Here is a 72,089-nt window from a genome sequence, read left to right as displayed (position 1 = left end):
TTCTGAATTCCCAACTTCGTTGAACGGGATACTTGCCACTTGTAACACTGACTCTAGCCAAGAATCAGAAGTAGATCCCAAGTCTGCGAAGGTGACTGGTGTTGAACTTACAACCACGTGTTCATATGCAAAGCCAAAAATAATAAGCAATGATTCTGTTGAATTCGACATTCTAAGAATTCCATTCAATGCTGATAATACTTACCATGTAGATAGCTCATCGGTTCTTGATATGTATCGACGAGTGACGAGGTTTTTCGCCGCCCTTGTTCACCCGGAGAAGTTCCCAAGAGTTAACCTGGTGCACAATGATTCGGCAACCCGCGATGCACTCTGCAGCTTACCAAAGCTATCGCGAAATTTTGTTGGGCGCCTGGCGTGATAAACACGCCTCGAATCTTTACCTTCGCAATTCCTCGGCTATCCTTCTCTATGCCAGGTAGCTCAGTACCGCGGAGAGGGGGGTGGGTAGTTTTGCGGAGAGAAAGAACGGACACTCGACACGAGACAGAATTTAACAAAATAAAATAAAATAATATATTCAAAAAAAAAATTCGAAGCGATACAAAAACAAAAGAAAAAAAAGAAACAGATACTCAATTCGCCTCCTGCGATTCCACAAACAAAATAGAAAGAAAATCAAATCTTAACTAGACCTTAAATCTACGTGCGCTAGTCGCGTTCCTCGTCTCAACGAGATCAACAAAACCAGGAATCAAAATACAGAAAATCGACAACGATACGAACACGCTACTCGTGATCGTCCTTCCCTTAATTATAAATATCGGCGCTATTCGTCGAACCCTAACAGAATTATCGCGCTAATCGCAATACATACCCTACAAGTACTCGACAGTAATTCTTACTTAACAACTTAAATCGAAGCGATTAATCGCGACGCATCCGAAACTTTACTATCTTCTGAAACAAATCAAACAAGGAAACCAGAAATAATAACCCAGCCAAACAGAGCGCTCACACTTAGCGATACGCGACCTACACGAGAGGTGACACTTTCTGAACACGCGAACGCGACTTGACCCTGTGCAGCGGAATTTGGGCTGCTCGCAATTAACGAAACGACTGACTCTACTCAACATGTACTATAGCCAAAATTGACTCGATACGTTATCGCAAAACAAACAAAATAAAAATCAAGCTCCGGCCACCAAACAAGGAAGTCGGCAAACGAATTTCGAGTAATTTCGCAATTCAGTCTTACAATGGCCAACCGTTACTCGGTGCGCCGTTCTAACTCGTTCTCGAAATTAGTCCGCAGAAATTTATAAGCGCTTACCACTACGCAGCCACGCCAAAAATGCCCCGACGCGATAGTCTGACATTTCCCCGGGTTTCTCTTTTTTTTTCCTATTCACCAACTTCTTTTACTCGCTCAATTTTTCTCTTTTTCTCATGGACTTCGCGTTGCTTTCGCCACCAGGACTCAAGTGTCGAGCTTCCGCCACGCGGAGCCGGAATTCCAGCTTAGCCTCCTCGTTTTCGAAATTTCTCGCATTCCATTGGGTGGTCGGTTACGCAATTCTTAAATATAGCTTATCGCTAACGTAGGTTTCCGCTGTCGCGGGTCGCTGATTGGCCGTCCGTCTCCCAGGTTCTCCGCCGTCGCCAATGACGTGTGGATCGTGCGGTTGTCGACGGGATGGTGTGTCGCAAGGAAGGTAGGCTACGGTTCGCTGGCCAACAGCGGGAATCTCGTCCGCCTCGGTTTCCCTCGGGGCAGAGCTCTACGTTGGCGCTCCCTCCGTAGCCTCGTGTGAGACCCTCCGCTCGTGATGTACCCTCCGTCGAGGTCCTCCGTCGTGACGGTCTCGAGGTGGTCGGATTCGTCGTCCATTTCCCTGTTTGGTGTCGTATATGCTCGAAAAAAAAAATAAACGAAAGAACCTGTAATACTTAACTCGCTAGCCTGTAAAGTGTCCTCTCTCAGAGTTTCGGATGCGTGACCCTTGTCCTGGCGCTCTTTACGAATTAGATAATCATTCTTGTCGCGAAATCCCTTGTTAGAGTCCCGCCTAAGGTTCGGGGAGCTACTGGTAACGAGCATCACAGAAAAAATGCCACGTTACAGTATCAATTACTCAACTAATTTCAAAGTTAAGAAAAATAACGTGTTCAATTATGAACATTGTTAGACTTAAATACACTGCTGGAAAAGTTCATATGATGAATTTCGTAATCTTATGGAAGAACTCTGCATGTAATTTGTTATAACCTTTAGATTATGAATGTGGTATGGCATGAAAAATCACAGGATGAATTATAGCATGAATTATCAAGTATAATATAGATTATTGCGTTCAAAGAATAAAGAAAATGGTGTGTCGATTTGTATGACCTATATCTGATGATTCATATTATGATTTATCACGTGATTTGTTATATATGTTACATTTGATAGTTCGTATGCTTTGAATCATTATGAGATTTGTTATTAGTATTACCTCTATCAAATTCAAGAGATAAATTGCACGATAAATTACATGCAGTTGGGATTTCTCCATAACGTTATGTAACTTATAGCATTAACTTCTTTAGTGGGGTGGTAAAAAGTTTACCTACTTATATTTTCAGAGAAGAAGTAATTATTTTTAGCACAAAATAGCTAATTTATACACTGAGGTTTTTAGAACTTCAAATCTTTCAACTCTTTCTCTTTTCATTTTTAGGAGCTCAACTTGATCAAGATTCTTCGATGCTGCAGAATCTACATAGAGATATGTATGTTGAGAATTCATTGTTTGTGAACATTTTTCATTTATTTGCTATAAATTAATAACGTTTTTACCTTTCATGTCTTGAGGATAAATGGATTGCCAATGGATGATATGCCTAATCGTGTAATGCCTTCAGAAAATGTTATCAATGGTTTGAAATCTCGCAACTCATATGAAGATTATTCTCCTGCTATGAGCTCCACAATTACAGAATCAACGATAATGAATACCTTGAAGGATGGTCTCGAAGGTGAAGAGTATGAATCATATCCGGCAAATTTTTCTCTTTATGAGTATAAATGCACTGATTCTCAATGACACGTTATTGGATAATGTGAAATCAAATTCAGGAACTGTTGGTGGGTCCAGGATTAATGACTAGTTTATGCCTCTTCCTAACTTTGGAATACTGCCCAGAATTTTTTTACATTTTTATCTCAACCTGTTGCTAATTTATAAGTATTGGCAACGTAAAATTCACAGAAGTGTATCTCCTTGAAACGTCTTTCTGTCCAACAACGATATATGAATCAATATTTATTTCTAATCTTAATGGTATTGATGACGATAGAGATGAAGATTATGAACTATCAGAGGAGAGCGAGAAGAGTGATATTATTAGTGAAGTTGAATTGTCTAACGTTTCAACAAGCACTCAAACCGAAGCCAACAACACATCGATATCAAACATTTCTGTTAGGAAAAGATCAGCTCCAGATGATACGTACATGCGCGTAGCAACTTCTGCGACAGCATCGTATACGAAAGAACAGTTCTGTTTCTATTGCAAAACGATGCAGTCAAAGTTAGCTCGTCACTTAGAACAAAGGCACGCCAATGAAGAGAATGTAAAAAAATTTGTTGCTTTGCCGAAACGCAATAGTGCACGACAGTAAATTATAGCTGCTATCCGAAAAAATGGTAACCATCTTTTCAACATTGACGGAAGATTTAATGACAGAAGTTTATTAGTATGTCGTCGACCCAATGAAAAAATGAACAAGATTGCTCAAGATTTCATGGCATGCGCCAAGTGCAAAGGGCAGTATGCAAGGTCAGTCATCCGACATCACTGGCGCAAATGTACTAAGCGTGTCGGTAATGCTGACAGAGTCGTCATGGTGAAAGGTCGAGCTGTAATGGGACATTTTCACGTGAAAGCGAATGATCTTGTAAGCACATTCGTTTTCCCCTACTCGCGAGAAGATGAGGTAGTTCGCACCATTCGATACGACGAACTGTTGGTTTTATATGCTAATAAACAAGCCGATCAACATGGTACGCAGCACCATGCATATCAAATGGTTCGTGCACGTTTGCGGTTGTTAGGCCGATTACTAATAGCCATGAAAAACCTTGACAGTGAAATAACTGATTTTGCATCGATTTTTAACCCTAGATGCTATGATAAATGTATTATTGCGGCGAAGCATGTTGCACAGTTTGATAAACGTACTCGTACATTTAAACACCCGGCAGTAGCATCGCATATTGGTGCGTTGTTGATGCATGTAGGTGAAGTATTACGATCCGAGTGTATAAAATCAGAAAACGAAATGAAGCAGAAAAGATTTGAAGACTTCTTGAAATTAATGAGTGAGAATTATGGTACTGCCATAAATAGAGCAGTAGCCGACACTCAAATGCAAAACAATAGACGAAAAAAAGTTATACTCCCCACCATAGACGACATTAAAAGACTGCGTAGATACCTGAAAATTGAACGTGAGAATTATATGGAAACTCTGCTCAACAAGTTTTCAAGCGCAGCGTGGCTGAAACTCGCCGAAGTTACTCTTATCTCTCTACAAATATCTAATCGTCGACGAGCTGGCGAAATTGAAAGGATTTATATAGAGGACTTTGAATCTCATCAAAGTATAAATGCGTCTGCTGACAAAGAAGTATTCAATTCACTATTAAAAGACGCTCAAAATCTTGCTAAAAAATATGTAAGATTTATGATTCGTGGAAAATGTGGTCGGAAAGTGCCCGTTTTGGTTCCATGTGATCTTGAGAGTATGAACCTCATCCAAAAATTTCGTAGCCAAGCAAAGGTGACAGATCAAAATCCATATTTTTTTGGCTTACCATCTATTGACCCAAACAGATATAAATACCTACGCGCATGCGACCTATTGCGAAATTTTTCTGTAGCCTGTGGTGCGAAAGTCCCTAGCTCATTACGTGGAACAAAATTGCGTAAGCACATCGCAACCCATTGCATTAATTTAAATCTGTCTGAAACCCAAGTGAGTGATTTGGCAAATTTTATGGGTGACAATAAAAAAATACATAAAGAGATTTATCGCACAACCAATAGCTGAGAGAGATATTACTTAAATGTTCAAACTATTGGAAAGCGCTCTCGGAGCGGAAGATGACTGTCAAGAAGCAGATCTGAACCTATCTGACACTGATGACGAAGACACCGAGAATGATCAGAACTGTGTGAGTTTGCCTATTCTGTACCTACAATACATGTTGTCGCCTCGGCCATCGGACGGTCATCAGCTGTAGCCGATAGGTATTCTCGTCTTACCTTGGTATAAGCGTACAGAGCACTTCTTGCCCCACTCGTCCGGCAAGGCTTCACCGAGCTAGTCGCTTGAATTTGTGTTAAAGTACTTATATACATATATTGGGAATCTGTGTTCTTCGGGCTTCAAACACGAGAAGTCATTCCTACTTTTGAGTCCAGGCGAGTGGGCCATCATTGCGAGCCACCAGTCTGCCCGCCTACTGTCCGGTGAAGTTTACCAGATCATTAAAGCGAACCTATTCGATATTTCGAGTATGATTTAGTACACCAATTTCCTCTCCTGCCTCGTCCCGAAGTAGTAAAGATATGAGAGTTCTGGATTTGGTTCCAATTTCCTCCACCAGCCCCCCTATTCCTATAGGCCGGGGCGACTGCAGCGCCGTTAGGGAGGAGGAAGGGAGCGAGGGAAAAGCGTGGGTGGGGGTAGGGGGGGGGGAGAGGTTCCTGTCGGGTCTTGTTCGACGACGAGAGGCTCTAGGTTAGATAACGCTAGACCACTTAAAAATTCCTGGAAATGCTGCCTCTCAGCTCATGCCGATCATAAACGCAGTGGGATAGGGACACCAGGAGGAAATTAAAACGAGAGGGTATCGTTTCTACACGTTCGTTTCTACACGTGCCAATACCTAACAGTTCGTTTCTACAAGTGGCGATCCTACAAGTTCGTTTTTCCCGAAGAGTTCGTTTCTACACGTTGCGTTCCTACAACCGAGAGGTTCGTTTCTACAAGTGGCGCTCCTACAACCGAGCGGTTCGTTTCTACATGTGCCGTTTCTACACGCGACCGAGCGGTTCGTTTCTACAAGCGGCGCGACTACCGAGAGGTTCGTTTCTACACGTGCCGTTTCTACACGCGACCGAGCGGTTCGTTTCTACAAGTGACGATCCTGCAACCGAGCGGTTCGTTTCTACAAGTTTCCAACTAGTTTTTTGATATTTGAGTACGGTAGTATTCGATTCGGAACCGTGTCTAGAAAGTTTTTCAAAAAATTCAAGATTCGCAAAAAAATTATTACAAAAGTTGTAAATAATTTAGTAGAAGAAAAAGGCGTTTAGTTTTTTGCAAATATCTCAAAAACCGTTGCAGATATTGGAAATGTAAAAAAATATTCTGAAAGAGCAGGAAATTTCCTGCGAGAACGTCCTAACTCCCGGAGCTCCTCCACCAATATTTATAATTTCAATTCGGAGGTAAAAATAGGGCTGAAAACGGGCGATGGAGCGATGTGACGATCGTGCGCTCGGCAAGATTCGCTCATATTTGCAACAAAAACTTTTTTAACCCATTAAATATGGATATAAAAGGAAGAAAAAAATTCAGGTACCATTGAGACACATAAATGAACAATAATCCGTACAGAAAAAAAGTTGTTCCACAATTTTTCAATTAATCATGCTCTTGTTAATCAAGTTATTTTAACAATTTGTGAATCGATATTAAAACCCCTGTGACTTTCAAACTAAGAACCGGAAAATTGTTTCGACTTGTGTAATCCATTCTTCAAAGGGTTTGAAAGAGATCTCCGTTCGTAAACTTTTTCAATTTCGATTTTTCATGTTTTAATCAAGAATTTAAGGAATGAAAATGTTAAAAAATCAAATAGAGCTACCAAAAAAACTTATTTTCAAAATGTTTCAATTGTTTCGATTTCTAATCACTGAAAACTGTACGAGAATAATTTTTTGAAATTTTTCACTCCGACTTTGAAAAAAATTCTGATAAACAACTGCATTGTTTATGACATTGTCAAAATTTTGTTTCTGACAACTAGATCGTCGATAACAACAACGATTTTTGAGATAAAAATCGTTTCTTAAAACAAAGTCCCTATGATTCAACAACACATCCTTCAATTAACATTTCTTTTTCATGGTTAAAAATCATTATTGAGGAACCATTTTTTCTTGAAAAATCGTTATTCCCAGTGCTCTTTCATATTGTGACGAAAAAAATATTTTTTGTTCATTTCCTAATTATTTATGTAATAAACAATCTGTTATAAACAAATGTACATCCACACTATATTTTTTTTTTAAATACTGCCAACACAATGAAAACAACGAAGCAGGACTTTTCGATGAAAATATTTTTTTCCTATTTTTTTACATAATTTCAAACCTTCTCGTGTCTTCGAGCTTGCCATTTTTTTTTTTTTTCTTGTTATTTATCATTGCGATGCGAATAGCTTGTAAAATATTACCAATACGGCAGAGACAGTCGAGATCTTTTTTATACACTATTGAATAACACATAAATTGAGCTTTTATTCGAAGATCTAACTCGATTATTTATTGACTTATTTGCACTTATTTATAAAAAAAAAAAAACACGGAAACATTGTTTTCCACCTCTTGATCTAAATTAAAATTATGAATATTGTTGGTAGAGTTCCGGAGTTAGGACTTTCTCGGAGGGAATTCCCTGCTCTTTCAGAATATTTTTTTACATTTGCGATATCTGCGATAGTTTTCGAGATACTTGCGAAGAACGACCCCCCCCCCCCCCTTCTCCTTTTTTTTACTAAATTATTTATAACTCTTGCAATTCTTTGTTGCGAGTCTTGAATTTTCTCCAAAAGTTTCTAAACGCGATTCCGAATCGAATGACACCTCAACGATATTTTTAGGAGAACAGTAACTGAAAATCGTGAAAAAGGCGCTTGCTGACTAGTCTATTTAATGGGCATTGATGCTACTATCCGATGAAAAATTCTTATCATTTTGCCAGGCAGACTGGACAAATTTTACGTATAATATTCAAAACAATTTAATCATTTTCTGAACAAAAGTTAATGAATATATCATCGTTGCACGTCAATGAAAAAAGATTAAACAACAAGATTTCACCCGGATCTGTATCCGCTTGTTCTCGCATTCGACATTATTTTGAAAATGATCACCATGGCGACCCTAGCGAAAATAGTCAGGCTATTTACTAGTGAAAATTGCGGTAAGAATGTAAATTTTTCCCCAATGATAGATAGTCCGGCTTGGAACCACAGTGCGAATATGAAAGGTGAGAAGGTGAAAAGTGAAGTTTTGTATTTATTATTGACTAATCGTAAGTTTCCATCTCATGGTTGAACGTCACGTACGTGATCCGAACGCAAGGGTTCAAGAAACTATAAAAAAAAAAATTCAAACATAATTGCTCGCAGGGGATGTTATTTTTATATTAATTTATTTATTGTGCAGGTACACGAGGTATATATTTCGTACAATATACATATGTGATATCGTCGGACGAAAACGGCTAAGTAAAACGTTTGCAAAATAAAATACTTCTTGTACGATAAAACCGTAATCAGTCCCCTTGACTACAGGACTGAAAAGTATTCTCGTTGGTACTTATTCATTTACTTATTTATTTGGTCATTTATTTTTTTAAACAGAATACATATCTTCATATTTTACATTAAATTGTTGCAACCCAATTCTTCGATTCATTTTTTTGGTTGTTTTTATCACTTGAAATCTTAAATTCGCTAGACAGGCAATGGAAAAGACTCAAAAATTTTATACAGCTATTCTCACCACTTACAGTTTTACTTCTTTGTGGTACCTGGATAATCTTGTCTCTTGTTATACTGTCAGAGTTTGAAAACTAATTATTTCATATATTTGAAATTTACTCATACCAGATAATTCGCAAGTATAGAAGCTACGGCAAGTAAAATTCTATAGAGGTAACATTGTTACCTGTACATAGAGGCTGGTATAACATTATCCCACATTAAACTTAAGAACTAAATAACAAAAATACTTACTACTCAAGACTATTCGGTACTGCCTAGGTTCCATAAAATTTCACAAGTTCAACGTTTATTACATTTGTTGTTGGAGTGAATAAGAAAAAATTATAACTTTAGTTTATCTATAAAGCACTTAGGAATATTTCCGGTTCACTTCTGATGATGTCTTTACTAACAGTCAAGGTTTTAAGTTCGTTAGGCAGTTTATTGAATACTTTGATAGCTTCCGAATAATTTTTTTTTTTTTCATCACTTATAATTTTACTTCTTCTAGGTAATCGTGTACTTTTGGACCTAGTGTTTCGTTCATATTCTAAAAACATATTGTAGTTTGGACTATTAGCACGAGGCTCAGTAGAGTTTTATAGAAAATACTAGATATTCAGTGTTATTTACAAGGTGTTCAACGTGTTTGTCCAATTTCAAATTGAAATCAAATACGATGCATACCAAAATATTCACAACTTTCCCTCTCTTCAATATTATTGTTGAATAGGCTTCTTTGTTTCAAAGCCTTAGTGTCGATCAAACTGTTCCTGATAAATGTATTAGCAAAGCATTCGCTCTCGATACTATTGTTTCCGGAGCGTCTAGGTTTCTTCTATGCGCATAATTATAAAATTAATTAATTTTGATTTTGGTATTTCATGCGATCTGTACGTAGGTGAGATCTCCAGATTGCAGTTATTATCAATTTTGATACAAGAATCAAGTATTTCGAGCGTATCTATGTCAATAGCTTCAGTATCCTCAGCATATCATCTTTAATGTATACGACTATCCGATTTATTTATCTTTATTTCATTGTAGAACATTTAAAATCCAGTCAATAAAAAATATGTGTCGCAATTCAATGCCCATACGTTATATCACAGTATATATATATCACAGTGCATACTTCGTCCACGAGTAGTATTTTTTTCAGTCTTGTAAATTTGTATCTTATGAGTTAACGTTGCACGGAATGAAGACTAAATGAAATTGAGCATACAGTAACATATTGCACGTAATTTGGGAATCAGACTCTTGCAGAGACAGAGGGGAACTATAACCAACCAGAACTAACTGAGACTCCCCCCGTTTCAACTTCCTCTGCCACCGCCTTGTCGTCGAACATTTAGCCCAGTCGCAATGAACCAGGAGAAAAAAAACCCGAAATTGCACGATTTCAACACCACAATTTTATTTTTCTGATCCTCGGGGGAGTTGGGAGGGAAGGTGAGGCATCGATAGTCTAAGACAGGGTGACTAATATCAATCGTAGACAAAAAATTGTTACAAGCAAAGCTATAGAGAATCAGATTTCCTATAAGTCCAGTTCTTAGCACTTCAAAAAAAAGTAAAAAATAAACGAGTTATGTGACAAAAACAAATTCCGATGAACCCCTCGTCCCAGAAACAAACTCCCTCTCAACATTCGAAAGGGTGGCCAAACCTTCGGAAGACTGATAGCCAAGTCTGGATTTGAACTAGCAATTAGTCCCCCCCCCCCCTCCCCCCCCGCCACACCGCGCGACTGGGAATATAAAATTGTGGTGTTTTTGTGGTGCGAATTCCCAGTAGATTGGGCGAGTTTGAAATAATGAACACGCTCCCCTCAATGTTCGCCCTGCATATTGGGCAGCGCTCGCCGACTTGCCCGACGCAATCCGCGCAGCAACAATGATGCCCGCACGGCAAAAAGGCATGTGTTGCGGCATCCTGCAGGCAAACGCAGCACAAGCCTCGTTCCCGCACCCCGCCATTGACCCTTTCCACTTCCGGGATCGCGTTTACGGGGTGGAAAGGTACCGGCTCCGCTGGCACCGCAAACATTTCGAAATCGTCCTCCGGTACGTGGAAGACATCCTCATCTCCTAAAACAACATGTAAGTGTCGATAATTACGTAAAGATGTATAAGTGACCAGCATGTACATAATCGGTGTGTTGAATCGGTTGAATGTGAAATTAAATATTAAAGCCTGCGGTAGTGGCGGCAGTGAAGAAGAAGGGGACGGGGGGTCGCCGGAATTGTGAGTATAGGCATATGGAAATCGCAAGAGAATGAACCAAAACGCATCAACTCCCTTCTATTTGCAGGAAATTTGTTAAATGCCGCAGTCTCCTCATTCAGCCCGGCTAGATGAGCCCACGTCACGAAAAGTAGCGTGACGTAAAAATAAAAAAAAAAATCACCTTCTTCCAAATTTCTGACAGACAAGCCGTAATCGTTGATAGTGGGAGGGTCCTACCAGGCGTTAAAACTTTTCAAGGAGCAGATGAACCTCGCTTGTGGGCTTACCATCCTCCAACGCGACCAACTCAACGGGGGGTTGGTGCTGCTCCCGTTCCACAGCCGGCGCTACGGCGTCGTCTTCAGCCCTGGCAAGCGGGGCTCTGGGTCCGTCGCCACGACCACGCGGGTTCGGGGCCGCACGACCACGTCTGCCACCATGTCGAACTGTGAAAGAAAAACGAGGCGAATATGTTATGCGCATGGCAGCACGTGACAAACAGTTCGTACGGTGATCGCAACATCGATATCTGGGCAGTGGTCAGAAAATTTACCTGGCACCTCGAGTACAGTTTCGCCCGGATTCATAAGCCCGGGCTCGACCAACTCCACATCCGGCACTGCATCTGCAAATGACATGATCGGTAATGTTGTTATAGATACGGTTAAGCCAGCTAAACCTAATTTCCAATCAATCGGTTACCAACCTTCCCCTGCCACGTTCTGAGGTCCGACAAGAACACCCGTCGGTGCCCGGGTCGCACAACGCCTCAAAAATTCCAGCAACGTGAACCTTAAAAAAGAACATGAGGGTTAATCCAAATCGAGGTAAGGCCCAGCAGAATACTGGAATAACGGAGGTAATCCTAACTCGGATTCAATGTATGCTATTCGGCTATCAGCACCGTAGCTTGAGAATCTCGAGAGATTCTCTCGGTACATCGGGCTAAATCGTAAAAACCAGACACCAAACTGCGCATGCGTGAAATCGTTTGAACTTCATCAGCAGGCAAGAGCGCTTGATATCGCACATTTGCAGGTCGCTGTGTGGTTTTAATATGTAGCCTATCCACATGTCTCAATCTATAAAGAGAGTAAACTATTCTAAATCTGAAATGGCATTACCTCCCAACGCTGAGGTCCAGCTGAGCATCCCTGATTAGGGCATCCCGATTCATGTTTCGGATCGTGCGTGGTCGCCTGGCACGCTCCCCATTTCGCAGCCTGGTCAGGTCGATCGCCTGGTTGAGGATCAGATCCTTCAAGTGTTCTGTGCATTCAAATTCAAGGCAATTTGTAAGTGTTTCACCGACGCTGGATATGGAATTGGCGATCGTGGATTGAGATCATGGAAGAAAATCCATCAAAAAAATAGGACAAGACCCCGATTTTCTTTTGGATCTCCCTCTTTGGTATCTGCTTTTCGTTCCGAGGCAATTTCAATGAAATTGATGGAAAATGTGTTTCAGTGAATATTGCATGCGATTCAATTGTCGGAAAAAACCGAACATCTATTACTTTGAAATTAATTTCTGAAGCTGACGAAAAAAAAAAGAATTTGCAGTCCTAAATTCTTAAGCCTTAAGATCTACAGGAGATACTGAATTCCTGAGTCTCATTATCGATTTCATTATTCTGACTTTCCGCAAACCTCTCATAAGAAAGTCGGACCCACAACCAAAATTTTTATCAGATGAAAAAAACAACACTCGCAGATCTTGAGATTCGAGGCTGGCAATGTTTCAACAGTTTCAAGAACCTCTTTTGAAATAACAAGCGTTTGCTTGTTTTGACAATAATGTTTTCGCAGGAGTATACAATCCGTCCCTTACAGTTTTAGTGATACTTTCTTTTGTTACCAAACTGCGATATCAATTCGTGAAAAACCACGTGAAAAAACAACTCGCTAAAAAGTTGGCCAAGTCTTTTAAACATTTTCTTTCGGAATTCGGTATCTCCTGAAGCACAAATGCGCTCCCACATATAAACGAATTATAACATACCAATAAACCTCCAGACGTTGGGATGGAGACCCCCAAGCTTCCGTCTCGCTTCATTGTGGAACGATTCCACCAGGTTGTTCGTTCGAGACGGACAACCGTGGACGCTCACGATTCTCGCAAGGGGGCTCCATTGGGTCCTGAGGTACCGCATAAACTGGAGGACCGCCGGATGATTGGCCGCGATTTCATCGGCCGCATCTGTCAATAACGCGAGCCCCTCCTGAAATCGGTCAGCCGGAGCAAGCGGTAGTGACATGGCCATCGCCAACGCGGTTATGGGGGCGTCCGACAGGCCTAGGCGTTTCCACCTTCGCTCGAGAGCCTGACAGTGATGTGAATTTCCAAAGAATAAGCAATACAGTCACAACCAACGTCCAGAATGCGATACAAGCGTCACGACATGTTTTACCTGATTAAAATGAAACCAGCACCCATGAAGCGCAGCGTTGGGGAAAACATCCCGGACGGCAGACATCGCGGCACGTTCATAATCCCCCATCACAAACCTCAAGTTTGCAGCCAGCCCTGGTGCCAGTTCAGCGAGTCTCGCAAAAATAGCGCGATATAAGACCCTCGTGCGTGCGCCGCACAATACATAAACAGCGGCAACACCCTGTAAAATATTTTTCACAATAGCTCGTATTCGATTGTCAATCTAATATATCGTATAAGAAAGGTGGCAGAAAAATTTGGGACGTACAGCATCCATTACCCGCATGCGTACGATATAAAGCTGCGCGATGGCTGGAACATACGGTGCGACCTGCAATTATACATGCAATTATTTCTAACACCAAATCAAATTTTTTAAATAATTAATCAAACTAGTTATACCCCACTATGCCTTGCCCTTTGGCTACGATTAACAACTACAGAAGTTGAAGCGCTGCTATACCCGAGTAAGTTCCCACATCGCTGTAGGTTTCCAGATTGCTCTTTAGCAAAAAAATGAACATATAATTTTTTCTCCACCGATCAAGAATTTAGGCGTTATGGAACGGCTTCTGCTTAACGCGTATAAATTAATTTGAATCCGTAGAGGGTTGTCTCTCTTTACCATTTTACCGACAGGGCAAGCAAGTTGAAAAAAAATTTAAACCGATCTTTACAGATAGTGCCATTTCATCACTTGTAAATTGTCGTCCGACAGTAATATTACTTCGTTCAGGAGTGATACGAAAACTAGCATCAGAGCATTCAGCCCGTTAATTACGGATCTAACATGGATGAAAATGAATTTCGGGATGAATATACCACGACTGATCGGTCCATACGGAAAGACTTTTCTGCGACTCGATGAATTTCTTGCAAGGTAACTAATCGTTAGTCCTGGCTGCGGTATTATGCCTTATTACGAAATCAGCTGATTTTCTCAGCATTTTATATTGCATTTTACACCTTGGTGAACTTCTTAGCGCAGGTTACAAGTACATTTTGATCGTTTCAGCGCTGATAGGTATTCTTTCCGTTTTACCTTGAACGTCCCGTCGATGTAAATTTCGCCGCAAGTTTCTAGCGCCTCCAGCATTGGGATGCTGGCGAAAATCAGGGCGACCGAGCCATCATCCCCCTCTACCAGGCCACGGTACACCTCTGCTGTCGCCTCGTAGGTGGTGAGAGCAACCCCAAGGTCGCGCAAGCTCCCCGGTATCAGCGGCCTCACTTTTGCACGAGCTCGGTGCATAGCGCTCTTCATTGAATTGTAGAGCAGTCCCGGCGCAACTATCGGATTTCTGAATCCAATTCAAAACTCGGATGAGAAATAATCCCTGCCGGTTAATAATGCCCTGCCACACGTACGATATTTTTCGCAGGAACATTTTTCCGATAGCAATAATCACCGCATAATATCGACACTGAATTGAGCCCTTCAGTAATTGATGCAAATTGTACAATGAATTGGAAACAAACCTTCTACACACGGTGTCGAATATTTCTTTTAACGAAATATTCGTCTCGGCAGCCATCTCGAGCATCTCGCGACGCATTCGGGCCTCCTCTACGATCGTCAGGTTCGGTTGGTGACCGGCGTGGGCAGTGCGCACATGGACGCGACCATCCCCGTCGACTCGTACGGCTCCCTGACATCCCGTTCTCGAACGTGTCGAGCAGCGGAATTTTTCTGGGTATGTCGTATCGACATGGTACTCGTACCCGTCGTGAACCCACCGTGAGGTGTTAAAACGCTTCCCGGGGATTTCTTCCATCTATATACAAAATGCAAATAATTCTCGGGAATAGTTGAATAATCAGAGTGGCAGAACCCATTGTGAAACATGAAAAATTATATGTTCTTAATTTTGGTCCATACGTAACTTCAAATATTACAAAATCGAACTTATGGTCGTTCGATCGGAATTTTTACATGTTCGAAGAAAAAAAAAAATTGTTTTTTGTTCGCGCAGACAGGCTTAAAGGTTTAATTTAGGGATAAAAATAAGCCCCTTAAAATTTCAGCTCTTAACATTAATATTGAAATGCTCCGCATCGCACTTTTCTGTTTGCCATAAGAATAACACGGGAAAAATGTTTTTCGCTCCTTCAGATTTCCATAACTAGCTAACGACGCGTCGTATAGAAAATTCACGGACAAATTTTCGGAGGGAATTAAACGCTCTATAAAAAGTTCTCGTGTTATTTTTCGATAAATCTGCTCTTTCAAAAGTTATTTAGGGTCAAAAATTGACCCTTGTAACTCTTGAAAGAGTAGATTTATCAAAAAATGACTAAAGACTTCACGCGGATAATGTCACGAACACCAAACGAAAAAGACAAACAAATAGATCGATATACATGACTTGACGAAAGTTAATAGTTCAATCATTCATTTAATGACAAATTTTTTATTTCGCCTACATTTTCCTCAAATTGTATTACATTACGAGATGACCGATCACTTCAGAATCAATTAACGAGATACGTAACGCCTTACCGTGTTGAAAAAAATGGTCAGAATCCCGCGGATCGCGTTAATCGACGCACGACAATACGCCGCAACCCGTTACCCGATTCGGAAGAGGGGCGGCGATTGCCACCAAAGACCCCGCGCGCGGCCGATTTCTCTTGGCCGATTGGCAGACTCGGCAGATTTCTCCGTAGGAGATAAGCGCAGATACATTCTTCAGATTAATACACCACTTGCAGGGCGTTTCGAAGGATATCTCAGTTTTTTCCCAAAATTCATCAGCCGGTCTAGCATAGTTTTTAAAAAGCCTGTTTCAAGGTACTTACCGCAAAACAAAAATCTCCTCCGCACTCTCCCAGTTACACCGGTGAATGTGTTTAGCTCTGAAAAGGGCTGTTTTTTGCGTGTGTAAATAAATTTACAGAAACGCGTAAAAAATAACAAAAAAAGCACGAGAATTTAAATGAATTTACAGGAACGCGGAGAAAAAAGAAAACTGAATTGAAGTGAATTTACAGGCACGCGTAGAAAATGAAAACTAAAAAAAAAAACGAGATTGAAAAAGCGTTGAAACAATTAAAGTTATGAAGCTAACGAAAAAAAATGATTTTACTGCAAAACGTAATAAAGCAAAAAGAAACTACTGGAAGATCGTGAAGCGATGAAACAATGAAACTTATGAGGTTGAATGAATTACGAAAAATAGAAGGCAAATGCACAAAAAGAACTTATAGATCACACGCTGTTAGTCTTACGCTAGATAGGAGCTAACTGACGCCGCGGATCCGATCTCCCGCCACCGGTATTGCGGGTGCTCCATCCCTTGACGACCTAACGAATGTTACCTTAGTTACCAATGAGAGAGCTTTAATTTGCGTAAACATATTTTTTCTCTTATTCTTCATCCTGATCGACGGTTGGGATGTCTAGGGGGCTGCGGGGGGGGCGAACCGGCACCTGTGGCAGCGTCGCGAAAATACAGCCACGCAACTACAATGTATCTCGCTCGGCCGATCTCCGGGTATTTTAAATCGAAGTTATTTAAAATTTCGAAATGTCAAAAATAATGCCATCGTGTCATTTTAAATTTACGGTGAGTGAAATTGAAAAAAATGGTGTCTAAAAATCTTTTTTTCTCAAAGCCGTCTAAATTTCAGTTGTTAATCGATTTATTTTTCTTTCAGCTGATGATCATTTTCCAAGTGTGTGGATTCAAGTTCTTAATTATTCGCAGTATCTAGATGAGCCATTAACTTTTCAAACTTTTTTATTAAACTTCGAGATATCGATATTCCATTTGTTATAGCCCTGGAACGAATTTTTGGGAAACAAAAATTTTGGGACTTTTTTTTACAAACCGAACACCTTTCTGACCGACACATTTTCGATTTAGATGAATTTTTTTTCACGGGTTTTATTCTACATTTAAAAAAAAATAATATTATCTATTAGAAAGTGAGACTTTATGAAAAATTGAACGAAAAAATAAATAATAATAAATATTATGGTGGCAAATAAAAAATCTAATTTATTAGGATTTCAATACATTATTATTAGTTAATGAGTACCTTGTTCTGCATCCCAGCGTGCAATATTTACTTTTACTTTTAATATGTACGGGGTGTCTAAATTGCCTTCACGGACTAGCCAACGTGACACCTCCCTAAAATCCAACCAAGAATTTCTTTGCCAGACCTCGTACGACGCATGATTTTTAAATTTTAAGCGATTGCGCTAAGTTGATCCGAGTGCAGCATTTCATCTGGATTTTCCGTCACGGAAATTGCCGTTTTGTTCATCTGGGTGAATGATCATTATTCGTTCACGAATTGAATATCCGCACTTTCCCTTTCCCGCTGCTGACCCGTTCCCAGGCGCTAGCCGGTATTGTTGCCATACACGGGCGCATACTCTTGTGTGACAACAGAAATATATTATAATACTGCAAAACGCACATCTACGAATAAAAATAAAAATAAATCTCCAAATAAATCAGAAAATGTATTATTGTACTCTCGGTTTTACCGGGAAACCGATAATTTTAACCGGTTGAACCGAGAGTTAACTAACCAGGTTCGCTATTTTAATCCGTTGAACCGGCCAAATTGTACAGCGCTGATCTCAATACTTTCAACATCAGTAACCACTCTAGATCCGCATCACTCAAAAAACTGATGTTGATGATTACTTCAAACCTAGTGAAAAATTTCTGTTGTCAATATAATGAAAATGTACGGAAAGTGCGGATATTCAATTCGTGAACGAATAATGATCATTCACCCAGATGAACAAAACGGCAATTTCCGTGACGGAAAATCCAGATGAAATGCTGCACTCGGATCAACTTAGCGCAATCGCTTAAAATTTAAAAATCATGCGTCGTACGAGGTCTGGCAAAGAAATTCTTGGTTGGATTTTAGGGAGGTGTCACGTTGGCTAGTCCGTGAAGGCAATTTAGACACCCCGTACATATTAAAAGTAAAAGTAAATATTGCACGCTGGGATGCAGAACAAGGTACTCATTAACTAATAATAATGTATTGAAATCCTAATAAATCAGATTTTTTATTTGCCACCATAATATTTATTATTATTTATTTTTTCGTTCAATTTTTCATAAAGTCTCACTTTCTAATAGATAATATTATTTTTTTTTTAATGTAGAATAAAACCCGTGAAAAAAAATTCATCTAAATCGAAAATGTGTCGGTCAGAAAGGTGTTCGGTTTGTAAAAAAAAGTCCCAAAATTTTTGTTTCCCAAAAATTCGTTCCAGGGCTATAACAAATGGAATATCGATATCTCGAAGTTTAATAAAAAAGTTTGAAAAGTTAATGGCTCATCTAGATACTGCGAATAATTAAGAACTTGAATCCACACACTTGGAAAATGATCATCAGCTGAAAGAAAAATAAATCGATTAACAACTGAAATTTAGACGGCTTTGAGAAAAAAAGATTTTTAGACACCATTTTTTTCAATTTCACTCACCGTAAATTTAAAATGACACGATGGCATTATTTTTGACATTTCGAAATTTTAAATAACTTCGATTTAAAATACCCGGAGATCGGCCGAGCGAGATACATTGTAGTTGCGTGGCTGTATTTTCGCGACGCTGCCACAGGTGCCGGTTCGCCCCCCCCGCAGCCCCCTAGACATCCCAACCGTCGATCAGGATGAAGAATAAGAGAAAAAATATGTTTACGCAAATTAAAGCTCTCTCATTGGTAACTAAGGTAACATTCGTTAGGTCGTCAAGGGATGGAGCACCCGCAATACCGGTGGCGGGAGATCGGATCCGCGGCGTCAGTTAGCTCCTATCTAGCGTAAGACTAACAGCGTGTGATCTATAAGTTCTTTTTGTGCATTTGCCTTCTATTTTTCGTAATTCATTCAACCTCATAAGTTTCATTGTTTCATCGCTTCACGATCTTCCAGTAGTTTCTTTTTGCTTTATTACGTTTTGCAGTAAAATCATTTTTTTTCGTTAGCTTCATAACTTTAATTGTTTCAACGCTTTTTCAATCTCGTTTTTTTTTTTAGTTTTCATTTTCTACGCGTGCCTGTAAATTCACTTCAATTCAGTTTTCTTTTTTCTCCGCGTTCCTGTAAATTCATTTAAATTCTCGTGCTTTTTTTGTTATTTTTTACGCGTTTCTGTAAATTTATTTACACACGCAAAAAACAGCCCTTTTCAGAGCTAAACACATTCACCGGTGTAACTGGGAGAGTGCGGAGGAGATTTTTGTTTTGCGGTAAGTACCTTGAAACAGGCTTTTTAAAAACTATGCTAGACCGGCTGATGAATTTTGGGAAAAAACTGAGATATCCTTCGAAACGCCCTGCAAGTGGTGTATTAATCTGAAGAATGTATCTGCGCTTATCTCCTACGGAGAAATCTGCCGAGTCTGCCAATCGGCCAAGAGAAATCGGCCGCGCGCGGGGTCTTTGGTGGCAATCGCCGCCCCTCTTCCGAATCGGGTAACGGGTTGCGGCGTATTGTCGTGCGTCGATTAACGCGATCCGCGGGATTCTGACCATTTTTTTCAACACGGTAAGGCGTTACGTATCTCGTTAATTGATTCTGAAGTGATCGGTCATCTCGTAATGTAATACAATTTGAGGAAAATGTAGGCGAAATAAAAAATTTGTCATTAAATGAATGATTGAACTATTAACTTTCGTCAAGTCATGTATATCGATCTATTTGTTTGTCTTTTTCGTTTGGTGTTCGTGACATTATCCGCGTGAAGTCTTTAGTCATTTTTTGATAAATCTACTCTTTCAAGAGTTACAAGGGTCAATTTTTGACCCTAAATAACTTTTGAAAGAGCAGATTTATCGAAAAATAACACGAGAACTTTTTATAGAGCGTTTAATTCCCTCCGAAAATTTGTCCGTGAATTTTCTATACGACGCGTCGTTAGCTAGTTATGGAAATCTGAAGGAGCGAAAAACATTTTTCCCGTGTTATTCTTATGGCAAACAGAAAAGTGCGATGCGGAGCATTTCAATATTAATGTTAAGAGCTGAAATTTTAAGGGGCTTATTTTTATCCCTAAATTAAACCTTTAAGCCTGTCTGCGCGAACAAAAAACAATTTTTTTTTTTCTTCGAACATGTAAAAATTCCGATCGAACGACCATAAGTTCGATTTTGTAATATTTGAAGTTACGTATGGACCAAAATTAAGAACATATAATTTTTCATGTTTCACAATGGGTTCTGCCACTCTGATTATTCAACTATTCCCGAGAATTATTTGCATTTTGTATATAGATGGAAGAAATCCCCGGGAAGCGTTTTAACACCTCACGGTGGGTTCACGACGGGTACGAGTACCATGTCGATACGACATACCCAGAAAAATTCCGCTGCTCGACACGTTCGAGAACGGGATGTCAGGGAGCCGTACGAGTCGACGGGGATGGTCGCGTCCATGTGCGCACTGCCCACGCCGGTCACCAACCGAACCTGACGATCGTAGAGGAGGCCCGAATGCGTCGCGAGATGCTCGAGATGGCTGCCGAGACGAATATTTCGTTAAAAGAAATATTCGACACCGTGTGTAGAAGGTTTGTTTCCAATTCATTGTACAATTTGCATCAATTACTGAAGGGCTCAATTCAGTGTCGATATTATGCGGTGATTATTGCTATCGGAAAAATGTTCCTGCGAAAAATATCGTACGTGTGGCAGGGCATTATTAACCGGCAGGGATTATTTCTCATCCGAGTTTTGAATTGGATTCAGAAATCCGATAGTTGCGCCGGGACTGCTCTACAATTCAATGAAGAGCGCTATGCACCGAGCTCGTGCAAAAGTGAGGCCGCTGATACCGGGGAGCTTGCGCGACCTTGGGGTTGCTCTCACCACCTACGAGGCGACAGCAGAGGTGTACCGTGGCCTGGTAGAGGGGGATGATGGCTCGGTCGCCCTGATTTTCGCCAGCATCCCAATGCTGGAGGCGCTAGAAACTTGCGGCGAAATTTACATCGACGGGACGTTCAAGGTAAAACGGAAAGAATACCTATCAGCGCTGAAACGATCAAAATGTACTTGTAACCTGCGCTAAGAAGTTCACCAAGGTGTAAAATGCAATATAAAATGCTGAGAAAATCAGCTGATTTCGTAATAAGGCATAATACCGCAGCCAGGACTAACGATTAGTTACCTTGCAAGAAATTCATCGAGTCGCAGAAAAGTCTTTCCGTATGGACCGATCAGTCGTGGTATATTCATCCCGAAATTCATTTTCATCCATGTTAGATCCGTAATTAACGGGCTGAATGCTCTGATGCTAGTTTTCGTATCACTCCTGAACGAAGTAATATTACTGTCGGACGACAATTTACAAGTGATGAAATGGCACTATCTGTAAAGATCGGTTTAAATTTTTTTTCAACTTGCTTGCCCTGTCGGTAAAATGGTAAAGAGAGACAACCCTCTACGGATTCAAATTAATTTATACGCGTTAAGCAGAAGCCGTTCCATAACGCCTAAATTCTTGATCGGTGGAGAAAAAATTATATGTTCATTTTTTTGCTAAAGAGCAATCTGGAAACCTACAGCGATGTGGGAACTTACTCGGGTATAGCAGCGCTTCAACTTCTGTAGTTGTTAATCGTAGCCAAAGGGCAAGGCATAGTGGGGTATAACTAGTTTGATTAATTATTTAAAAAATTTGATTTGGTGTTAGAAATAATTGCATGTATAATTGCAGGTCGCACCGTATGTTCCAGCCATCGCGCAGCTTTATATCGTACGCATGCGGGTAATGGATGCTGTACGTCCCAAATTTTTCTGCCACCTTTCTTATACGATATATTAGATTGACAATCGAATACGAGCTATTGTGAAAAATATTTTACAGGGTGTTGCCGCTGTTTATGTATTGTGCGGCGCACGCACGAGGGTCTTATATCGCGCTATTTTTGCGAGACTCGCTGAACTGGCACCAGGGCTGGCTGCAAACTTGAGGTTTGTGATGGGGGATTATGAACGTGCCGCGATGTCTGCCGTCCGGGATGTTTTCCCCAACGCTGCGCTTCATGGGTGCTGGTTTCATTTTAATCAGGTAAAACATGTCGTGACGCTTGTATCGCATTCTGGACGTTGGTTGTGACTGTATTGCTTATTCTTTGGAAATTCACATCACTGTCAGGCTCTCGAGCGAAGGTGGAAACGCCTAGGCCTGTCGGACGCCCCCATAACCGCGTTGGCGATGGCCATGTCACTACCGCTTGCTCCGGCTGACCGATTTCAGGAGGGGCTCGCGTTATTGACAGATGCGGCCGATGAAATCGCGGCCAATCATCCGGCGGTCCTCCAGTTTATGCGGTACCTCAGGACCCAATGGGGCCCCCTTGCGGGAATCGTGAGCGTCCACGGTTGTCCGTCTCGAACGAACAACCTGGTGGAATCGTTCCAGAATGAAGCGAGACGGAAGCTTCGGGGTCTCCATTCCAACGTCTGGAGGTTTATTGGTATGTTATAATTCGTTTATATGTGGGAGCGCTTTTGTGCTTCAGGAGATACCGAATTCCGAAAGAAAATGTTTAAAAGACTTGGCCAACTTCTTAGCGAGTTGTTTTTTCACGTGGTTTTTCACGAATTGATATCGCAGTTTGGTAACAGAAGAAAGTATCACTAAAACTGTGAGGGACGGATTGTATACTCCTGCGAAAACATTGTTGTCAAAACAAGCAAACGCTTGTTATTTCAAAAGAGGTTCTTGAAACTGTTGAAACATTGCCAGCCCCGAATCTCAAGATCTGCGAGTGTTGTTTTTTTTTCCATCTGATAAAAATTTTGGTTGTGGGTCTGACTTTCTTATGAGAGATTTGCGGGAAGTCGGAATAATGAAATCGATAATGAGACTCAGGAATTCAGTAACTCCTATAGATCTTAAGGCTAAAGAATTTAGAACTGCAAATTCTTTTTTTTTTCGTCAGCTTCAGAAATTAATTTCAAAGTAATAGATGTTCGGTTTTTTCTGACAATTGAATCGCTTGCAATATTCACATTTTCCATCAATTCCATCAAAATTGCCTCGGAACGAAAAGTAGATACCAAAGAGGGAGATCCAAAAGAAAAGCGGGGTCTTGTCCTTTTTTTTTTTGATGGATTTTCTTCCATGATCTCAATCCACGATCGCCAATTCCATATCCAGCGTCGGTGAAACACTTACAAATCGCCTTGAATTTGAATGCACAGAACACTTGAAGGATCTGATCCTCAACCAGGCGATCGCCCTGACCAGGCTGCGAAATGGGGAGCGTGCCAGGCGACCACGCACAATCCGAAACATGAATCGAGATGCCCTAATCAGGGATGCTCAGCTGGACCTCAGCGTTGGGAGGTAATGCCATTTCAGATTTAGAATAGTTCACTCTCTTTATAGATTGAGACATAAGGATAGGCTACATATTAAAACCACACAGCGACCTGCAAACGTGCGATATCGTTAAGCGCGATAAGCGTTCCTTGCCTGCTGATGAAGTTCAAACGATTTCACGCATGCGCAGTTTGGTGTCTGGTTTTTACGATTTAGCCCGATGTACCGAGAGAATCTCTCGAGATTCTCAGGCTACGGTGCTGATAGCCGAGTAGCATACATTGAATCCGAGTTAGGATTACCTCCGTTATTCCAGTATTCTGCTGGGCCTTACCTCGATTTGGATTAACCCTCATGTTCTTTTTTAAGGTTCACGTTGCTGGAATTTTTGAGGCGTTGTGCGACCCGGGCACCGACGGGTGTTCTTGTCGGACCTCAGAACGTGGCAGGGGAAGGTTGGTAACCGATTGATTGGAAATTAGGTTTAGCTGGCTTAACCGTATCTATAACAACATTACCGATCATGTCATTTGCAGATGCAGTGCCGGATGTGGAGTTGGTCGAGCCCGGGCTTATGAATCCGGGCGAAACTGTACTCGAGGTGCCAGGTAAATTTTCTGACCACTGCCCAGATATCGATGTTGCGATCACCGTACGAACTGTTTGTCACGTGCTGCCATGCGCATAACATATTCGCCTCGTTTTTCTTTCACAGTTCGACATGGTGGCAGACGTGGTCGTGCGGCCCCGAACCCGCGTGGTCGTGGCGACGGACCCAGAGCCCCGCTTGCCAGGGCTGAAGACGACGCCGTAGCGCCGGCTGTGGAACGGGAGCAGCACCAACCCCCCGTTGAGTTGGTCGCGTTGGAGGATGGTAAGCCCACAAGCGAGGTTCATCTGCTCCTTGAAAAGTTTTAACGCCTGGTAGGACCCTCCCACTATCAACGATTACGGCTTGTCTGTCAGAAATTTGGAAGAAGGTGATTTTTTTTTTTATTTTTACGTCACGCTACTTTTCGTGACGTGGGCTCATCTAGCCGGGCTGAATGAGGAGACTGCGGCATTTAACAAATTTCCTGCAAATAGAAGGGAGTTGATGCGTTTTGGTTCATTCTCTTGCGATTTCCATATGCCTATACTCACAATTCCGGCGACCCCCCGTCCCCTTCTTCTTCACTGCCGCCACTACCGCAGGCTTTAATATTTAATTTCACATTCAACCGATTCAACACACCGATTATGTACATGCTGGTCACTCATACATCTTCACGTAATTATCGACACTTACATGTTGTTTCAGGAGATGAGGATGTCTTCCACGTACCGGAGGACGATTTTGAAATATTTGCGGTGCCAGCGGAGCCGGTACCTTTCCACCCCGTAAAGGCGATCCCGGAAGTGGAAAGGGTCAATGGCGGGGTGCGGGAACGAGGCTTGTGCTGCGTTTGCCTGCAGGATGCCGCAACCCATGCCTTTTTGCCGTGCGGGCATCATTGTTGCTGCGCGGATTGCGCCTGGCAAGTCGGCGAGCGCTGCCCAATATGCAGGGCGAACATTGAGGGGAGCGTGTTCATCATTTCAAACTAGCCCAATCTACTGGGAATTTGCACCACAAAAACACCACAATTTTATATTTCTAGTCGCGCGGTGTGGCGGGGGGGGGGGGGGGGGGGGGGGGGGCTAATTGTTAGTTCAAATCCAGATTTGGCTATCAGTCTTCCGAAGGTTTGGCCACCCTTTCGAATGTTGAGAGGGAATTTGTTTCTGGGACGAGGGGTTCATCGGAATTAGTTTTCGTCACATAACTCGTTTATTTTTAACTTTTTTTTGAAGTGCTGAGAACTGGACTTATAGGAAATCTGATTCTCTATAGCTTCGCTTGTAACAATTTTTTTGTCTACGATTGATATTAGTCACCCTGTCATAGACTATCGATGCCTCACCTTCCCTCCCAACTCCCCCAAGGATCAGAAAAATTAAATTGTGGTGTTGAAATCGTGCAATTTCGGGTTTTTTTTTCTCCTGGTTCATTGCGACTGGGCTAAATGTTCGACGACAAGGCGGTGGCAGAGGAAGTTGAAACGGGGGGAGTCTCAGTTAGTTCTGGTTTGTTATAGTTCCCCTCTGTCTCTGCAAGAGTCTGATTCCCAAATTACGTGCAATATGTTACTGTATGCTCAATTTCATTTAGTCTTCATTTCGTGCAACGTTAACTCATAAGATACAAATTTACAAGACTGAAAAAAATACTACTCGTGGACGAAGTATGCACTGTGATATATATATATATATGTGGGACGGGGCCCGCGGCCCAGCATAGACGAGACTGAGCGGTCGCCCGAGAGTGGGGACGAGGACGAGTAGGGAGCCGGTTCACGGCAGTCGACGCCGAGCCACCGTGGAAGACAGACATGCGTTAATCCAGTATCCATTCTTTTCTGTATATTTGAATAAAGTTTCTTTGTCAATTTTAATTCCTCATACCACTCGTCTCGTGTGTTGTTGGTTCGCCTCACATTCCTCAAGACCCTACATATGGGGGCTCAACCGGGATAACATTGAGATGTCGAGCTGAACCGTGACCTCGAGCAGAGGTGTGAGTGAAAGTGAGATTGCGGAGAAAAAGTCGAAAAACCGGAACGGGATTAAGTCGGAAACTGTGTCGACTCAAAAGACAAAAAGGTGTCGGTGTGGAAACCAAAAAGTCGTAACGGTGTTAAGTCGTAAAGTCGAAAGTTGCTAAGTCGAAAAGGTGTCTATTTGAAACGTCGTCAAGTCGAAAATCTTTTGATTCAAAAGTCGTAAAGTTGTAAGTCGAAAAGTCGTTGAGTCAAAGGATATAAAGTCGCAAAGTTGTCAAATCGAAAAGACGCAGTGTCGAAAAGCAGTTGCAAGAAGTAAAGACATAAAAGCTGAAAAGACGTGAAAGATGGCTTCGGAAAAATCGAGAACAATGGCGGAGGAAGACCAAGGCGAAACAGACGCGCGGCCAGCGCGGGAAGGGGAAACACGGCAGACGCGTGCAAGCAGCAGTGACGCTGAGGCAAGCACGAACAAAGAGAGCAGAACGAAAACAAGGAAAATGGCCGAAGCGAAGGGAGGCGCGAAGAAAAAGACGCTCGCGTTCTCAACGCCAAAGACGGCAGGGCCAACAGTAAGCAAGCTGAGAGAGCAGTTGGGAAGATTAGGTTTACCGACCACGGGCAATAAAGCCGAATTATTAAGTCGTTGGAACCAATGCAAGGACGATGATACCGATCAAGAAGAGGACGAAGAAATCGATGAAGAAGTCAATACAGGCGGGGATGTCGATAAAGAAGAAAATGCAGAGACTGACGAAGAAGAAATCGATACCGACGAAGCGGTCGACAAAGAAGGGAACGACGCGATGTCAAACGCATCATCCCATCACGAGGAGAACTCGGACGAAGAAGAAGAAGCGCCGCGCGGAGCCAGGCGAAACGACGCGCGAAAACAAAGAAGGACGATCCGCACGGAGAGACCTGCGGATAACATACCGAACTTATTTACAATAAAAGACGTCGAGGGAAGCATCTCTCATTTCTCCGGTGACGACAAGTTGTCAGTCGAAAAGTGGATTAGTGAATTTGAAGACATGTCGACGTTGTTGCAGTGGAATGATTTGCAGAAAGTGATTTACGCAAAAAGATTGTTAAAAGGTTCCGCGAAACAATATATCGCGCTACAGAAGGGACTGACAACGTGGAGGGCGATGAAGAAAAGTCTTATGAAGGAATTCGAAACAAAGGTGAACAGTGCCATGGTGCATTTACAGCTGTCAAAGCGAAAGAGACAGGCGAGCGAAACGCCGAGGCAGTATGTTTACGCCATGAGCACAATCGCGAGTCAAGGTGACGTCGAAGAGGAAGCCGTGATGCAGTACATCATCGACGGGATACAAGACGATGAAGCAGCAAAGTCAATCTTGTATAGTGCGTGTACGATTGGCGACCTCAGAAGAAATCTCGAGCGGTACGACCGGATGAAAGAAAAGACTGACGGTAAGACGCAGAAAAGTAAGTCGAAAGTAGTGATGAAAGACAATAAAAGTGACAAAAGTAGTGACAAGCGGAAAGGCGACAAAGAGACAAGGTGTTTCGGGTGCGGCTCGAACGAGCATCTCGCGCGTGACTGTCCGAAAAAGGACGAAGGACCGAAGTGCTTTAAATGCAATGAATTCGGGCATATCGCGGCGAAATGTGACGGACGCGTAAAAACGAAAGACGGGAACGCGAAGTCGGTAAACGTGGTGACTCGTTCGTCAACGGACGACGAGATTACGGTCGAGTTGAACAATGTGAAAATACGTGCGATGATTGATACCGGTACGGACTATACGTTATTGCGACGCAGTGAATACGGAAAAATAGGCAGCCCGCCGCTGCAAGAGACCGCGAATACGTTCAAAGGATTCGGGAGTGCGCGAGTAAAGTCAGACGGAGTTTTTCGCGCGACGGTGAAAATACACGGAGATGAGTACGACGGAAATATTTACGTTGTTCCTGATTACGCCATGAGTCACACCATGCTTGTGGGGAAAAAGTTTACCAGACAGATGGAGGTGATCATACGAGGAGGATTGATCACGATTAGAAAATTGGAAACAGACGAAAACCGAGATGACGAGATCGAGCGGAGAAAAGCTGAAACGAATGACAAAGAAGAGGAGGTCGACGACGCATTTCGTGAGCTGAGGCTCGTGAATCTGATCGACACGAAGGCTATTGACGTTGACGATCGATATCGTGAGGAAATCGAGAAGGTCATCGAAGGTCATGTGCCAAAGAAAGAGGTCGTGATGGACGTCGAGACGAAGATTGTGCTCCAGGATGACACGCCGGTCTGTTTGAGACCTCGACGACTGGCTGTCAAAGAAAAAATTATTTTGGACAAACAAATCGAAGAATGGTTGAAAGAAGGGATCATTCAGCCGAGTAAGAGTAAATACTCAAGTCCGGTCGTGATTGTTCCGAAGAAGGACGGCGAGTATCGAGTATGTGTCGATTATCGACAATTGAACAAAAAGATAGCACGAGATCGGTTCCCGATGCCACTCATTGACGACAGGATCGACGCTCTCGCAGGCGCAAGGGTGTTTTCGGTGCTCGATTTAAAGAACGGGTTCTTTCATGTCCCCGTTGCACCTGAAAGTCGAAAGTATACTTCATTCGTTACGCCAGACGGGCAATACGAGTTCGTAAAAACACCGTTCGGATTGTGCAACAGTCCTACATCATTTTTACGATTCATCGACGAGGTATTTCGGGATCTAATCCGGCGAAATATCGTTTTCACATACGTGGACGATCTGATCGTGCCGGGCAAAGACGAAGACGAAGCCTTGACTAACCTAAAAGAGACGTTGAAGGTCGCGGCAGAAAGAGGATTATCCCTGAACTGGAAGAAGTGCGCGTTTCTGAAGCATCGCGTGGAGTATCTCGGACATGTCATCGAGGGAGGGACCGTTGGTCCATCGCCGTCGAAAGTCAAAGCAGTCAAGAGTTTTCCAAAGCCAACGTCGAAGAAGGCGGTACAGAGTTTCCTCGGACTAACCGGATATTTCCGAAAGTTTGTCCGTGACTACTCCAAGATCGCAAAACCGTTGTCGGAGCTATTGAAAAACAATCAAAGATTCCGTTTTGGAGTCGAAGAAGAAGAGGCATTCGAACGATTGAAACAGCTGTTGGTGAGTGAACCGATACTACGAATTTATCGACCTGATGCAACTACGGAGCTGCACACTGACGCGAGTAAAGAAGGCTATGGAGCTGCCTTGCTCCAAAAAAGCGAAGAAGACGACCATTTCCACGTTGTGTATTTCACAAGCCGTAAGACGTCGGATGCAGAGAAGAAGCGACACTCGTATGAACTCGAGGCCTTGGCGGTGATACACGCAGTCAAAAAATTTCGAGTGTATCTGCTCGGAATTAAATTCAAGTTGGTTACCGATTGTTCGGCACTCCAAAAAACGTTGGGTAAGATCGATATATCGCCAAAGGTCGCGAGGTGGGCCTTGATGTTGGAGGAGTTCGACTACGAGGTGGAGCATCGAGCGGGGACTCGACTCAAGCACGTGGACGCGTTGAGTCGATATCCAGTGATGATCGTCGAGGACAAGATCACGCCGGTAATACGGAAGGAGCAAGACAACGAAGAGAGGCTACACGTGATTAAGAAGGTCCTCGAAACGGAGCCTTACGAAGACTATTCGTGCGAAAATGGGATCTTAATGAAACGAGTAGGAGATAAAAATGTCGTGGTACTACCGACAAATATGTGCCAGGAAGTAATACGGAAGACGCACGAGAACGGGCATTTTGGAGTTAAAAAGATGCTCGAGAGTATTAAAGCGGAGTATTACATCCCTAATTTGAAAGAAAAACTCGAAAAATACGTGACCTGTTGCGTGCGGTGTATATTAGCTGAAGGAAAACGAGGAAAGAAGGAGGGAGAGCTGCAGACAATACCGAAAGGCGATATCCCGTTTGCGACGTATCACATCGACCATCTGGGACCGATGACGGCAACGTCAAAGATGTACAAATATTTATTTGTAGTAGTCGATGGGTTCTCCAAATTCGTTTGGATCTATCCGACAAAGACGACGAAGACAGGCGAGGTTCTGGACCGATTGAAGTGTCAACAGAGGGTGTTCGGAAACCCGAAACGAATCGTCAGCGACCGAGGGACGGCGTTTACATCAGCAGAGTTCAAAGAGTATTGTATCGAAGAGAATATTGATCACATTCTTATCACGACGGGTGTCCCAAGGGGGAACGGCCAAGTCGAAAGGATAAATCGAATAATTATTCCGATTTTGACGAAGTTGGCGCATGAGAATCCGGATCGATGGTATCGACACGTCGACAAGGTGCAGTGTGCCATCAACAGTACTTTCCAGCGAAGTGTGGGTTTGAGCCCATTCGAAGTACTCTTTGGAGTAAAAATGAGACAAAAAGAAGACGTCGAAATACTCGATTTAATAGAAAAGGAGGTAATATTGCAATTCGACGAAGAACGAGATAACTTACGAGCTCTTGCAAAAGAGAACATTGGCAAAATCCAGGAAGAGAACCGAAGGGCGCATGATCGAAGTTCCAAGCCAGCAAGGAAATATCACGTAGGTGACCTGATCGCAATAAAACGGACGCAATTCGGTCCAGGTTCCAAATTGAAAGACAAGTATTTGGGTCCATACAAGGTGACCCGAGTCAAGGGGTTCGATCGATATGAAATGATCCGACAAACCGATGGAGAGGGTCCACGAATAACGACATCGTCAGCCGATCAAATGAAGCCGTTCGAGGTTTACTCTCCGGAGACCGGAGAATGGCAGGAGAGGCCGAATGTGGGACGGGGCCCGCGGCCCAGCATAGACGAGACTGAGCGGTCGCCCGAGAGTGGGGACGAGGACGAGTAGGGAGCCGGTTCACGGCAGTCGACGCCGAGCCACCGTGGAAGACAGACATGCGTTAATCCAGTATCTATTCTTTTCTGTATATTTGAATAAAGTTTCTTTGTCAATTTTAATTCCTCATACCACTCGTCTCGTGTGTTGTTGGTTCGCCTCACATTCCTCAAGACCCTACATATATATATATATACTGTGATATAACGTATGGGCATTGAATTGCGACGGATATTTTTTATTGACTGGATTTCAAATGTTCTACGATAAAATAAAGATAAATAAATCGGATATTCGTGAGCATTAAAGATGATATGCTGAGGATACTGAAGCTATTGACATAGATACGCTCGAAATACTTGATTCTTGTATCAAAATTGATAATAACTGCAATCTGGAGATCTCACCTACGTACAGATCGCATGAAATACCAAAATCAAAATTAATTAATTTTATAACTATGCGCATAGAGGAAACCTAGACGCTCCGGAAACAATAGTATGGAGAGCGAATACTTTGCTAATACATTTAACAGGAACAGTTTGATCGACACTAAGGCTTTGAAGCAAAGAAGCCTATTCAACAATAATATTGAAGAGAGGGAAAGTTGTAAATATTTTGGTATGCATCGTATTTGATTTCAATTTGAAATTGGACAAACACGTTGAACACCTTGTAAATAACACTGAATATCTAGTATTTTTTATAAAACTCTACTGAGCCTCGTGCTAATAGTCCAAACTACAATATGTTTTTAGAATATGAACGAAACACTAGGTCCAAGAGTACACGATTACCCAGAAGAAGTAAAATTATAAGTGATGAAAAAAAAAAAATCATACGGAAGCTATCAAAGTATTCAATAAACTGCCTAACGAACTTAAAACCTTGACTGTTAGGAAAGACATTATTAAAAGTGAACTGGAAATATTCCTAAGTGCTTCATAGATATACTAAAGTTATAATTTTTCCTTATTTACTCCAACAACAAATGTAATAAACGTTGAACTTGTGAAATTTTATGGAACCTAGGCAGTACCGAATAGTCTTGAGTAGTAAGTATTTTTGTTATTTAGTTTTTAAGTTTAATGTGGGATAATGTTATACCAGCCTCTATGTACAGGTAACAATGTTACCTCTATAGAATTTTACTTGCCGTAGCTTCTATACTTGCGAATTATCTGGTATGAGTAAATTTCAAATATATGAAATAGTTAGTTTTCAAACTCTGACAGTATAACAAGAGACAAGATTATCCAGGTACCACAAAGAAGTAAAACTTTAAGTGGTGAGAATAGCTGTATAAAAGTTTTGAGTCTTTTCTATTGCCTGTCTAGCGAATTTAAGATTTCAAGTGATAAAAACAACCAAAAAAAATGAATCGAAGAATTGGGTTGCAACAATTTAATGTAAAATATGAAGACATGTATTCTGTTTAAAAAAATAAATGACTAAATAAATAAGTAAATGAATAAGTACCAGGTATGATGTATATGGATGTACATACAAATAAATGTATAGTTGACCAACGAGAATACTTTTCAGTCCTGTAGTCAAGGGGACTGATTACGGTTTTATCGTACAAGAAGTATTTCATTTTGCAAACGTTTTACTTAGCCGTTTTCGTCCGACGATATCACATATGTATATTGTACGAAATATATACCTCGTGTACCTGCACAATAAATAAATGAATATAAAAATAACATCCCCTGCGAGCAATTATGTTTGAATTTTTTTTTTTATAGTTTCTTGAACCCTTGCGTTCGGATCACGTACGTGACGTTCAACCATGAGATGGAAACTTACGATTAGTCAATAATAAATACAAAACTTCACTTTTCACCTTCTCACCTTTCATATTCGCACTGTGGTTCCAAGCCGGACTATCTATCATTGGGGAAAAATTTACATTCTTACCGCAATTTTCACTAGTAAATAGCCTGACTATTTTCGCTAGGGTCGCCATGGTGATCATTTTCAAAATAATGTTGGATGCGAGAACAAGCGGATACAGATCCGGGTGAAATCTTGTTGTTTAATCTTTTTTCATTGACGTGCAACGATGATATATTCATTAACTTTTGTTCAGAAAATGATTAAATTGTTTTGAATATTATACGTAAAATTTGTCCAGTCTGCCTGGCAAAATGATACGAATTTTTCATCGGATAGTAGCATCAATGCCCATTAAATAGACTAGTCAGCGAGCGCCTTTTTCACGATTTTCAGTTACTGTTCTCCTAAAAATATCGTTGAGGTGTCATTCGATTCGAAATCGCGTTTAGAAACTTTTGGAGAAAATTCAAGACTCGCAACAAAGAATTGCAAGAGTTATAAATAATTTAGTAAAAAAAAGGAGAAGGGGGGGGGGGTCGTTCCTCGCAAGTATTTCGAAAACTATCGCAGATATCGCAAATGTAAAAAAATATTCTGAAAGAGCAGGGCGTTCTCTACGAGAAAGTCCTAACTCCGGAACTCTACCAACAATATTCATAATTTTAATTTAGATCAAGAGGTGGAAAACAATGTTTCCGTGTTTTCTTTTTTTATAAATAAATGCAAATAAGTCAATAAATAATCGAGTTAGATCTTCGAATAAAAGCTCAATTTATGTGTTATTTAATAGTGTATAAAAAAGATCTCGACTGTCTCTGCCGTATTGGTAATATTTTACAAGTTATTCGCATCGCAATGATAAATAACAAAAAAAAAAAAAAAAGTGGCAAGCTCGAAGACACGAGAAGGTTTGAAATTATGTGAAAAATAGGAAAAAAATATTTTCATCGAAAAGTCCTGCTTCGTTGTTTTCATTCTGTTGGCAGTATTTAAAAAAAAATATAGTGTGGATGTACATATGTTTATAACAGATTGTTTATTACATAAATAATTAGGAAATGAACAAAAAATATTTTTTTTGTCACAATATAAATGAGCACTGGGAATGATGATTTTTCAAGAAAAAATGGTTCCTCAATAATGATTTTTAGCCATGAAAAAGAAATGTTAATTAAAGGATGTGTTTTTGAATCATAGGGAATTGGTTTTAAGAAACGATTTTTATCTCAAAAATCGTTGTTGTTATCGACGATCTAGTTGTCAGAAACAAAATTTTGACAATGTCATAAACAATGCAGTTGTTTATCAGAATTTTTTTCAAAGTCGGAGTGAAAAATTTCAAAAACTTATTCTCGTACAGTTTTCAGTGATTAGAAATCCAAACAATTGAAACATTTTGAAAATAAGTTTTTTTGGTAGCTCTATTTGATTTTTTAACATTTTCATTCCTTAAATTCTTGATTAAAACATGAAAAATCGAAATTGAAAAAGTTTACGAACGGAGATCTCTTTCAAACCCTTTGAAGAATGGATTACACAAGTCGAAACAATTTTCCGGTTCTTAGTTCGAAAGTCACAGGGGTTTTAATATCGGTTCACAGATTGTAAAAATAACTTGATTAACAAGAGCATGATGTGACGGGAGGTGAATCTCGCACTTATTTGGGGGGAGAGAGGAGGGAGACGAGAGACGGGGAAGAGTGACTGCACGTGCCGGCGTTGTGAAAAATAAAGTGTATCGTGTATTTAATATTGGATGGATCTTAATGGCTACTTGACAAATGGGTCGGTCCCGCGTGGCGGCTGGTCACGCCCCAGCCGGTTAGCGTGCTTCTTAAATCTAAATCCTTAAAAACTAATGAATTATTGCTAATGAACGTGTGAGTGAAAGGGGTGGGTGTGTGTGTGAGTGTGTGGATGTGTATGGGGAGCGGGGGGGCGTGTGTGAGGGGATCTGAGGGAGATGCACTGTTTGGATGCAGTGATTGGCAGTGGCGGTGCGGAGCGTGGTTGGTGTGTGGTGAAGTGGAATCAGATCAGCTGACCTTTTCGTTTCGTTGCTGGGTCTTCGATGCGTCCGGCGGCGTACGTGGCTGGCACAAGAGTGCCTTCTCCGGCCGGCCCGGCGCGTCTTCGGGTGCGCCCGGGCCGGTTCGGCATTGTTCGGCCCCGCTCCGCGGGTTTGGGGCTTATTGTGACGTGCACGCGGGGTGCAACGTCACAATGATTAATTGAAAAATTGTGGAACAACTTTTTTTCTGTACGGATTATTCTTGATTTATGTGTCTCAATGGTACCTGAATTTTTTCCTCCTTTATATCCATATTTAATGGGTTAAAAAAGTTTTTGTTGCAAATATGAGCGAATCTTGCCGAGCGCACGATCGTCACATCGCTCCATCGCCCGTTTTCAGCCCTATTTTTACCTCCGAATTAAAATTATAAATATTGGTGGAGGAGCTCCGGGAGTTAGGACGTTCTCGCAGGAAATTTCCTGCTCTTTCAGAATGTTTTTTTACATTTCCAATATCTGCAACGGTTTTTGAGATATTTGCAAAAAACTAAACGCCTTTTTCTTCTACTAAATTATTTACAACTTTTGTAATTTTTTTTTGCGAATCCTGAATTTTTTGAAAAACTTTCTAGACATGGTTCCGAATCGAATACTACCGTACTTTAATATCAAAAAACTAGTTGGAAACTTGTAGAAACGAACCGCTCGGTCGCGTGTAGAAACGGCACGTGTAGAAACGAACCTCTCGGTAGTCGCGCCGCTTGTAGAAACGAACCGCTCGGTCGCTTGTAGAAAGGGCACATGTAGAAACGAACCGCTCGGTTGTAGGATCGCCACTTGTAGAAACGAACCTCTCGGTTGTAGAAACGCAACGTGTAGAAACGAACTCTTCGGGAAAAACGAACTTGTAGGATCGCCACTTGTAGAAACGAACTGTTAGGTATTGGCACGTGTAGAAACGAACGTGTAGAAACGGTCCTCTTCCATTAAAACCATGCCAAAATATTTGGAAATGTGTTTATGCACCATTATGAACCATCGCAATAACCTTGTGCAGAAATTTACCAAGCGGTTCAGTCTTGGCTATTCGTCGCAGAGTCGAAATCTCACCATCTGGGTGCAATAATTACTGACTGCTGCTACGTTTTCTCAAAAGACTTTTCCCGAACAACCCTTTTCATCAGGTCCCATGAACACAAATCACCCGGTCAAGAGTCTCGGGATCAGAATTCATCTCTATGCCGCTCGAAGCCGCTTCTCGCCAGCCGATTCTCCCACTGGGTATCTTCAACTTTTTTTTCACTGATAGGGGAGGGTAGGGGTGTGCAGGCTCAGACGTGATTGACCACAATTTTCATCTTGGAAGCTGCTGCTGCTGCAGAACGCGGAGACCCCCCCCTCCCCCCACCCCGCCCTCAGGATCCTTCGACATAAGGGCAACACATCCAATGCAGACTCATCAGTCTTACACAACACGTGAAAAAGTGAAAAGTTCAGAATATCATCGTCACCAACGTCAAAGTTATGGCCGCCGAAGCATACATGGGACTCGTCGAGCAGATGGGGGAGGCGTACGATTTGCTGCGCGAGCAAACTCCCGGAGAAGGAAATCACGATGTCTTTAATCATTAGATTGGTATTGGAGTGGCAAATATACTAGTTTTGCGAGATATTCTTCAACAGCCGAGAATGAGTGTGGGGGCGAAACAGCAAATCCAACATAAGATCTCCCTCATACAATCCTGGGTGGCAAAGATCCAGCAGCAACAGCGACAGCATGGTCAGGTGACAGGCGGCAATATTGACAGTTCTGCGGGTGTACAGTGGGATGATGTCGATAGCGCTTTTGCTAACCGGATTCGCACCGGCATTGTAACCAATCTTGGTCATAAGGATTTGGAGGTCTTTTTGAGCGATGCGCGGCAGATCATCGTCGAAAAATTGAAGCTGGCACAGCGTAATGAGGGGAATGCGGAGGTCAACATGATATTGACATGCAAATTTGAAAACGTCAAGCATGACGAGGTTGCTGCGGAAGTTAAAAGCTTCAATACATCTAACGTGACGATCCTCACATCGGGTAATATAGACGGCTGGTTCACGGAGGCAAAGAACAAAGGTCGAAGACTTCGAACAATGCGATTCCGGCTGGAGTATGATCGAGATCTTCAATATTGCCGTAAATATCAACTGATACCAGCCTCTCGCTGCAGGAGCTTCAACATTCGCCACGCTTCCCATGGACATTCAACGCACGAAAGCGGTGGTCAACGTCAAAAACGAGGATAAAAGATGTCTTCTGTAGGCCGTTACCGCAGCTCTCCACCCGGTCGACATCAATGTTAGCCCGATGCATAGCTATGAGCAATATATTCGAGAGTTGGACTGCACAGGCATCAAATTCCCCGCTACTCTGCATGATGCGGAAAAGTTTGAGAAATTAAATGATTTGCGAATCAATGTATATGCAATAGAATCCGAAACTTTTTCGCATCATGCAAAATCCGCAAAAAGCGTCATCGTACCAATTTATTTGAGTAAAAATTTGCATAGCGCAAACGTTGACACGATTCATCTCCTAATGCTTGAAAGTAGTGATGGTGCCGAGCATGATATGAATCGCGAATTCACACCAAGATTCCACTTTGCTTGGATCAAAGATCTTTCGCGATTGGTTAGCAAACAATTGTCTCAACATAATGGCCAACTGTTTTTATGCGACAGATGCCAATGCCACTTCGCTGTGAAACACGCCTACGACCACCATCGGCAGGATTGTATTATGTTGAATAAAGTGCGCATGGAATTCCCAAGATCTGAAAATTCAAATTTAAAGGTGAAAAATTTCAAAAACAAAGGCACTGTCCCGTTTGTTGTTTACGCCGATCTCGAATGTATATTAAAATCCGAACCTGTAGACGAATTTCAAAACCATAAAACACATGAAATTCCAAAGCATATCCCGCACAGTGTAGCATACTACGTACATTGGGCGTACGATGAGACCTTATCGGAGTTTCATAGTACACGCGGCACCGATTGCATAGATTGGTTCATGCAGCAGCTTAAAGATTTATCGGTTAAAGTAGAGTCACGAATCAAAAATATAATTCCAATGGAGTCTCTTACCCAAGTGCAACGCGATCGTCACATGCGCGCAAAAAATTGTCGCATCTGCGAAAAGCCGTTTACCCCCGAGGAGAAAAAGTGCCACGATCATTGTCACTTCACGAGTAAATATCGCGGTCCGGCGCATAATCGGTGTAATTTGAATTTCAGCGAGTCGCAGACAATTCCAATAGTTTTCCACAATTTGTCCAGTTACGATTCACATTTTTTAATTAAATCCCTGGCTTCAACTTTTCCCGGAGCGATTACACTGCTACCCATAAATGAGGAAAAATATATATCCTTCACGAAGCAGGTTGATGGGACGATGATGCATTTGAGATTCATCGATTCGTTTCGATTTATGGCTAGCAGTATTGATAAACTTTCTTCGTATTCAGGCGATGTCGATATACATATAACACGTGAATTTTACGATGATCCCGCGCAGTTCAGCTTGATGACCCGCAAAGGCGTTTCCCCTCACGAATACGTCGATTGTTGGGAGAAACTTGACGAAACTGAATTACCTGCCGAGAATCATTCTACTTACACCTCTGCAATTCGAATATCACAGACGCCGATTATGAGCACGTCAAAAATGTTCAGGAAGAATTTCATTTAGAGTCTTTGGGTGCCTATTCCGATTAATATTTAAAGACGGATGTTCTTTTACTTGCCGATATTTTCCAAAATTTCCGGGCTAGCTGTTTTAAAACATACGATTTAGATCCGTTGCACTACTACACGGCACCGGGGCTTGCTTTTGACGCGATGCTTAAACACACAAACGTGAATTTACAACTTTTCGATGATCCCGAAAAGGCTTTATTTATTGAAAGAGGCATTCGAGGTGGAAATTTTTCTGTAGCCGTTTCAAATCGTATTGTATATATATATATATATATATATGTATATATATATATATATATATATATATATATATATACCGGGACCATCTCTAGAAACTAAACAGGAACTGCGCATGCGCGAATTAAAATCCGTCGTCCGTGCAGTCTGGCCACCCCGAGACCCTGCTGTCAAACTCTGTTTCTGTCGGCGATGTAGTTCACATGCATTTTTGAGGTTAGAATCTCAAGTTATTGAGATAGTCACTCGGAAAGGCTTGGGAAGCATTTGTTATTAAAAATTGATTGTGCAAAGAACGCTCGGAATTTAATGCTGATGCTCTTTGAAAATTCGTCCTATTCGATTGAAACAAGAAATCTGTTCAAATGTTGGGTGCTTGGAAGAAACGAAGCAGGTAGGTGGGTACAATTTATTCAATCATTTTCATTACTTCATACATTAAGAATAACAATGAAATTTTTTTCTTTCAACAGAAAATACAGCCAAAATAATAGCATCTCTGCTGTTCGCTGATGTCTTCTCTTCCCATTCAATTCATGACACATGCAGAGATCATCGGCCACTCTTATTGGTTGAAAAAGGAAGTTATAGATCTTACGGTTTCTTTCAATTTCAAATCTAATCTAAAGAAATCTAATCCGAAGAGTAAAACTCAGAAACATTCTGTGACACAAGTTAAAAATCAACATTTTCAAAATGTGCCTCAGTGTCACAATTAACTTTAAGGATAATCATGTTTTAGAGTAATGTTCAGAACATTCATATGAAAATATTGACTTATCGGGTTCAACATTGTACCCCTTGTTCCTTTGAAACAAATGAATATCTAATTTTCACTGAAGTTCATGAAAATATTCACTTAAACCTAAATCCAATACAATATCTTGTTCATAGTGCTCCGAACATCATCCAGTAACATGAATATCCGGAAAGAATCCCTCTGTCGCAGAAACCGTTATAAGGTTCTTTGTTTTTAACTTGTGCCACTAGATAACTTTTGCATTGCAGATTCCATTTCCAATCTCAGGATGAGATTTTTTGTTTCGAACAGTGTTAACATGGGATGCAGAATTAATTGTAATAAATGGAGATTCACAAACTCTCAGTTTCAATGAAGGACCATTGTAAGAGTATAAAATTGAATCTGGTTTCAAGCTTTCAATAAGTTACCAGATGACTCCCTGATAAAGATTCATCATAAAAAAGTTAGCCAGCAAGTAAGTCCTATTGTAGACAAAGTGATCATTTGTAACGTGTACTAGTAAGTGAATGCATTCCTTAGACCTTGCCGGGGTTGAACGAGGCTCAAGCACGGATGATAGCTGCAACTAGCTAGTCAGATGATACTGTCGATTAATATTGACTTTAGAGACATTTTCAACTGAAGTTATCCAACATTTTTAGATTGAGATTGGTTCAGTTCACACATCAAAATTCATCCTTGGAATCTGATTTAACACTTGAAACACTATTCATCTGAATTGAATACGAAGAGAGTGAAAAATAAAATATCAAAACTGCCGAAAATAAAATTTGAAAAATAATGCGGGCCAATAATACTGCTTGGATTACAATGGTGCACGGAATGATTGCTCTGTAAAATTAGTTAGCAGCAATTGTTGAATAACAAACTTATTACTATTGGCTCGATAGATCTGAAATAATGGAATATTCAAACACCATGATCTGTAGCGTGTCGTGCTCTTCAATTTTGCCACGACTGATGTTCAGAAGATGGCGATGACCAGAAGAAATTCCTTCGGATACCTGTTGTCTAATGGAACAACGGAACAACCAGGTTCGATGGTTGGAACGGTGGCACCAATCGAGAAACTAGGGTCCTAGCCACCAAAACGTTTTGACCATCAGGTAAGGTATGATTTTCATCCTATTATCCAAACTTGAAACTTCAAGTCTGTCAGAACGAACGAATTTTATCATTGAATACATGTGAAAATATTGTAATATGCAAATATCATAGTATCAGAAATTTACTTACACGCTTCAACGCCTGACAACTTTAGTCTCGCTTCGATGATGTTTGTTTCCCACCTGAAAATATTAAAAGATATTATCATCAGACAAGAGCTTCTCATTGTTTTGAATACCACTAATTTTCAATAAATTGCGACAGAAAAACGAATTGTTACTTTTTGCACTCCTAAGCTTTGTGTTTCAAGATACACTATTTCTTTTATTCCTTGTTACTGATTTTATTTTAATATTTCATGTTCATTGGCACTGATTACTGGCTTCCGGAGCACTGCACTGTAACAAATCTACTCTGGAGCAACCTTCTACTGGGTTTCAACAATCCATTTATTTGTAATTTTATGTAAATAAAGAATCTGTTTGAAATAAACAATATTTTTACTTACTTGCCTCAGTTTGTCTAGACTCCCACTCATTGATGACGTTTCACATTTAATTTCAGATTTCTTCTTTCAATAAATAACTGATCCAATTTCTGTAGCTTTTGATATTTGTTTCTCCATTGACGCCTTTATTGTGTCGATCAAATATCTTCTAATATCAACTACGGTATTGCTGAATGACACTTTTCTTAGAAAATTCACGATAAGTAGGAATAAATATCAACATAACCTCAATACGCTACTTTACGCGCGAGATATTCCGAGCCTTGTCACATTTCGTGTACGTTGGTCGCCTTGGTTAGCTGACGAAAATTACTCCGCGGGGCAATTTCGCTGACTAATAAAATTGAATCATTTGGCGCATGCGCAGTTCCTGTTAAGTTTCTAGAGATGGTCCCGGTATATATATCAGAGATGGGTCAGAGACTCCATCAGAATTATATTTCTGATTTGTGACTCTACTTCAAACGATCAATCTTTAAGCTGCCGCATGAACCAATCTGTGCAATCGGTACCGCGTTCACCGTGAAACTCCGATGAGGTCTCATCGTACGCGCAATGTACGTAGTGTGCCACACTGTGCAGGATATGTTTTCGAATTTCATATGTTTTACGGTTTTGATATTCGTCTACAGGTTCGGATTTTAATATACATTCGAAATCGGCGTAAGTAAGAAACGGGACAGTGCCTTTGTTTTCGAAATTTTTAAACTTCGAATTTAAATCTTTAGACCTTGGAAATTCCATGCGCATTTCATTCAACATAATACAATTCTGCCGATGGTGGTCACTTTTCGAATCAAAGAAGAAGGGTTCCGGTATTTTCCCAGTCTTGCGCACTGTCTGCAATCTTGCGTCTTTTCGCAAGGTCTTGTAGAGAGAGCATCGGCGTCACCGTGTTGAAGTCCTGCTCCGTGTCGAATCTTAGAATCGTACAGTCCAAGCCTTTCTTTCCACCTAGCTACCTGATCTTCGGGAGCCTTGAACGAAAGTAGCCAGCTTAAAGAAGCATGATTTGTTCTCATTAAGAATCTCCTCCCGTACAGATAATCATGGAAGTGGACTACGGTTTTAACTATGGCTCAGAGTTCCCTACGAGTAACACAATAGTTTCTCTCGGTTTCACTAAGGACTTTGCTGTAATAAATAATCACTCTCTCGTGACCTTCTTAAATCTGTGACAAGACTCCACCTATCCCTGACATAGAGGCGTCCGTATCTAAAATAAAAGGAAGTTCGACCTCTGGATAGGCTAAGATCGGGGAAGAAGTAAGACTATCTTTCAATTTCTTGAAGGCTTTTTCGCATTCCGGAGTCCAGTCGAATAGAATCTTGATTCCTGTGAGATAATGTAGGGGCTTGGCTATCGTGACGAAACCTTCTAAGAGTCTCCTGTAACGGGTGCATAATTCCAGAAAACTCTGTACCTGTACTCTTATTACAGGTGTTGGCCAGGAAGAAACTTTTTTCATCTTGGACGGGTCTGTTTTCACTCAGTCAGCTGAGACGATGTGTCCGAGGAAGCTCACTTCTCTTTGGAATAAATGGCATTTTTTCGGACTTATTTCAAGGCCTGCCTATTTAAATTTGGCGAAAACTTCCTGAAGATTCTGTATTTCTTCTTCGAAGTTTTGACGAAGAACAATTATGTCATCTAAATAGACGAGGCATATTTTACCAATGAGTCCTTGGAGGATGGCCTCCATCATCCGTTCGAAGGTAGCTGGGGCGTTGCTCAACCCAAACGGCATAATCTTGAATTGCCATAATCCTCTTGAGCCCGTAACGAAAGCTGTTTTCCCTTTGTCGGAAAAGTCCATCTCGACCTGCCAGTACCCACTCTGGAGGTGTATGGTGCTGAGCTGCTTGGCGCCAGTAATCAGGTGGGAAGTTTCGTTTATCCTGGGTAAAGGATACGTCTTTTTGGGTGATATCATTCAGCTTCCTGTCATCAATACAAAATCGTTTTGACCCATCCTTTTTATTCACTAGGACAATTGGAGAAGCCCAAGGGCTAGACGATGGCTTAGTGACGTCATTCGCCAGCATATCCTCCACAAGCTACTTCACCTTTTCCCGGCAGTTAAGCGCGAGTCTCCGAGGAGCTTGTTTTATCGGGGGATTCTGTCCAACGTCGATCTTGTGCTTGACGGAAGTGCATCGGCCTTTATCGCTACTGTTCTTGGCGAAAGAATCTGAAAACTCTAATACAAAAGACCTAAACGATTCTCATTAGGCCGAGTCCAACGTAGTCGAAGATCTTCCAACTAGGTTTTGTGAATGTGACGGAAACTGATCTAGCGATTGGTCTTGAGAAAGTTCTCATTCTCGAATTCTAGGAGGAGTCCAGTAAATTTCATTTCTATCCGTACAAAGAGCTATTTCGCGATTGTTCGAAGCTAAAGAGTTTCTCTTAGTCGAGATAACACAATTATGAACTGTAAAAAAGTGTATTCCCAAAATTCCTTCATCCTCGATATCTGCTATAAAAACATTATGAGGAGAGTCGATACAACCGAACAGTTCAATTTGTACAACAACCTGACTCAAAATCGAAGTCGTCTCTGCAGTGGCTGTCCACAGGGATGAGGAGGGAACAGTCTGATCATCGGATTCAAAGAGATCTGATCGAACTACTGTCACCTCCCCACCGGTATCGATCGACCGGAGGCAATCGACGCTATTCACGGTACCGCGCGCGTGAAGACCAGAATGCCTTAGACTTCTAATTAAAAATCGTTCATTCAAAGGGCTTTTGCTATCAACAATTCGCGATGATTCTCGCCCTGACAAGTCATCCAAATCTAGTTTTTTGTATTACTTTCGGTGGACATTGAGGATTTTCTTCCCTCTTATTCGCATTTCTATTACGCCAATTCTGTGTATTCGAATTTGAATTCGAGCTTTGAAAGGACTCTTCGAAAAGTTTGTTTAGATAAAACAGTGATTGGCATCATGCCCTTTTTTTCTACAAGCGAAACAATTTAGAATCGGTTTTTCTGTATTGCTATCATTAGAAATTTCGCGTTTATTATTTTGCGGGCCACGATTATTTTTACCGCTATTATTGGTATTGAATTTTTGGGTATTGGGGCGACTCTTCTCTGAGCTGACCCTTGGTTTAGGTGAGGTTTCTTTCGTCACCTCTAATTGACGAATTTTTGGGGCTTCTGAATGTAGCTTTCTTAATGCCTCAATTTCGAGGACTTGAATGGGTTTCTTCTCGCAATGTGGAAACTTCAGACGTGCTAACAGCTGGTCTTATATCGGGGTCATTAATTTCTTCCATGAAGTCCTCAACCGCGATGAAATCGCGTAAACTGTCACCATCCGGGATGGCTGCTCTAGCTACACGGTCTATGACTTGTCCAAGGGATGCGAAGTCTTCGTCTCATTTTTGTTTTCGATTTTGTAGCTGAGTTATATATAATTTCTTTAAATGTTCACTACCGTATCTAAGTCGTAGCGCGGAGCTTGATCTGTCTTAGTCTAAGATTTCCGACGGAGAAAGGATAGACAAAATTGAAACTGCTGGGCCCCGTGGGCTCAACGCTAAATTTGTTGCTTTTGCCTCTGCATCTTATTAATATAGGGGGTGAAGCCCCCCCTAATATAGGGGGCTTCACCAAAGCAAAAGGTCTAAGATTTTGACGTGTTCCATGGTAGCCTTCGGGCAGGCTCAAGAAAGACTCGTCTAGGGTATTTTGAGCGGCATTCCGCATCGCATTTACGATGCGGTCATCCCTGACTACTGGGCGAAAGGGGAGTACATGAAGTGTTGCCCTCTCTTGCATCTCTGACCTAGTTTGTGTAGTGGGTTTTACAATTTGTGGGAAGAGGACAGACTTTAGGTTTTCCTGGTTAGGGGAAGGCCTGGGGGTTGGTTCGGGAGAGTGTTGAGGAGTCTCTGTCGATTCTCTGACCGTTTGTAGGGCCGTTACCGTGGTCCGGAAAAGCTCACGCATCTGAGACTCCGAACTGACTTTTTTTTTTTTTGTTGTTCCTGAAGAAGAGCTATAAATTGTTGTTGCTGCTTTTCAGTGGCTTGTTACCATTTTTCAGCGATTTCCGGAGTCGCTACTGTTGTTGAGCTGCCGTTTCCTATTGTGCCTGCAGGATCTTGAGAAAATCCGTGGTGGACACAGCAGTTGATGAAGGCGCGCCTAAAGGGGTCTCGCAACAAGTACCACGGGTTACGCTCATTTTACAATTCGCGCACTGATTTGAAACCGTTGAAAGCTCTATATCCCGCTTCTGACGCCAATGTAACGTTGGACGACGTTACGAAAGAACACTATGTTCGCAAGCTTAACTGGATTACGAATCAAAAGGCGTAAATGAATGTAAGAAATGCTTTGAAGAGGCTTTTATGTCAAAAAGACGAGTATTCTTTCTGAGGTCTGGAATAAGACTGTTTTTACAATAATAAGTGTTTCAATAGCAACCTCATTCTTTCTATAACATATGAGTGTCTCTACATAGTGACTACTATATCATCACAAAGGGAAGTAAAACGGAAGATTTCTTCCTTTGTAACAATACGTTTATGGTATAATACTGCGTACCTTGCGTCATTTCGATGATTGCGAGCAAAAAATACATTAGTCAATTTGGGGAGGATGTATTTGAATAAATTCACATCGCCTGTGCGTATGCTCCGAGACAGGATGAAGTAACTTTCAATCAAAGACACATACATCATATAAAATTGTGGTGTTGTCCCGTGTTCGCCATCCAAAGTTTTCTTCCAGAATATTTCATATGAGCCGATTAGATTGCAAACTTCTTCGTTACCTACTTGAGGATTGCTTATTTTGTTGTTTTGAAAGTCTTTCACGTACTTTCCGATATCGTCAGTGATCTAATGTTACATTTTTCCATAAAAAAATTGAAATGCATAATCTCGAAAGCAAAACTAATTGTTGGATGCAAGCGTTTGCATCTGTTAAAACATTTGCCCTGTAAGAAGGCTGACACCGAACAATTGGCTATTAAATTGCTATCTGTCATCGTAGCTGTGATGTCTGAATTGTCAATGCATTTCCCGAGCGCTTTAAAATAATACAGCATTGTATGAAACAACTGTAAGTGAATGAATACATTAGTCAATGAATCATCCATATTTTGCTGTTGCATTGCTATTTTAGCAATAGCCAAGTCGTATGTGACTTCCGCGTAGATGTCTTTGCAGTCATCCGCCGCTTACATAGCTTGCTTCATCGTTTCTAAGACAGCCGCATTATTAATTAGTGAAACATTCATGGGTGTGGGGCACAAAATAATTTGTATTGAAGACGCATCAGCCAAGATTATTGAATTGAAACCCACCCACATTGGTGTTAGTATGTCACATGCATGTGAAATCATATATAGCAGATCTAACATCTTCACTTGTTGCAGGTTATCGGGAACTTCGTCACGCTTTCCATAATCCAGAAGGTTCGATGTTTTATCCAACCTTGGTTTTTTTTTAATATCCCGGTAGTTCGAGAGCGATTGCTTCAAAATGTTGGCGTCTCCGTTTTCTTCCTTCAGCGATGGTAGATTGTGAGGTTCCAGAATCGCTTGTAAAATCGTACTCTTCGCGTATACTCGACACATTATCAGGGCTCACATTCTGAAAAACGATGCCTACCGTGTTGTGCAGAGTTTCTGTTCCACTCTGAGTTTTAACGTAACGGTCAAAATTGTCAAAGGCGAATCTGGTTTTCAATCCAGGGTTTCGCATTATATTCGATGGGCAAATTTGTCCCAGCTGAGTGGTGGCGAATGTTGCTTCGGTTTCAAGCTATTCGATAGTGGTGTATGATATGCAATGACCGTATGAATTGACAATGCCAATAATTTTTTTGCTGTTTGTCAGCCCTTTCAACGACATTCCCAGAGTGATGTGCTTTGAGGGTCTTATCTTGCCATTTGTTACCCCATAAATGGGATCTGCGGTGAAAGATTTGACTATTCTTTTGTTCTTGATACTTTTGGCATTATTCGTATTTCCACCGCTCAGCAAAAGCTTAAAAAAAATTTCCACGATCGTCGGCGGGTCGCATTCTCCATTCATCAAATCCGATATTCGTCATTTATCGGGCAGGTTTTTTCTCTCAATGTCTCCGATTATTTTGCGTAATAGGATTGCCGCTGATCGTATTGTGCTCTCATCTTCGCATTGAATGTAATTTATATCACTCAGATCTGCTTCACGATGAACCACGTTTTTGTTTTTGTTAGAGAAAATGATTTTGATAGAATCCACGAATGTTTCTTTTATTTTAGTCTCAATATGTCGTGACGTAAATACTTCCGGTTGTATACTTCGAATCGTCGCGTATTATTCACAAAAAAATTTTTTCTTGAAAAACAGTTTTCCGAGGAATTTCAAATAAATGAATCGTCGTTGATCGATTACGTGTACTTGAATGTAATCGCACAATTTTTCATAGGCCAAATATGATGATTTCTGCTAATGTGCCATGGCGTGCTTTTATCCTCCATTGCACTTTTGCATTTACTGACGTAATCTATTCTACAAATTTGGTGGTATGGAATACGTTCATTTTGAGTAATGTTTTCTCGCAGTCTTGTTAACAATTTCACATCATTCGTTTCCGTTGCGGAACCTTCCACGGTATAAATTGTCGTACAGTCCTAGGTTTGAATGACGTTGTGATAGGGACCTCTTTTTTTTCGTCTATTGTTATTGCAGAACACACACAATGCGTTTGCTCCAGACTCCGGTATTTAAGTTGGCTCCTGCTGACTTGTGCTATCTTTCGTACTTTCTTTGTTAAGTTCCGCTGTGTCCAAGTGAATGCGGTCAAGATTTTCCGCAATTTCTGGACCATGCTGCAACTCGTCACTTTCGTCGTCGCAGTCACTGTTAGATAATAAAAATCAAATCTTTTTTCATGACAATATCAAATAAATTCTAAATGATTTCAATTTTGAGTAATAAAATCAAAACTATTGCTTCATGACCAAATTAGATTAATTCAAAATAAATTCAATTTTCGAGTGACAAAATGAAGACTATTTTCTCATGACCGAATCAATTTAATTCAAAATTAAGTCAATTTTCGATATTAAGTCAATTTTCGATTTACAAGATGAGATATATTTTTCAAGCACGAATCTAATTGATTCAATTTTCGAGTTGAAGTATGAGAATCATATCTCAAGCCCAAATCGAATTAGTTCAAAAAGTGAGAAATACGAGACATTGCGCGGTAAATTGGTCGACGCCGTCAAGAAAGAGATAGAGGACTCGATTCCGAAACAAAGTATCAGCGAAAAAGCAAAAAACAAAGAAGAAAAGGACGAGGAGTCCGACAACGACTCAAGTGAATACGGATCAACAAACGAGCCAGAAAAAGAGTGACATGGCGAACGACAACGCAAGGTTGGATTTTTGTTTACAATGAGACGACTGGGGGCTGTTCCTAGAGAGATTGGAATTCCGATTCGAAGCCAAGGACGTCAAAGTACAAAAAAAGGCACCAACACTAATCGGAAAGCTTGACGAAGAGGCTTACAAATGGCTAAAAAACCTAAGCGCACCAACTGCATTGAAGGAGTAAACATACCCAGCAATGGTCAAATTAATGGACGATCATTTGAAGCCAAAGCTCTCAGAAGTTATGGAAAGGTGCATATTCAACCAAGCACGACAACAAGTCAATGAAAAAGTCGCCGATTTCGCCACAAGACTAAAAACCCTGTCGTTAAACTGCAATTTCACGGATCTAAAAATCGCATTGCGCGATCAGTTCGTATGTGGTATACGTGATGAAGATATCAGAATCACGCTCTTCAAAATGGAAAAACTAGATTATGACAGTGCTTTGAAAGAAGCAATAGCAAAAGAATCACCAGTGGTAAACGCAACTGCATCGATGAACGCATTGGAAGGCAGAAATACGCAAAAAGAGGTATTCACCTAAAACAAAAGAAGAAATTACATCGCAAACAATACAAGGTCACCAGGGAAGCAGCAAAGCGAGCAGAGCAGCAGCAATGAACGTAAAAGTAAGAGCGAGCCGGGCAGAAGTAAACAAAACACCGAATGTTATTGGTGCGGTAAGGCGAATCACGTGCGCACCGAGTGCTACTTCAGGAATGCTGAATGCCGCCGCTGCAAAGGAAGAGGACACTTGGAGAGAGTCTGCAAGAAGAAAAAAGCAGCACTAAACAAGATAGAGGAAGACGACGACGACGATGATGACAGCGAGGCCAAAACATCGCAATACTCTACACACCGCGAGGACTTCTACCAACTCGAAACAAGCCAGCGCAAGCATGAATGCTTACACATAAGCGGTAATGGTATAAAAGCGAACGTGGAACCCATGTACATCGGTGTTGGGGTAAACGGGAAGGAAATAAACATGGAAATCGATTCAGGGACGTACGTAACGGTGATCTCTGAGTACGAAAAAAACAAGCAGTTTGAAGATTTAAATATTACTAAAACGTCAGTAAAATTGCGCACGTACGATAACAAAGAACTGAAACCGATCAGCAAACTAACGAACTTGGCAGTCGAATTCAATAATGTAAAATGCACCGTGGATTGTTTTGTAATGCCGGGGAACGGTCTCATCTTAATCGGTCAACAATGGCTAGCAGCATTGGGCCAGTGGCCATTAAGAATCAACAACAAATTGAAATTAAATAAATTAAATATTGACAAAATAGCTGAGTATATTTGAGACAAATACAAGGAATTATTTAGCGTCGAGCCGGGCTTGTACAATAAGAGTAAAATCAAAATCTATCTAAAAGAAGGGGCTCGCGCGGTAGCGTCAAAATACAGACACATACCAGAAGCGCTGAAGCCACTGGTAGAAAGAGAAATGAAAAGATTAGTAGGGTTGAAACACTTAAATAAAGTTGAAAGTAGCGAATGGGCTACGCCACTCGTACCCACATTTAAAAGTAATGGTAACATTAGACTTTGTGGAGATTTCAAATTAACATTAAATCCGTGGATCATAATCGATAAATATTCTTTGCATATGATCCAAGAAATATTTTTAGTCTTACAAGGCGGAGAATCGTACTCAGAACTAGACGTGTATGACTGTTACATGCAGTTCGAACCAGACGAAGAAAGTGCAAAGTTATTAACGGTTGTAACGCACCTAGGTTTGTACCAATACACAAAGCTACCGGAGGGGGTGTCTACCGCGCCCGCAGACGTCCAAAAGAAAATGGACGAATGCCTAAGAGGACTGAAAGGCGTAATTTCGTATATCGATAACATCTACGTAACGGGTCGGACTAAAGAGGAACATGTAAAGAATTTAAAAGCGGTATGCGAGCAATTAGTCGAAAATGGATCAAGATTAAATAAAGATAAATGCAAACTTATGCAGGAGAAAATCGAAGTTTTGGGATTTGTTATAGATAAAAACAGATTGCATAAAGCTGAATCTAAAGTCGATGCCATGATTAAGGCACCGAGACCAAAAAATTCCAAAGAATTATTGTCAATCTTAGGGTCAATTGATTTTTACGCGCAATTTCTCAAAAACAGATCGTATAACCTAAGGCCGCTGTATGAATGTGCAAATGCAAAAGGGTTCTTATGGACTGAAAATTGTGAAAAAGCGTTCGAATGGGTTAAAGACTAATTAATCTCGCCGCGCGTGCTAGCGAACTTCGACCCAAAGGAACTAGTGGCACTAGCCTGCGATGCGTCATCGTACGGATTATCGGCCATCTCATCACGCAGATACAAAGATGAGACAGAGAGGCCAATCGCGTACGCGTCAAAGAAAATTGCTCAAAAAGAACTAAATCGCACTATTTTAGACAAAGAAGCGATGGCAATCATTTTCGGTTTCAAACGATTTTATCAATTTATCTTTGGCAGAGAAATAATATTGAGAACTGACAACCAGCCTTTACAAATAATATTGGGTCCACGTAAAGAGATACCACAAACTGCGGACAGTAGATTGCAGAGATAGGCGTACCACTTGTCAGGATTCAAATACAAAGTAGAGTACATTGAATCAAAATCAAATGCCAACTGTGACGCATTATCTCGTTTACCTGTCGATAACAACACGGATTTACTAAAAACAGAATTTTCAAACTTATAGTTCTTTAACGAAGGTGTAAATTGCGTCGATAGCAAAACACTAGCTCTAGAAACAAAAAAAATAAAGTACTCAACAATATCATTAGGTATACCACCAACGGATGGCCTAATGTAAACGACCTAGCAGAAAACGAGAAAATGTATCACAGAAAAAGACTTGAGTTTACGGTCGATAGATGGTGTTTGTTTTGGGGATTAAGAGCGGTCATTCCCGAAAGTATGCAACCGCTAATATTGAAAGAGTTACACGCCACGCACATGGGCATCGTAAAAATGAAAACATTCGCGCGCTCATACGTGTGGTGGCCAGGCATAGATAGAGATATTGAAACCACGTAAACAAATGTATCACCTGCCTAATTGAACAGAAGAAACCGCCAAAGTCACCTTTAACAACATGGCCCTACTCCGAGCGCGTGTGGGGTCGCATACATAGTGATTTTTTAAGTTTATACGAAAATATGTATCTAGTTGTAATCGACGCGCGATCTAAATGGCCGGAGGTCATAAACTTTAAGAAAAATATAAAAGCGTAGAGATTGATTAAAGAATTCGAAAAATTGTTCGCGCGCTTCGGATTGCCCAAACACGTAGTGACAGACGGGGGACCACAGTTCCGCGCTGATGAATTTACAGCATTCCTACGCCGAAATGGGGTAAAAGATAGCCTCTCTCCACCATACCACCCTGCATCTAACGGAGCAGCCGAAAACTTTGTCGGGACATTCATATTGCTGCGACTGTTCAGAGTATTGGCACCGAGTGTTCTTCTTTTTTGGGAAACAAGAGTAGCTGCCGTTCGAGAGGCTGTAATTGTTTGCCGCTGTAGAAAGGCAGGCTGACGTTACCCCAAATTTCGCTGGCTAAAACTCTTTATCGGCTTGAGGCCATTTTTCCCCTAAGGTCATTTTGAGTGTGAAAGCCCGCGAGTCTCGTGGTAGCTAAGCTTTTCTATTAACTGTATTCTTGATCTTGTTTGCGGCTTTGTTTCGTTATTATTGTAAGATACTCTGGTTGTTCATTCGGCGATTTTCTGCCGTTTAATCGTAACGAATAATTTGAAATGGATCGAGTACCGTGCCGCTTCCCAGCCGCGTACCGAGTATGTGAGTGCGAGAGAGAGCGAATCTGTGAGTGTGTGCGCCCGTGCCGTTGAGCAGCGACTGGCAACCGTTCCGATATATTGTCGACAAGCGGAAAAGGATTATCTTATACCTGTGGGAACGTTAAACTGCTAGTGAATTTGTTTTTGAATTGTTTCGTATTGATATGAGTTCTGGAATTTTTAACGAATTTGCTTTGCTACGAATCTGTAATTGTATGTGATATTGAACTGTTAACGAATTTGTTTCGCTCATTATTCGCTTAGCTTGGTCGCTTGCCGCTTACTGCTACTAGCTTATATTGCTTGATTTTGCTGTGTCATATTTGACTGTTCAATTTTGTTGCGATGTTATTTTTTAATTTTATTTGATTTGTATCGATGCGTACCTTCCCCGATCAGACCGCTTGCCGTGTCAAACTTTTATTTTTGTGCCTTCTGCCTTGCCGTAACGGCTTTCCTTGTTATTAAATGCTAGTGATTACGTCTACAATAATTAGATTGTCATCCATATTATCTCACCTTCGCGCCCACGTTTCCCTCGCCGCTAGCTGGTCGGCTGTTTTTGCTTACCTGCTCTCGTTATAGTTTTGCTTTTGGGATTTAGCTGTTGTGAATTTGTCGTTCGCCGACTCGTCGCCGTCCGAGTCGGCGAACGACTGCTATAGTCGGGGTAATTTTGAAACTGATAAGAGTATAGTCGCTCACGGCTCTCTCGAGCCTAGCGCCCAATATCCGTTTTTGCAGTGCCGTTTAATATCATTTCATCTTTCTACTGCCGTGTTGGAGAACGCCATTTTTGTCAACGAGCCTCTGTGCCGACTCCGCTTTCCCCCGGGTAAAACAAAAAGCACGTCACGACACACAAATGCTCGGTAGGACCCGTCGTTCTGAACTATTCGGTGGCCCACTGAATATCCATAAGGCCTACAGGAACAACATACCTATAACAAAAAGGTATAAAGTACTGTTGGGGGATTGCAAGATTCACAAAACAGCTGCCAGGTATCCGCGCCACGCAGCTCTCGGACAGGTATAAGAAATCGGAGCGGAACAATCCAGAGCCGCGCATGGTTAAAATTCCATATCTCCGTTAGTCTTGCTCGAATTGCTCTAAAAATTTGATACAACATTCTTGAGATATTGTGCATTCATCAAAAAATTTTTTTTGATTATCGAAAAAAAAAAGATTAGAGACTATACCGGGCACTTGATTTTTTTCCGAGTTCCCGGTCTCGCATTGCCAACGTCCGCGTTGCAAGAACCGCCGGTACGCTCGCGACTCGTCCGGCAGGACAAGCAACGCGTCGTGTAACCGGACTTTCCGTCGTCTCCGCGCGTACCGCGACGCGGTGTACGAAACACCGGGTCGCGCGACGCGATACTTGGGTCTCTCGTCTAATCAACGAGACGAATCCTTAAGCCAAGGGCTAAGTTTCAACAGATCGCAGCGTGGTAACTGCTCTACCGAGTACAACACCCCGCCAGGTACCTAAGTCATCCACAGACGATTCCGAGTCTCGACATCAAACTGGATGACCCATGATCGACCGTTCAAGGGCAAGCCAACGAGCGGAAAGATCCCGACGAAGGCCGAAGACCCCGCCCGGCAAACGGGGCTCGTGCGACGACTGGTCCGTGGACCGGCCACCTAGTAAAGTCTTTGTTTTGAGCCTTTCGACCCACAAGACTCCTAGAAATATCGTTGCCCCCTTTGACGTGAGAGGATACGGCCTTGGAGGCGTTCAGGCATAATCCCACGGATGGTGGCTTCGCACAACCGACCGCTCGACCGAGTGCGTAAACCACATATCCGAACCTGCGGCTCCTCTCGTACTAAGCAGGATCACTATCGCAACGACGAGTCATCAGTAGGGTAAAACTAACCTGTATCACGACGGTGTAAACCCAGCTCACGTTCCCTATTGGTGGGTGAACAATCCAACGCTTGGCAAATCCGGCTTTGCGATAATAGGAAGAGCCGACATCGAAAGATCAAAAACCGACGTCGCTATGAACGCTTGGCCGCCACAAGCCAGTTATCCCTGTGGTAACTTTTCTGAAACCTCTTGCTGGAAACTCTTTAAGCCAAAAGAATCGATAGGCCGTGCTTTCGCAGTCTCTATGCGTACTGAACATTGAGATCAAGCCAGCTTTTGCCCTTTTGCTCTACGCGAGGTTTCTGTCCTCGCTGAGCTGGCCTTAGGACACCTGCGTTATTCTTTGACAGATATACCGCCCCAGTCGAACTCCCCGCCTGGCAGTGTCCTCGAATCGGATTACGTGTGAGTATGATCGACGATCGGCCAAAGCCTCACGCCACTTTCACACGATTGGCAGTAGAACATCGTGACAACCGGGACGAAAGCCCTCGGAACACGCGCTTCGCCTAACCGGGTAAGTAAAGAAACGATGAAAGTAGTGGTATTTCACCGGCGATGTCGCCACCTCCCACTCATGCTAGACCTCTTATGTCTCCTTACCTTGCCAGACTAGAGTCAAGTTCAACAGGATCTTCTTTCCCCGCTAATTTTTCCAAGCCCGTTCCCTTGGCAGTGGTTTCGCTAGATAGTAGATAGGGACAGCGGGAATCTTGTTAATCCATTCATGCACGTCACTAATTAGATGACGAGGCATTTGGCCATAACCTATACCGCTTTCCTTTGTACGGATGGGTACATTTCCCAGAGGAAGCTCCCTGTAGTAGGCAAAACTTAACAATTGTAAAAACTGTATGGATTGCAAAGCATGATTCAATTCTAGCGACTGCCCAAGGGCTCCACGTGTGAGGAAAAATTAGCTGAGCTGAGTCCCGTCAAGACGAAAAAGCGGATCTTAGTCACCCTGAGGTGTTACCAGGCAAAGCCTCGTGGTGGCGTCCGCCCCCACGGTCCTTGAGTTGCGTAGGCTTCGCGACCGTGGCAAGACTTTGGTGAAGATGTTATGGGTCTGCCAGACGACTCGCACCGCAAGGTAATAAGTTCAATCCTTGTGGGCTCTGGGTGTCCACCCAAGTTCTAGTGTGGGGGGTGGGCACTGTGTTCAATAATATAGATATTTAGATCGTTCAAGGGGTGACATTTCGTCAATAAATATTCAATAAATAGGTCAATAAATGGTTCAATAGATCTATTTATTCACATCGACATTAAGTCGTTTTCTTCTTTCGGGTGTTATCTTTCTAGCTTGCCTACCTCTCGGGCAACGCAAAGTGAATTCAGCTGCCACGAATTCATGAAGCATTTCTACAGTCTTTCAGGGCAATCATAGATATCGGTAGCCAATCGGGTTTCGATATGCCCAGCTCTTTAAGCGCTGCTGCTGTCGCTCGAGGTATAGCGCCTCGGGAGCCTACTACAATGGGGACTACCTTTCCCGTGTTAGCGTTCAATTTCCGTTTCAAGTGCCTCAGGGTCGGGTTGTACTTCTGAACTTTGTCAGAGGCGGCCTTGACAATATAGTTACCATTCTCGTACCTAACTGTGACATCGAGCACGAGAACCCCTCCCTCATTCGTATTAACGACGAGGTCGGGTTTGAACCTTTCACCGTTGACGCAAACCTCCTGTTCGTACAGACGGCATGTTTTCTAGCCAGACGGTCAGGGTGGAGATCCCTGATCTTGTCGTGGCGCCGTATTCTATGTGTCTTGATCTCCTGACAGGATCCCAAGATGTGCCCTAATGTTTCGTCTTGCCGCTTGCACTTTCGGCAAGAGGCATCGAAGTTTTTATCGAGCCTTTTCATCATTGCACGGGTGGGTACGGTAATTGTTCCAAGTTTCATTGCGTCCACAACCCGGGAGGCCTTCAGAAGATCTGACCTATTCAGCCACTGGTTACTGGTAGGTACCTCTGGAAAGTCTTTGACGCCCTGACCATGCCACACTTACGCTGCCCACCTTTGGAGGTGTTGTTGGCGTGTTCGAGTTTCGAGCTCAACGAGCTCTGCAAGTGAGATAGGCCAGGCGACGCTCAGGGCCTTCGCTTTATCGTTCAACATCTTGATGTTTCCGGGTTGTTCAAGTAGGGCACGCAATGCTGGATCATTCGAATTACTGTCGTTCACGAAGTTCCGAAGAACAGCGTTCGGGACCGTTTTCTCAGGCTAGAGCAGGCCCGGCCCACCAGCCCGTTTAGGCGTGTATAAGAACTCGCTACTCACGAAGCTTGGCACAGTTGGAGGATACGCTTGGCTTCGTTCCGAATCACCTGGTCGATGTTAGCCAGGGTCTGTTCGGATGAAGGCGCGGTTATGAGACCGTACGTGTTCCTCGGGATGAGATACAACGTGAGGAGTTCCATCTTCTGCATAGTCTTCAGGGGGAGTGCTTTCGCGCGTTTCATAATTTCCCCGAATGTTTCGAGTTCAAAGCTCCGCAGAAGACCCTTCCAAGTAGTCATTTTGACCCCAAGGTATTTTAGGGCAACCTCCGGCTCAACGTACGGCACTGAATCCATACCTAGTTTGATGTTTGGGTTCGTGACATACCACGTTTTACCCAAACTCTTGTATTCGAAAGCCGTGCATTCATCCAATGATAGGCTCATGCCCAGCTTGGTGAGGTTTGCATGGACCAGTTAGAGTTGGTCCTGAGCAGCTCTGCAGTTGCGTTCCAGGAGGACAATATCGTTCGCGAAGGCCGGCGCCGCGAGGCTATGGTACTCCACTTCGATACCCTGAGAGTCCTGCTCTATGCGTTCGAGGATCGGTTCAATGGCAGGGTTGGAGAGAAGGGGGGACAGGGGATCACCCTGCTTCACGCCCCTCTTGAGTTCGATCATAATCTCGCTTGTTTGTATTCTAACCTGGGTGCGACAACCGTTATGCATCTCAGAGATGTATCCGGCTATCAGAGGCGGGATGCCTTTACGCTTGAGCGCTTCTCCGATTGAGGAGTTCAGAACGGTGTCAAAGGCTTTGGATACGTCAAGTGCCGTGACCACCACCGTCCTTCTTAGCACTAGAAACGGCTGCGTGCAGTCGATGAACGTTCGAGATGCAGCCGTTCTCCTCAGTAAATCCGTTTTGCTGGTCAGACTGGGTGATCACTGCTCGAAGCCTGCGGTCGAGCAAGGATGAAAATTTCCTGCTGACCACAGAGCTGATCGTAATTGGGCGCCAATTTCTAACGTTGGCGAGATCTTGACCAGCTTTCGGTATAAGGGTTGTTCGATTCATTCTCCAAGCCGCAGGGTAGTATTAGGCAAGGAGAAGTAGATTGAAGAAGACAGAGAGTGCCTTCAGAAGGTCCTTGCTCTGTAGGACGCGCTTCATAATGCCATCCGGGCCGGCAGCCGATGACCTCGAGATCCGTTTGACCTTTAGTTCTACTTCTGCGGCTGTGACCGGCGTGAACACTTTTTCCACTGGGACTCTATCTGCAGTTAGTTCGAATGGATCAGCGTTTGGTCCTGACACGCCCCACAGTTGGTCGTACAGCTCTTTGGTCTTCTGGTGGGGAGAAGCTTGTCGCGCTTGTAGTAGCGATAGATCGTTCGAGACAACAATATCCGCCAATTTCTTGGGGTTATTGCTCATCAGGTTTTGGCATCGGGCGAAGGCGTACGCTTTTCTGGCTGTTCGATTTGCCTTGCGTCGCCCCCTTGTCCTTTGCGGGCTTTCGGCCGGTTGCCCCTTTTGTCTGCGTTCGAGGTTTTGTCGTTCGTTCCAATGGAGAAGGTTCTAAGTAGCTCACCAGACAGCTTGTCTAGGCTTTTCCCGTCGAGTTCGGCTACGATCAGAGCTTCTACCCCGCAAAACCACTTGCCCTTCGCCGAGTTGTCAAGTTCGAGGTTTGTAGACTTCCTTTGACTTAGTTAATGCAGTACCCTCGACTCTAGTGTCTTGGGACTCCTCAGTGGCATATTCGGATCCACCGCTGCTCTCGTCGGGCCCATGCGAGCTCCTCCACATGCTCCGTCCGGTTTGGTGTTGTTGGTAGACTTGTTGCCTCCACCAGCGTCTCCACCGTCTCGCAAAGCCTTCGTCGGGCATCGTTGATTCGTTTGTTGGACTTGCTTGGAAAGAAATTTGTGAGGGCGACGTTGATGAATCGCTCTCCTTCGAGATCAAGCTCGCGTTGCCGAAGCTCGATTAGTTCCTCCTAAGTCCAGACGGTAGGTTTACGACCGCCAGGCATTCGAGGGTGGGTCGCTTTCTCCGCACGTTTGGCGTTTCGTACGTCCGGGTGTTTGTGGCGCTCGTGTTGAGGCGGACTACTCGGAGAGTTGAACATTGGTCTTCAGATCCCACATCCGAATAAATCAGACGCCCATGCCTTTGGTCCTGTACACTCAGGTAGATGGCAGCTCGAGCTATGTATGCTTGGGGGAATTTTGGCGCACCCGTCGCATCTCCAGCTTAACTGCACAGACGTGTGTTTGGTGCCAAAGTGCTTATCCAGCCGCAGGCTACCAAGGGTGATGTCATGCAATCCTTGGAGCGAGCATTTAGGGCAACTTATCGGTCCCGTCTTTTGACCTGTTAAGGTCAATGTACGTGAAGTCAGCATATCAATTGTTAACAAATCAAAAATTAAACGGAGTTCTATTCGCATGCAGCCGAGTTCCATAGTTCCTGATACTTTTTAGTAATAGTTCTGGCGATTTGGGTCGAAAAATGTAAATCGAAAAAATGATCTGCCAACTTCCCGTAGCAGATCAATTGTCAGCAATTCAAAAATTAAATAGAGTTCTCTTGGCATGCAGCCGAGTTCTATGGTTCCTGATACATTTTGATAATAGTTCTAGCGATTTCGACCGGAAATAGTAAATTAAAAACTTGATCTGCCAACTTCCCGTGGGGATTTGACAGCATCGCGATCCGGAAACCTATGATATGCCGTGTCTAAAGATTCTTTTCTAGGGAGTTCTCAAGAGTGCCGGAAAATTCCTGGCGCGTCCAACGCTTTTCCAAAATAGTTCTGTCGAAATTGATTTTTTTTTTTCATTTTTTTCACCGAATTTACAGCATCGCGTTCCGAAAAACCGTGATCTGCTAGCTCAGGGTATCTGTTTTGAGGGAGTTCTGAAGAGTTCCAGAAAACTTCTGACGGGTTCGACGCTTTTCCAAAATAGTTCTGTCGAAATTGATTTTTTATTTTTTTCATCGATTTCACAGCATCGCGTTCCAAAAAACCGTGATCTGCTAGCTCAGGGTATCTGTTTTGAGGGAGTTCTGGGGAGTTCCAAAAAACTTCTGACGGGTCCGACGCTTCTCTAAAATAGTTCTTTCGAAATTGATTTTTTTTTATTTTTTTCATCGATTTTACAGCATCGCGTTCCGAAAAACCGTGATCTGCTAGCTCAGGGTATCTGTTTTAGGGGAGTTCTGGAGAGTTCCAAAGAACTTCTGACGAATTTTTCTTTCATGCGATTAGACATATGTCATCTATCGAAAATGGTTTCGCGCTGTCCAAGTTTGAAAGGAAGAGACAAGTGTTTAGTACGTCGATTTTATAAGCGATGTATCGAAAAAGCCTGTCAAATTTCAAACCTAGAGGACCTGTCGTACTTCGTAGAATCCATTCTTGTTGTTTCCCTTAGCCAGTGTATTGGGTCAAGTCAGAATAACGAGCCTTTGCCATCTGTCGAACGTCTAGAATTTTTAAATAATTTAATAAGGGGATTACCATTAAACAACGACGATGACGACGAGACCGATGCCGAATCTGTCGATGGAGAGAAATTCAATTTAGTGGCGAATCCCGAAGAGATGAGAATTGGCGAAGTAGGCTGGAAGTTGTGGAGTGATCAATTGTATAACACGGAACAGGCAATTGCTCATGAATCGTCAGACGGTGATACGATTAACGCGTGCTATAATGTCGACTTCGCCAAATCGCTGAAAAGGTACTTGCTTCCTTACGTACCTCTGTGGACCGGTATAATGGTGCCAATATTTCGGAAGGGTTCTGTAACCGCCACCTCAGCTGCAGTTGAATCAGAATTTCGCGATCTGAAACACCGTGACTTTAAGGGTGAACTGCCGATGCGGCCTGATAGGTTTGTTTTGCAGCATCTCGAGCGCATTGACGAAAAACTGAAGGAGCGCTGCAAAGAATCGGATGCTCTACCAAATAATAGATTCGAAGGAACAGGAAACAAAAACATCACCGATATTCACAGCTCATCGAGAAGCCCATGTAATTCTGAAGCTATGGACGACCCTCAGCAAGTGTCCATTGAAAATATAACCAATAGCGAAATCTCGATTGTCGCAAGTAGACAAAAAGTTTGCAGTACTCCACGCGAGAGTTACGAGAATATGTCAGACAATTTGGTATTCGAGCGAACATCAGCCAAATTCATATCGTCGGCAACAGAGGAAGAAATGAAAGACACCCGATACAACTCAAAGGGCCTTTTGAACGATACGTTAAAATCCACAGTACACGATGTCATGGACGAAAGTTATGTTCCCGATCTTTCGGAGGTCGCGAACAACGTGACTTGTGAAGGGAACCAGTTTACAACGGACGAAAATGTTCCAGCTGATAATGAATGGAATGTTCAAGAAGAGTGGGGGGGTTTATTCAAAAACACTAAACGTAAGAATGAAAGCGATGATCCGCCGAAACGTAAACGTGCTCGACCAGCGTGTTTAGATGATTGCCCTGAGTGGGACTATATCAAAGATGCTAAGGTTGGCCACATCCCAGTTCTTCTGAACGGAAACATATCGGGCTCAGTGCGTATGACCAACTATACCTTGAATGTAACGCGAACGTGTGCTTTGGATTAAAATTTTCAGGTTGTCATAAGTGGACTTTTGGCAAATAGAATGTACTGCGAAGAACTGCAGTCATCTGACTGTCCGATTGTGAACCTAGCTCTGGATGTCAGCGACAAAAAAAAAATTACGAACGAGAATTATGTACAAAGAGCTGAGATATTACTATCATCTTTTTTGTTTAAAGGTAAAGTCAAGTCATACAGGAGTAACATTAAACGTCTAGATGCTGAATGCAATGCTGCCCATCTAGCTCAGTCTCTATTCGAAAAAACACCGAGTTTTTCTTAACAGGTTAATTGTGCTTGCGGGTACGTTAATGGTAATAAATATGCATTGTTGGATGTGAACGTAGATATGATTCTTTGCAGCGGGTTACATCTGATGCAACAAGCAATTGATGATTGCCGAGCGGTTGTAAGAAGTTGCCACAGCTGTAAAAAGAGAGTTCCCACCTTGACGAAGTATGGGCCGCACCTGATAATTGACAGTGCTGTTGTGACCGATGATGGTTATCCAAACAAACATGAGATCAGTGCTCATAATTTGGGATCTATACAAAAAATCGTGAAGGTCGCTGGCAAAGCGTATATGCTTATCGGTGTTGTTGATAATAATGTTAAAAAAGAGCACTATGTCGCGTACGCATTGGCAGGGGAATTCTGGTACAAATACGACGATTTGGTCAAGTAACGTGAAACAGCAAGTTCACAAACAAGAATATATCCACACCTGATTTTATATGCGATATGCAGCAATACAGGCTAATCCTTTATGAAACTACACCAGTCTATTTGAGGTCTGTTAATCCATTAGAGGTGAAACCGATATTATGCATGCAAAATAATATATTAAAATATGTATTGATTGATGGTGAAGTGAAATCCGAAATTTCTATCGGGTTTCTGATCTCACGAGACGAATGTAAGGTAACTACAATTTTGCCGAAATATCCATTTATAAATATCTTATTTCATTTTATAACTGCTTTTAATGTTTTACTGACGTTCATACTTAGATACTTAAACATATTCATACTCTATATTAATATACGAAATATACATTTTTATTGATTTTAAAATTTGATATATGTATATTGTACGCGTATATATTGCATATATATTGAATTCCTAATAACGTATAATAGGAATTGGAGTAGAAAAAAAAAAAAAAAAAAAAAAATCATGAAAAAAAAAAATTTGAAAAATAAAGAAGCCAGTCCTCAACACGTCCACGTCGTTGGCTTTGGGTAATGCCAAGATTGAGACCCGACAAATATATCATAAAAGCACATGACGATCTCGCGACTGCGGTATCGATCGGAAATCGTTGGCAGAAATTGGAAGATTGAGAAAGGTCAGAACTGCGAGTATGCTTGGCTTGAAGCAAGGTCGACGGACATTCGGTTCAAATGTCGAAAGGAGTAAAGACCTACAAAAGCGTATCGCAATGATATAGTTCGGGCACGATAAAACTCCCTTGGAACTATTAGGAACCCATTGGAAAAAAATACTCCGAGTTGGCGTATGACGGTTCATGCGAAACCGATGCTGTAATATCGTTGGAAAATATTTGAAAAAAATCAATATTGACAGACCTATTTCTCTGGAACTTTTGAAAACTCCCTCAAAACCGATACCCTGAGGTAGCATATCACGGTTTTCTGGAACGCGATGCTGTAAAATCGGTGAAAAAAATCAATTTCGATAGAACTATTTTGGTAAAGCGTCGGACCCGTCAGAAGTTCTGTGCAACTCCCCAGAACTCCCTCAAAACAGATACCCTGAGCTAGCAGATCACGGTTCTTCGGAACGCGATGCTGTAAAATCGGTGAAAAAAATGTAATAAAAATCAATTTTCACAGAACTATTTTGGTAAAGCGTCGGACCCGTCAGATGTTCTCTGCAACTCCCCAGAACTTCCTCAAAACAGATACCCTGAGCTAGCAGATCACGGTTTTTCGGAAGGCGATGCTGTAAAATCGGTGAAAAAAATATAAAAAAAATCAATTTCGACAGAACTGTTTTGGAAAAGCGTCAGACCCGTCGGAAGTTCTCTGCAACTCCCCAGAACTCCCTCAAAACAGATACCCTGAGCTAGCAGATCACGGTTCTTCGGAACGCGATGCTGTAAAATCGGTGAAAAAAATGTAATAAAAATCAATTTTCACAGAACTATTTTGGTAAAGCGTCGGACCCGTCAGATATTCTCTGCAACTCCCCAGAACTTCCTCAAAACAGATACCCTGAGCTAGCAGATCACGGTTTTTCGGAAGGCGATGCTGTAAAATCGGTGAAAAAAATATAAAAAAAATCAATTTCGACAGAACTGTTTTGGAAAAGCGTCAGACCCGTCGGAAGTTCTCTGCAACTCCCCAGAACTCCCTCAAAACAGATACCCTGAGCTAGCAGATCACGGTTTTTCGGAACGCGATGCTGTAAAATCGGTGAAAAAAATGAAAAAAAAAATCAATTTCGACAGAACTATTTTGGTAAAGCGTCGGACCCGTCAGAAGTTCTCTGCAACTCCCCAGAACTCCCTCAAAACAGATACCCTGAGCTAGCATATCACGGTTTTCTGGAACGCGATGCTGTAAAATCGGTGAAAAAAATGTAAGAAAAATCAATTTTGACAGAACTATTTTGGAAAAGCGTCGGGCCCGTCAGGAGTTCTTTGGAACTCCCCAGAACTCCCTCAAAAAAGATACCCTGAGCTAGCAGATCACGGTTTTTTGGAACGCGATGCTGTAAAATCGATGAAAAAAAAAAAATCAATTTCGACAGAACTATTTTGGAAAAGCTTTGGACCCGTCAGAAGTTCTTTGGAACTCTTCAGAACTCCCTCAAAACAGATACCCTGAGCTAGCAGATCACGGTTTTTCGGAACGTGATACTGTAAAATCGGTGAAAAAAATGAAAAAAAAATCAATTTCGACAGAACTATTTAGGAAAAGCGTTGAACGCGCCAGGAATTTCCCGGAACTCTTTAGAACTTCCCAGAAAAGAATCTTTAGACACGCATATCATAGGTTTCCGGATCGCGATGCTGTCAAATCTCCACGGGAAGTTGGCAGATCAAGTTTTTGATTTACTATTTCCGGTCGAAATCGCTAGCACTATTATCAAAATGTATCAGGAACCATAGAACTCGGCTGCATGCCATGAGAACTCTGTTTAATTTTTGAATTGCTGACAATTGATCTGCTACGGGAAGTTGGCAGATCATTTTTTCGATTTACTTCTTTCGACCCAAATCGCCAGAACTATTACTAAAAAGTATTAGGAACTATGGAACTCGGCTGCATGCGAATAGAACTCCGTTTTATTTTTGATTTGCTAACAATTGATATGCTGACTTCACGTACATTTAAGGTCATGCGCTCTGGTCCGGATCTGTGCCGGTTCGTCAACAGTTTTGTCCCCCCTTCGGCTTTCCGACAAGTAGCCTCTGGGGAACGGTTGAACCACCTGCCACCGAGGCTTTGTCATGCCCGTTCGTCATTTTCGACCCCATCGCCCTTCCAAGCCGCTCTCTGGGGCACAAAGACAGCTCGGCCGGTTCTCCGGAAGGGCCTCACGTGTGCCGCCTGGCTCCGAGTGAACTCGGCGCCGGGCGGCCTGCTAGGTAACGCACAAGTTACACGCTACATGTCATCCCACCCGAAGGTGTAGCTATTTTTGTTTTCAAAGCTAATGCGAGCCATCAGCACCGCGCCTACCCACGGCACGGGGACTAGGCGTAAGCATGCGCGTCACGCACGACGGGTATCACGGTCGTTATCACCGCTTACCCGCGCTCGCTCTCCACACGAGGCGCCCCCCCCCCCCCCCCCCCAGCCGTCCGAGTTCAAAAGGCCCGAACGTGAAGCGCCCGGATACCGAAAAACTCGGCACCGGGCGCTATACTGAGTTGAGGAGATAAACCGAGTTCCAACCTAATGATAAGTAAGCACCAAGTCTTTCCCACGTATCTTCCCGACGCGCAGGTTTAGTCCTCGAGACGATCAGGGTCATCCAGAGTCCACCACCCCGCCATTCAGCGTAGCCACGTTTCCATGCAATGCTGGTTGAGTTTTTCAGTGCCCCAGCCTGGCTGCAGCGGGGTGACCTAGCGGAAGCGTGCGCGTCGGGTACGACTGGTATTGCGTCGGCTATGTACCCTAAGAGAGTCATAGTTACTCCCGCCGTTGATCCGCGCTTGCTTGAATTTCTTAAGGTTGACATTCAGAGCACTGGGCAGAAATCACATTGCGTCATCACCCGCTAGGGCCATCGCAATGCTTTGTTCTGATTAGACAGTCGGATTCCACCAGTCCGTGCCAGTTCTGAGCTGACCGTTAAATGGCGGCCTAAGAGAACGACGGCAACGGTGAACCGCCGCCAAAGCCTCGAAGCAAAGAAGATCCGTGGGAGGCCAAGGCACGGGACCGAGCTCGGATCCGGGATAATTATCACCTCGCCCAGGCCCGGCACGTCAGCGAAACTCGCTTCCCGACCAAGCCCGACGCGCCCCGATCCTCAGAGCCAATGCTTATTCTGAAGTTACGGATCCGATTTGCCGACTTCCCTGACCTAGATTAATCTATCCACCAAAGGCTCTTCACCTTGGAGACCTGCTGCGGTTATGGGTACGAACCGGCGCGAGACCTCTACGTGGTCCTCTCCTGGATTTTCAAGGTCCAAGGGGAAGATCCGGACTCCGCCGCAACTGCGGTGCTCTTCGCTTTCCAAACCCTATCTCCCTGCTAGAGAATTCCAGGGAACTCGAACGCTGATACAAAGGAGAAAACTCTTTCCGGATTTCCTGACAGCGTCTCCAGGTCTTTTTGGGTTACCACGACGAACTTTCTTGCAAGGGCCCGACTTGCAAACGTTTCCGCCGCTGGGTTCCGGAATAGGAACCGGATTCCTTTTTGCCCGACGAGTGTGTCACATTCTAAACCGCGCCCGCCCACGCGTCGAACGCGTTACGACGGGCGTGCCAGGCATAGAAATACACCAACATCGTTATCGGATTTCTCCGAGGGCTTAGGATCGACTGACACGTGTGCAACGGCTGTTCACACGGAACCCTTCTCCACGACAGTTTTCCAGGGCCTCGCTGGAGTATTTGCTACTACCACCAAGATCTGCACCGAGATCTCACCCATTCAATGTTTGAAAATAGGTTGAGGTTGTTTCGGCCTTAAGGCCTCTAATCATTCGCTTTACCAAATGAGACTTGTGTACGTTTTGTACGCGAGTGCCAGCTTTCCTAAGAGAAACTTCGGAGGGAACCAGCTACAAGACGGTTTGATTAATCTTTTGCCTCCATACCCCGTTCCGACGATCGATTTGCATGTCAGAATCGCTACGGACCTTTATCAGGGTTTTCCCTGACTTCGTCCCGACTAGGTATGGTTCATCATCTTTCGGGTCCCAACGTGTACGCTCTGGGTGCGCCTCTTCTTGCGATTAGAACGAGACGCCCTGGGAGTGCGGGGCCGCATCGTGACGCGGCCCATCCATCCTCGGTCAGCGTTGGACTGACCTTTACTTTCATTTCGCCTTTAGGTTTGCTCGTTCAAATGACTCGCGCACATGTGAGACTCCTTGGTCCGTGTTTCAAGACAGGTCCTGAAAGTACCCAAAGCAATAGCGTCGCCGGCCGGTATGTGATGATTCGAACGAGCCAGCCAGAGGACACCGTCAGCCAACAGCTGGATTCCGGGGACGGCGCAAGGTCCGAACACCGGGAATCACTGACCGCGCTTGCGGTGGGCCCGTGGCAGTTCAATGCCGCTCTATACCGTGCGGGTATCGCCGGGCAGCTGGACGGGCAACCGGGGGTCTACCCCGATGCAAACGCCGGGACAGGCAGCCGACCGGGCCTTAGACCGACACCCAACGGGTCGCGACGTCCTACTAGGGGAAAAATGCACGTTGGCGCCGCTGGACATTGCACCGCGACCGAATGCCGTGGACGCGAGATCCCGACATCACGAGCCGCCGCAAAGCCTGCGTCGCTGACGATAGATCTCCCCGTTCGATCTCCCGGGTTTCTCAGGTTTACCCCTGAACGGTTTCACGTACTCTTGGACTCTCTCTTCAAAGTTCTTTTCAACTTTTCCCCACAGTACTTGTTCGCTATCGGTCTCGTGATCATACTCAGCCGTGGATGGAGTTTACCACCCACTTGGAGCTGCACTCTCAACCAACCCGACTCTGAGGAACGATCCTCCGGTAGCGCGTCCTGGTCACTATGGGTCTGGCACCCTCTGCGGGGAAGTGGCCCCATTCAAGATGGACTTGGACGCGGGCCGACGCCTTGGGATAAGTGTATCCTCCCAAACACTACATTTTCCGGCGGCAGAACCGCGGGATTCAGTGCTTGGATGTTTCCTGTTCGCTTACCGCTACTAAGGAAATCATAGTTAGTTTCTTTTCCTTCGCTTGGTAATATGGCCAAGTTTAGCAGGTAGTCTGGTCTGCTCTGAGGTCGTCGTGAAATGACGGTCCTTCGACGTGGGAACAGTGGTCTCGTGCACAGGCGAGTTGACGACCGCTTAGAAACGCGAGGACGGCAAATAAAATCTGTCACGTAAACGACCGGAACGGCTCTGCTCTGCGGGCAAGGAGCGTTCACGGAAGTTGTTTGCATGAGTGGCGACTGGCCGCGCGGTGAACGGTCGGTGTCGCCATGCCGTATTTGTTGGTTCTCTCGTCCACTGTCGCTAGCACCGGGAACGTGACGAACGGCACCGACAGCTTGACCCCGCAATCAGCGGTGACGCGTCCCAACCGTGACATACGTGTTCGTTTGAGGCCACGCTGCATGTTGCCGCGTGGCTGGCGCGCGACACGGACGGCGAAAGCCCAGTCATTTGCTCGTGAGAATAGGGAAACCCCGTGACTACAGTGCAGTGTGTCATTGTGAAACGACCCTCAGCCAGGTGTGGTATGGGAATTGTATCCGCCGACCGCAATGAGCCTTTGAAATGTAGATGTTCATGTGTCCTGCAGTTCACAATTTGAGGCGCAATTAGCTTCGTTTTTCATCGACCCACGAGCCAAGTAGTTCACCGTTTAGGGTAATCATATGTAAATTTTACATGGCAATGCGTAATTACGGTTATTACTGGCTTTCTGTGGTAATTTGTCAATCACGCGGCGGTGCGTGCTTTAGCCCTCCCGCAGAGAACCACGCGCGGGCGGAACTGGCGCCACGCGTGACTTTTTGATTTGTACGATACGTTCAAGAGCCGTCGTCGTGTCTCGCAACCGCTAGGATTGTGGGCCGGCAGCGGCCGGAAGCCATCGCCGCGCTTCGTCGTACAGGCGAAGATTCGCGTTCCAAACTGCCGCGGGTGCGGCTCCGCATGTTCGGGCAGGCGTCGTGTGAGCCGCGACGACCAGGATACGTAGGATAGGTTGCCCGTGACGAAGCGTTCCGACCAGTCTTGCACGTCACTCTCGTCGGACTCAACCAAAGTCTGACAAGTCGAGGCTGACCGCGGAACGCGGCCACCTCTTGGCACCAAGACGGCCAAGGCGCAGATCGACCCGCCGCTGCTCCGCTGAGGCGGAGTGACGTGTCGCGATGCCTCGCACAAATTGGTCGTCGGGCGGGTACCGCCAGCAAGCGCGCTCCTCGTAACCACGACAAACGCTGGACCCATTGGATTCGGCGTTAGCACCGCTCATAGTGGAACGACATGACGTGCGCGCCGCCGGCCACCCAAGCCTGACCGTTACGACGTTCTGAAGTATCGTTAGAGTTTTGTTACGGCGGGGCGTATGCGCCGCTAGCGGCAATAACCCCTCCCTCACGAATCGCTGCTTTAGGCAGTACGAAACGTTAATGATTCTTCCGCAGGTTCACCTACGGAAACCTTGTTGCGACTCTCACTTTTTCTGAATGATCAAGTTTGGTCATCATCCCGGCAACATCGGCAATGCCGAGACATTGTTGCGTACCAGTCCGAAGCCTCAATAAATTATTTAATCATTAGTAGCGACGGGTGGTGTGTACAAAGGGCAGGGACCTAATCATCGCGAGCACATGACTTGCGCTTACTGAGAATTTCTCGTTCATGCGGAATAATTGCAAACCCCAATCCCTAGCACAAAGAAGGTTCAGCAGGTTACCCGGGCCTTCCGGCCAGGAAAGACACGCTGATTCTTTTAGTGTAGCGCGCGTGCGGCCCAGAACATCTAAGGGCATCACAGACCTGTTATTGCTCAATCTCATGCGGCTAGAAGCCGCGTGTTCCTCTAAGAAAATTTATTTGTACGCCGGCAGTAAAAACCGCCCCACCGAAGCCGGGTGCCTTTGAGATACCGAAAAATCACTTCGCCAAAAATAAGATCTAACCGATTCAGGGATTGAGTGCTCTTAAGTTGCTCATTTGTTCCCCAAATTTCGATTTTGTTGCTCCAGTAGTTCCGCCAGAATTGAGGGCGATGCCAGCTTTAAAAAAAGTTGGCAAAGCCAGACCAACGGATGGCGGAAAATTGAAAAAAAAAAATAATGGGAATTTGTTGCTAATTAGTTGCTAATTAGTTGCTTGAACAATACACTCATTTCAAACTAAAATAATTCACTCCTGGTCCGAAAACCATCCCTAAGTCGTCACGCACAAACAATACGCTTCAAATGTGGCTGAATGTACAGCACATTTTGTTTTCGATGGATAAATAGATGGATTGAGTCAATCTGACTTATGTAGAATTACGTTGCTTCTAATTCTATCCTAATTCTGTCCTAGAATTCAGTAAATTTCTTTTGTTCACTGAACCGTTATCAGATCTGTTATATTCCGTCTTTGGTGTAAGGTGTTTACACATTATCAGAAAATCAGGAAACAGTTCACATTTTTTTACAGTTAACGTCATTTAATAATTAATTTTTTTTTTCAAATTAGTAAATTAGAGTTCACATATTGTCGTTGCCAACATAGCAATATCATCTTCCTTAAACATGCTGTGTAATAAAATTATCATATACTAGAGGTAGAGTTTGTATTCAATCCCCAATCTAGCACACCTACGTTTGGAACTTTTTATTGTCCTGATAAAAGGCTCAGACTGTTTGGGATACTTTGGCATATAGCTATATATATTAATAAAATATGCTTTTAAAATATAAATAACAAATGATAGATTCAAAATGTTGACATAACTTATAAAATAATATGTACTCGTAAGGTTGCGCTATTCTCAATACTTCAAATGAAGTAAACGCTTTTCTGTGTCAACATTCAGCTACGCGCATTAATTTATTATTGGTGTTTATCGTCCATGCGTGTATACACCAATACTTTCGGATTGACTCGAAATATATCTTTTAATTTTGTTTCTTTTTTGCTCAAGTCGTTATATTCTACCCAGTTTTCCCCACTCCGACGGCAAACCGCTGTATAATGACCGATTCTCTCCTCATTTTCAGATCGCCTTGTTTTGACTGCAGGTCCTCTGTAATTCACAAGTCCTACAAGCTCATATATATCTTGGGATATGGGACTATGAAATATTTCCGGAATGCTGCTGAGCTTTATCAGGTTTATCTTCTTCAAGTTCGAATACATCAAAAAGGATAAGATCACCTGAAATTAAAGCAGAAAATGATAAGATGAGTGTATCGTAGAGTGGAATTTGAACGGTGTGCTAATTGTAATGATCGAAATTACTAAAGCGTAGATTGCTACAGTCATGATAGATTTCCAACGATCTCTCAGTTTGAAGAAAACAAGCCAGTCAATATTACATTGTATAACAAGGAGGCAAAGACCGTTGCCTCCATGTTATACACGGTACTTTAGATAACAAGAGTATGTTACGCGGTTTTTCGCGCAGCACCAAATTGAGGTTAGGGTCGCTGTTTTTGTCGCGTCAGCGCCTGAGAGCCGTACAGAAATGACCAACTTTGACTCCTAGGAGTCAAAAGCCGTCGTTTCAGTACTCCGCGCATGTGCGATTCGCAGACTCACTAGACCGGCGTAGAAACGGGTACTTTGTGTACCGAAAACACCTGAGAAAAACCGCGTGAAACATACTCGCGTTACATAAACAGTTTTTTTTGTTATACTTTTCATTACCATTAGTCTACCTGACAAACTTCTGCGATGATTTCGGAAACAGCTAGATGAAAAATCCTAAACCGTCATGACTTGGAAACCAAATAAAATAATTATTGAATTGAGTAATCTCGCAAAAATATAATTGTTCGTTCAGGAACAGTATTAAAAAGGAAAAGTATAGATTTATCGATAAAACATCGGCAATCGATTTTGATTTCCACATGTTACCAACGACGATGGACAGTAAAAAGAATTATAAAACATTTACGGATCCAAAACGGAATTTCACCTAATACAGTAATAACAGTTGTTTCCCAGCCAGAGCAAAATTTGGATAAACACTTTCTTGGTCCTTTCAGCTCAATGTCATTGTGAATAAGATTTTTAAACATTTCTGGGTTGCGTACAATCGATCTTTCGATTTCAGGTACCGATAAAGCCTTTCTGCGAGCTGGACAACCACAATCAGATGTTGACGTTTCGACGAGAGATGGCGTTTCCTTGAACAGTATACGAGCTAACGAACCCGTGTTGGCTTCACAATTAATTTGTCTACAACCACCGTACATCAAGTTGAGATTAGACTTATATAATCGGAATAATATTTCCGTGCGCAATCTGTATGAATGTGTTCTCAACCCTTTTTCGAGGGTATCTAAGGCCATCTCAATCAAAGAATTCTTTGCTCTTA

General features: G+C 42.8%; 2 protein-coding genes and 1 long non-coding RNA gene across 3 annotated transcripts; all 3 read left to right on the top strand.

Moving 5' to 3' along the window:
• Positions 1-2,246: 2,246 nt before the first annotated feature.
• LOC124414914 lies at positions 2,247-5,062 on the top strand. Its single transcript, XM_046896079.1, has 6 exons — positions 2,247-2,297; positions 2,557-2,563; positions 2,688-2,739; positions 2,822-2,992; positions 3,196-3,627; positions 3,685-5,062. The coding sequence occupies exons 1-6, from the start codon at positions 2,247-2,249 to the stop codon at positions 5,060-5,062; spliced, it is 2,091 nt and encodes a 696-aa protein (XP_046752035.1).
• A 13,554-nt stretch (positions 5,063-18,616) lies between these two features.
• Positions 18,617-38,018, top strand: LOC124414672. The gene is made up of 3 exons (XR_006930054.1): positions 18,617-18,684; positions 27,832-27,840; positions 38,008-38,018. It is a non-coding gene; the product is annotated as an uncharacterized LOC124414672 (long non-coding RNA).
• Positions 38,019-48,990: 10,972 nt separating this feature from the next.
• Positions 48,991-51,033, top strand: LOC124414903. The gene is made up of 3 exons (XM_046896059.1): positions 48,991-49,309; positions 49,385-50,032; positions 50,111-51,033. Exons 1-3 carry the CDS (start codon positions 48,991-48,993, stop codon positions 51,031-51,033), a joined length of 1,890 nt encoding a protein of 629 aa, XP_046752015.1.
• Positions 51,034-72,089: the final 21,056 nt, after the last annotated feature.

This window comes from Diprion similis, chromosome 14 (assembly GCF_021155765.1).
Source record: "Diprion similis isolate iyDipSimi1 chromosome 14, iyDipSimi1.1, whole genome shotgun sequence".
NCBI lineage: Eukaryota > Metazoa > Arthropoda > Insecta > Hymenoptera > Diprionidae > Diprion > Diprion similis.
This window is presented reverse-complemented; position numbering and strand designations above follow the sequence as displayed.

What these genes read in the sequence shown, in the direction of transcription:
- LOC124414914 (XM_046896079.1), top strand. Translation starts at nt 2,247, where the DNA reads ATGTGGTATGGCATGAAAAATCACAGGATGAATTATAGCATGAATTAT. An exon ending in CAGAATCTACATAGAGATAT is followed by an intron (nt 2,740 to 2,821) that starts GTATGTTGAGAA and finishes TCATGTCTTGAG; the next exon opens with GATAAATGGATTGCCAATGG. An exon ending in GATGGTCTCGAAGGTGAAGA is followed by an intron (nt 2,993 to 3,195) that starts GTATGAATCATA and finishes CTAATTTATAAG; the next exon opens with TATTGGCAACGTAAAATTCA.
- LOC124414903 (XM_046896059.1), top strand. Translation starts at nt 48,991, where the DNA reads ATGGTCAAATTAATGGACGATCATTTGAAGCCAAAGCTCTCAGAAGTT. An exon ending in ATCGATGAACGCATTGGAAG is followed by an intron (nt 49,310 to 49,384) that starts GCAGAAATACGC and finishes CAAGGTCACCAG; the next exon opens with GGAAGCAGCAAAGCGAGCAG. An exon ending in ACAATGGCTAGCAGCATTGG is followed by an intron (nt 50,033 to 50,110) that starts GCCAGTGGCCAT and finishes AGTATATTTGAG; the next exon opens with ACAAATACAAGGAATTATTT.